Raw genomic sequence first — 63,088 nt, 5'->3', positions numbered from 1 at the left:
AAATGGAGTATAGATGAGCTTGGTGGGTTTTAACACTATACTAGTTTATGATTGACATTTACATTTTCAACATTTAGCAGGCGCCTTTATCCAAAACAACTTTTAGTACTGTGACAGTACACTATCTAAGCAATTGAAGGTTAAGGGCCTTGCTCAAGGGCCCAAAAGTGGCAACCTGGCAGTGGTGGGGCTTAAACCAGCAACCTTTTGATTACCAGTCCAGTACCCTAACCGCTAAGCTACAACTGACGATTTCTCTAAACACTTTTCTCTGAGTAATTCTACAACAGGGACCTTTATGGGGCCTAAATACTCATCCAACCATTCTGGCTGAAGCCCTCGCACTGGATCGGCTCCTTGTCTGGGGAAACTGGGCCGACCACGACCCTGACCAGGATAAAGCTGTGGTAAAACATGAAATAAAATGTGCAGGTTGTATTGCTTGAGTATATTACAGTATTGGCAAACAAAATTGGAATAATAATCTGATTAGTCTGAAATCTGAAAATATGTTTATTTTTTTAAATTATTTAATAATTTAAGTCTTAACATGACGTCAACATTACCATCCAATCCTAAACCGCAATTTCTTGAACGTCATTACTTTCTATCCAATCCTAAACCGATCCGCATTGACAACCCATTTTGCTGATTTGTATAACATACGGATTAACAACGTCGTTTCTGTCACTGTTTTCACTAAAGTGCGCATGCGTTAAAGATCTTTATTTGCTTCGTTGCAATGTTTCGGATTACTGTAGTTTATAACAGCCTTCAAGATGGCGTTACACCTGCAGCTGAATATGCGCCGACATGAGAAATAAACCCGAACATATGAAGTAAATAAATCTGATATTTACGTTTATTGTTTAGTAAAGTGAGCTGTGAGCCGTATGTGGACGGAGGAGGCGGTGGGCCCGGACCCGGAGGCTGGGGAGCGCTGGGCCCCGGTCGGTGCGGTCTCTAACCCGGAGGAGGATGAGGAGCAGAACCGGAGCCGCAGTCCGGGCGGAGACGCGGAGATGACGGCCCGGCTGCGGCGGCTGGAGGAGGAGCAGGAGCAGCTGCACTCGTCCCTGCTGGCTCTCACCTCGCACTTCGCTCAGGTTCAGTTCCGCCTGAAGCAGATCGTTCACGGGCAGAGTGAGCAGCACGACCGGGAGCAGATGCTGCAGGAGCTGGAGGAGTTCGCCTTCAAGGGATGCCCGCATGTGCTCGGTACCCGGGCTCAGCACTCACACAACTCGGTAAACTATTTATATTTACCATTTATTCAGGTACACCTGACGTACAGGTGCACATGGGTGTGTTGTAGTACTGACTGGAGCCTAGACAAGACCTTCAGAGTAACTGGTCCAGACTGAGGTCTATACCAGTACCAAAAGACCGGTACAAATTTAGACCAAACCATACTAACAAAAACTTAAACATGAACAAGATAAGTACTAATTAAGACTAAAATCAATTTCAACTGAAGCATGACATCACCAAGACCATACTAACTATACTGTACTAACTATAAACACAAAAATACCGAAACGTCTATAGGTTAAAACCAAGATAGAAATCAACTGAGATCCAAACCATGAACCACAATAACTGAGACCAAGATTCATAATAACTGAAACTAAGACAAGAACATCAAGGTAACTGGTCCAGACTGAGATCTATACCAGGACCAAAAGACCCGTACAAGTTCAGACCAAGACCAACACTAACAGAGATCAACACTAAAACTTAAACATGATCAGGACACGTACTAATCAAGACCAACATCCAGCTGAACGGAGACATCAAGAAAATATCAAATGCTTTTGTAAGGTGTCCTTGAGTGTTTTAAAAGGCGCCATAAATAAAATGGATTATTATTATTATTATTATTAAAACGTTATGGGTTAAAACCAAGATCTAAACCATGAAACATAAATACTGAAACCAGGAAAAGATCAAGATTCATAATCAATGGCGCCAAGACAATACCAAGATTCAGAGTAAATGAGACTAAGACAAGACCAAGAGTAGCAGTAACGTTCATGTAGATTTAAGCATGTGCTATAGTTAAAACAGAAATAAAAATGCTTCATGCAATTCACAGCTTTCAGAAACAGAACAAAAGTAAATCTGATTGTTTATGAAAAGCTTGATGATAGAACGTTTTACCTTTATTCTGTCTCTGCTACATGCTTTCTTAACAGGATGAACTGGTGAGTATTAATACAGTACTAATATTTAATGATTTTTGTAGTGTTTGTGAAAGCATGTATAACTTTGGTTTGGTTTCTGGACGTCAGATGCATTTGCTAAGCCTTTAAAGCCAGAATGAATTCCTAAATGAGATATTATAGCATGTCACAGGCTAAAGACGTGTTTAAACCATGTTGCAGTTACAGTACAACGTCCAGTTTCAATTGTTTCTGCTTTGTTAATGTAGCTGTAAATGAAAAACGGAGCAGCTCGAACACAGTTAGTCTCCCTAAACTCCCCCCCCCCCCCCTGTTACTCGTGTGTAGGATGTATATGATGTATATGATGTATAGCGTATAATAATTTACTGTACATGTGACAGACTGAGAGGGAGAAACGGGAGCGTCTGGAGGCTCAGAGGGAGAAGCAGAAGGAGCTGATTGTTCAGTTGAAGACTCAGCTGGATGATCTGGAGCATTTCGCCTACCAGGAGGGCAGCTACGACTCTCTCCCCCAGTCTGTCGTCATGGAGAGGCAAAAGGTAACGAACCGTCCAATCACGTCTCTCCTTTATTTATCTAAAGACGAGCATCATTAGCCTAGAACTCGAACTTTAGAAAATTCCAGTCACGTCGTTTTGAAACACAATAAGCGGGTGAATTGGGGTATAAAAGGAGGATCCATCGGAGATGATGGGGCGTGGCTCACCTATTTTGCATTTGTCAATTTTACGATTGGACATAATTGACGTCTTTCACCATCTACCGTACATAAAGTTGTGAACAGATTCAGGGAAACCAGAGAAATTTCAGTCAGTGTAGGTCAAAGCCAGAAACCGCATTTTACATCGTCCTACACTCCCGAGAAGAGGGCGTGTCTAAATTCTTAGATCCCTTAAAATGCTCCCAATGAGGCGCCTTAATTCTGAGTGATGATCTGACTGAATGACGAGGGAGCGTCCGACGCCTCCTCAGCGCTGAAGATCAATCCCAGCATTCAGTGCAACACGACTCTTCTCACAGAAACGTCAAACGTGGCGGACGAATCAGTGAGGAGCAACCAACGGAGTTCCTTTTAAATGTAAATAAATTTTAATTGATGTTTAATCTGTATAAAGGTGTAATTACACGAGTGTCGTTTATTTGTAAATTGGGGCGTCAGGGACGGTTTAAGCGTTTCCGGTACACGGAGGGAGACGTTAGCTGGTGCCTCAGCTGGTCGGGTGTTAGTTTGGTAAGCTGAAGTAGAGCGTCTAAATAATCTGCCTTATGAGTTCCATGTGTTATTAGAATCCTCTCTACTGAGGCAGCTGATCAGGTAGGTAGTAGGGGAGCAGGGCGGGTCACCAGGTTTTCACACAGACTCTTAGACAGCATTGCATGAGATACTGTCAGGCCGTTAAGCATTAAAGTCTCATTAATAGGAAAGTGTGTGTACATGTGTTTATATGAACAAAATACTATCAAATTGATCAATAAAAACGTTGGATCTTTTTTCTCCCGCTGCCGTGCCGAGGCAGGTCATCATAGACGAGCTGATCAAGAAGCTGGACGTGAACCTGAACGAGGACATCGGGAACCTGACCCCCGAGGAGCTGCGGGGCCGCGTGGACGCCGCCATCGCGCAGATCGTCAACCCCGCCCGGGTGAAGGAGCAGCTGGTGGATCAGCTCAAGACCCAGATCAGGGACCTAGAAATGTTCATCAACTTCATACAGGGTGAGGACGCGCGCCGCCTGGACCACACCGCTAATATCAGCGCTAATGATTCTCTACTGACCTGATGTTGTTCTCCTCACAGATGAGGTGGGGAACCCCCTGCTGTCGGACAGAGCGAGCGGCCAGCAGCCTCAAGCAGCAGGACCCAAACCCCCAACCCACAATGGCATGAAGCAAGGTATACTGGTTTTAATTAAGCGTCTTTTCCCTCATTTTTACTCAGTCCAGTCGTAGCCAATCAGAGTCTGCGTAGACGCCCGACCGGCTGGTAGCACAGCTGAGATTCAAACTCGAACATTTCCCACGTCTACGACACCCCCACTGCCCGAAAAGAGCCAAAGGCTAGCGCACGCCCCCTCCGCCATGTGCTGTGCATGAAACGTAGGCCACGAATGTGCTGGGGAATTGGATATGTCTCAATTCTATACAAAAAGATGAAGAATGTTCCGAAATAAGGTTTAATCAGATGATACTAGGACTTATACAGGCTCCTGTGGGTGGGTGATTGGGTGAAAGCGAACACAAACACGGTCCATAAAGACGTGGTTTGACGAGTTTAGTGGTCTGCGCAGAGCCATGAACTCTATTTGGGATGAATCGGAACGTTGATCGTGAGCCAGGCCCTTCCATCCAACATCAGTGCCTGATTTTCCAAATAATCTTTTGTTTTAATGGGCACAGACCTGCTAAAATCTCATAGAATGCCTTGCTATAAGAGTGGAGGCTGTTATAGCTGCAGGGGGGGTGTGGGTTGGTGGTCAGATTTCTAAATTTAGATGTTTTAATTGTGTATTTGATGTTTTTTTAATGTGTCCTGCCCCCTCGCCCTTTGTTGTGTCGCAGTGGACCCTGAGCGCGCTCAGCAGCTGCGTGCCAACGGTCTGCGCCTGATCCAGCGGGCGGTGGCGGTGCTGCAGATCTTCGTCCTGAGCCAGCTGGGATGTACGGCCGGCGCGGTGCCTCCGAACGCGTGGCCCTCGGCGGACGTGCCGCCGGATTACGGCCCCCTGCTGAACAGGCTCGAAGGGGCGGTGGAGCGCGTGCGCCTCCTCGCCTCTCGTCTCCAGCACGCCTTCGGTCAGGACGTCCCCGTGGTGAGCTACGCGTCCCCGGCGTCTCCCACGGCCATGTCGGGACCCCGGCACGAGCTCACGGTTGCGGTGAGGAAGGATCTGGCCCTGGCGCTCCGGGACCTCCTCGCCCACGGCCTGTACGCCCCGTCCGAGGGCATGAGCGTGGTGCTGGCACCCATCTCCTGCCTGCTGCCGTTCTCCGCGTCCGCGCGGCCGCACTCGCTGCACCCCTGGGAGCTCTTCGTTAAGTACTACCACGCCAAGAACGGCCCCGCCTTCGCCGAGTCGCCCGCCCGCCAGCTGGCGCAGTCGTTCAGCCTGCCGGTCGGGACTCGGTCCGCGGTCGTGACGCCCAAGAACTCGCTCCTGTGGGCCGTGCACGGCGTGCTGAGGGAACACGGGCGGTACAAGCGCGGCGCCGACTCCGAGTTCAAGGCGCTGGTGTGCCTGGCGCTCAACGAGCAGAGGCTGGTGTCCTGGATCAACCTGGTGTGCAAGGCGGGGACTCTGATCCACGCCCACTACCAGCCCTGGAGCTACATGGCTCAGACCGGCTTCGAGGGCGCGCTCAAGATCCTGGGCCGCCTCAGCCACCTGAAGTTCGACCTCCCGGTGGATCTGGCCGTCCGGCAGCTCAAAAACATCAAGGACGCGTTCTGAGGGCGTTCTTCCCTCGGTCTCCGTGGAGATGGAGGTTGCATCCAAGCGTCCTTATTATCCGAAAATACACTAACGTGTGCTGAAATGAATCTAAATAAGGCTACGTGCAGCCTTCTCTATGCGCTATACACACATTCGTGGTGCATTATGGGTAATCCTCAATCTCCTGGACACTTGATGACCGGCTGTGGGGCGGCACAGCGAAGTGGCTGCCAATCATTTAAAATCAAGTAAAAAATCTAATCAATGCTGGAGTGCATCATGGTCCCGGGCGTCGTCCTTGCCGTCAATTATGAGCGTAGTTTGACATGTTCTCCCAGTGTACCTCAGGTTTCCATTCCTCGATCCTCATCCGGATGCCCTTCCTAAAGCATTCCGCCTATTTATCTGGGCTTGGGAACTGCACCTAAGGGTGCACTGATACCCCCCTCGGTCCCGTCCAGTATCTAGGTTCATGCAATGACCGTGTGAGCCCAGCCTGGAATTGCAACCCCATGAATTGGGGCACTTCTGCCACCATGATGAGCAGATTTCTAGCTTTATACTGGAGCATGATATCCAAAATATCCACATGTGCAGAGATTATCATGCAGTCCCGCTCCATACCGACACCGAACAGCCTCAGCGTTTGTGGTTCGGGTAATATAAGTGCATTTAAATAAAAGGTAGGACTGTAGCGCTGTAAATGTGCATCCATAAGTGGCGCATGTACACTGAGGGCGGGTGCTGGAGAAATAAATTCAAAGAGAAATTTATAGAGGATTTATAGGTTCATCATTAACCTTCTGACACTTGGCGCATGTGTGATACGCCTTTCTTTCTGGTGTGTGTGTGTGTGTGTGTGTGTGTGTGTTTTATAGCAGGTCGATTCAAACGTGCAGGAATAATGTTGTTATTTGTAAAGTTGGAGGAAATCAGAGGACGTTTTGCTTCACTCGTACCGTCAACAAATGCTTTATATTTTTGAAACTGATGAGTCCTGAATGTACAATCCACACTACTGTGCCCTGCTAGCTTGTATTTAGTATTTCACTACACTGTATGGCCAAAAGTATTCAGACACCCGACTGTGGGCTCGTCAGACGTCCCGTTAATGTGTATTTGTGGTCCAGCAGATTAAAAGATTTGGACGTCTTTAAAAACCCAAGACAGTCGAGGGTGTCTGAAAACATTTGACTTTTACTGTAAATATAGGACTTGATGATATGACACGCTGAGCTCTTGATTTTTTAGTTCTTGTTTAGTTTTGTTGCACTTTTTTTGCACTTTTACCAACTTGTGAATCTGCTTTAGTGTCACGTTAGTTTTTGCATCACTGCTGTCAAAATAAATCATTTCAATTTCAATTTTTAGTTCTTGTTGTTATTATTATTAGATTTGTGTTTTTTTTTCTTTGAGATAAAATTATGTAGATCTCAGATCTTTGAATTGTTAATGAAGGGGTTCGAGGGAAGTTTTCTGTTCACATGTATTTAATAAATGTGTGTTTATTTAATATATTTTGTTGATTTTAAGAGATGAGGACCTTAAAGATAATAAACCTACAGGCAACTTCTGTGTGAACGTCTGATTTTATTCAAATAAGAATGTTATAATAAAATTATAATCAAATGATTTATATTATATGTAGGGCAGTGATAGCTCAGTGGTTAAGGTACTGGACTAGTAATCAAAAGGTTGCTGGTTCAAGCCTCACCACCAAGTTGCCACTGTTGGGCCCCTGAGCAAGGCCCTTAACCCTGAAAATTGTGTTCAGTCATAATTGTAAGTTGCTTTGGATAAAAATGTCTGCTAAATGCAGAAAATGTTTGATATTCATTGTCATACAGACAGGCTTCTTAAATTAAGATTTTTTTTTAAATGTAGCTCACATCATATCATAGATGTCAGCTCATCACCTCAAGCTGAACCCCAACCAGACTCTATATGCCATAAGTATGTGGACACCACTTGAAATGATTGCTAACAGGTGTATATGCCTGTTTCAGCAGGACTGTGCTTCTGTGCATAAAGTGACGTCCATATGGACAGAATCTGATGAGGTTGGTATGGAGAAACTGCAGGCCTGCTGAGCTCTTACTTCTTAACCTCATTACACACCTGTGGGTGAAATTGGAACCTTGACTGATAGTACAAATGCACTTCCGGCTAAAAGTGCACATATTTCCTAAAATGTCCTACAAAGAGGTCAGGATTGCGGTGGGGTCTGGTTTCCCCGGAATTACTGATCGTAATGCACCGCAGAAATGACTCCAATCTATTGTGGGGCCTTGGCCATCCCCCTTCCCAGACATAGCCAATCATGTCTATTCAGACAGCAGACTGGCCGATAGCACCACTGATGATTCGGACCCTGAATCCCAGTGGCACTGGGCTAGCGTGATTTATTGCTGTGTCAACTGAGTGCCATTTTTGTTTAGGTTGTCTTTAGCATCCCATGCAAAAAAAAATATTCTAAAACTTTATATCTGATTTTTAAAAGCTGATTATTATTAAAGTGCAGTTTAAGGGTGGATTTTAGCATTCACATCTTATCCACGGGCTTGAAACTACAAACTGGAAAGTTTTTAGACCAAGGTTGGACTACAATCAGCGGCAATATCGCACCACAACGTTACCTTAAGGTAGAATTTGACAGCTGTTTATAAATACTATAATAATATGATAAATTAAAACAATGCAAATGGCTTGGAATAAACAGAACGGACTAAATTACTGTCTTATTAATTCTAAAATGTTATATCTGATTCTTAAAAAGCTAAAATTTTGCATTCACATCTTGTCCACGGGTTTGAAACTACAAACTGGAATGTGGGATTATGGGAAATGTAGTTTTTAGACCAAACTTGGACTACAATCAGCGGTAATATCACAACGTTACCGCAGCGTAGAATTTGATAGCTGTTTATAAAAACTATGATAATACAATGAAAAAGACGTGGAATAAGCATAACGGACTGAATTAGTTTCTTATTAAGAACGTTTTTACCTGAAAACGGAGCTAGTTATATATCGTACACACAGAGAAGACGGATATGACGTCAACTCGATTGGCGTCAAGGGTCGCGCGAGCTCTGCCAACTTCCTTTCCTGTTAACGTCGGCCATAGCGACCCTTAAGTAAGTTTTACTTCATATAAATAATCTGCCTCCATCCACTGTTATATCAACTTATTCTATCGTTTTATATGTTAATAACAAACTGAAAGTGTTTATCTTGAACTCTGGGCGCTTATTTGTCTCAACGTGGCGCTATTTTTGTTAGAAATGAAACATTAAAGTAGCGCTGTTTCTTGTATCGGTCTGTTCTGGTGTTGATCATGGCGGCTGGTTACAGAAACAGCGTGTACATTATTTATTTACTACAAATGCGACCTGATATCAGTGATTTAACTTATAATAGCTTGTGTTTATAGTAAACGGTTCCTTAAAGAATTGCATATATGTGTTGTTTCGTTTAGCTAAAGCTGGTTAGCCAAGTAGCTAACAATGCTAACGTATAGATCAGCTTATATACACACGTTTACTGTATGATCTTTATATTTTACTTTTATTCTAGATGTATGTAATGTGTGTTTTTTGCATGTGTGTACAACTGTCTTGAGATATTTTGCTTGTTTTGGTTCATACGGCTGCAGTCTTGGGATTTTCTATCTGTAATTAGGTGTTTGGAAGTCACTTCGTTTTATAAACCTCAGCACAGAACAGTAATTAATCATAAAACTTTATAAGTTGATCAGAGGTACGGATTTGTGTCCATATAAATAGGGCTAGTCTGGCTGCATCCTATTTATACCACATGGAGAAGTGGTGTCATGCCAAGGCTGGGAAGAAATCCCAGCAGTCACCTTAGAGGAAAGTTCATACTGATGTAAAGCTCGTAGGACAGGACTGTACTAGTAATCAGAAGGTTGCTGGTTCAAGCCCCACCACTGTCAGGTTGCCACTGTTAAGCCCTTTACCCACAATTGCTTAGACTGTATACTGTCACAGCACTGTAAGCCGCTTCTGCTAAATGCCGAAAATGTTTGTCTGGAATCATATGCTATATTTATATTTGTCTTGTTAAACTAGCCCTGTTTATAAGAGCACTGAGAAGTTGTCATCACTAACATTAAATGAATATTTTGTAATTGTAGAAGTTATAGGTTGTCAACAAGTTAATGATCGTATGGGAGCGTCATTACATTTACATTTACGGCATTTTGCAGGCGCTTTTATTCAAAGCGACTTACCGTACTGTGGCAGCATACTGTCTAAGCAATTGAGGGTTAGGGGCCTTGTTTAAGGGCCCAGCAGTGTCAACCTGGCAGTGGTGAGGCTTGAACCGGTGTCCTTTTGATTACTAGTCCAGTACCTTAACAGCTAGGCTACAATGCCTATTACTAGTTCCTCCTGTTATTAAGTTATATTCGTAAAGTCGTAAAGCATTTCTGATAAAGCTGCTTGATTTTTTGTGCTGTATCTTAATGTTTCTGTTAGATAGCTTCACCACCTTGCTTCTTCTTTAATCTTGTCTTCTTTTTCTTTATGTAGACATGGGCAAGTTCATGAAACCCGGTAAGGTGGTGATGGTCCTGGCTGGACGTTACGCCGGACGCAAAGCTGTCATCGTCAAGGTGAGTGAAAAGAAAATTCTCAAAATACATTCTAGTGGTTTTATAAATGATAAAACAGCCACCACCTCGGTGATTTGAATTCGAGCCTCAGTTGTGGTGTCAACTGTGGCTGGTTGAGGCGCCTGCACGGTTGAGCTTCTGACGGGTGAGAAGATGAGGCTGGTGTGTGACAGTCTGCTGCTTTCCTAAATTGGCAGGAGCGTCTCCAAAAAAGGGGAAATATAATATAAAAGCACACACACATGAAAGGACAGAAAAAAAACAAATAATTACTGACGGGCCCCTAATCAAGGCCCCTTGCTGTTGGATAAAAGTGCCTGCTGTGTGTGTGTATATTTGTTAGTGTTATTTACATTTTCTTTTATATCTTGTTTCTAGAACATTGACGATGGCACCGCTGACCGCCAGTACAGCCACGCCCTGGTCTCCGGAATTGACCGCTACCCCCGCAAAGTCACCACCACCATGGGCAAGAAGAAGGTTGCCAAGAGGTCCAAGATCAAGGCCTTCGTCAAAGTGTTCAACTACAACCACCTGATGCCAACCAGGTACGTAGTAGAGCCGTACTTTGCCGCTTCAGGATTTGGCGCTCAGTGCAGGTCCAGTCGGTCCTAAACCTGGAACCTTCTAAACCAAAGTGACCAAAAAAAAGCCAGAAGTGTATGATGTTTTTATTTACATTCAAAAATAAGCTGTTATTGATGAGATAAACACACAATGTGTTTACATTGAAGTTTATTAAACGAATGCAGGACGAGCCTTAAATAAGACCCGTCGTAAATTTGTTTACTTGAATAGCTTATTAAAATACCACCTTTAGTTTTATAATCGTGTTGAGGAAAGAGATGAATTTCATATTTCTGGGTACGTATACAGGACGAGAGTGAATCATAAGGGCTGTTGATAAACCCGGCCGTGTTCTCGGGTTACTCGCGTCCTTTATACGTCCGTTAGTTGTTGTTAAAGGTTTTCAGCTGTAATTGTTTGATCGGAACTGGTTTGTGTGGTGTGGACAGAAGGATTCAGTTTGAAAGGGTCAGTAGAATAGATGGACGTTTGTGTGCAGCTTGTATCGTGATACTGAAAGATGAAGGTTTGATAGGTGTGAAGGTTTGATAAGTTCAGTCGCTTGTGTGAACTGTTCGAGTTCTGCACGTTTTGCAGTTTAGATTTTTACCTGGTCGCTGCCTCATCTCCCAAATTCATAAAATTTTCCTGTTCAGTCATGTCTCATTCAGACAGTGGACGTGAATTATTGTCCTGTCTGTTTGTACTACCTGCAGTAAGTCACGTAGTAGCTTTCCTAGAGGTTCAGATCAACTTGTTAATTCGATTTTACTGTATATGGTGCAAAACTAGTTGTGCAATTCAGCTACACCGAAGCAAAGCTGTGTTAAGCTTTTATTTGGTAAAAAAATGTCAAAGCTAAAATGCTGAAACACTATACATATTATAGTTGGATTTTATTGTTATGGTGTGTAAATGTGAGGTTTTTGATGTGGTTTAATTTAGCTCTATAGTTTACTGATCTGATGTTACCCCTAATCCACAGGGGATGCGATCCAAGTCCCCCCGGCCAATGATTGAAATCGCGGCAAATACCCAGCCGTGTTCACACCGCCGACACGACAAAGCGACCGGCCGTCACTCCTTTACAGTTAAAGCTGGTGATTTAGCTTCATTGATGCCAAGCAAAGGTCAGCTTGGTTCAGAAACCACTGGCCACTGGCAAAAAGTGATCAGCAATTTGGGCAACAAGCTGAAAAATCTAGTTATGAATACATAGAGACTATTAACAAATTATTCCTGGATTGGATTTAGTGTTGGTAGAGCAGGCCAGGTCCTTTCTGTGTGAAGTTTGCATGTTCTCCCCGTGTCTGTGTGGGTTTCCTCCGGGTGCTCCGGTTTCCTGCCACAGTCCAAAAACGTACAAGTGAGGTTAATTGAAGATATAAAATTGACTTTGACTTTAATGTGTTTAATATTAAAAACATGAACTGATCTTGTGTGAGCAGTAACTACCTGTCCTGTCATGAATAGAACCAAAGTGTAAAACATGACGTTAAAATCCTAATAAATATTTATGAACAAACCTTATGTAATACAAAAAAAGAATATGTGGCTCGTGTAATAAATGACCTAACTGATATTTTTTTTTTTTTTGGCTCTTTATAGGTACTCGGTTGACATTCCCCTGGACAAAACCATCGTCAACAAGGACGTGTTCAGGGATCCAGCTCTGAAGCGCAAAGCCAGGAGGGAAGCCAAGGTCAAGTTTGAGGAGAGGTGTGTGTCTTCCAGTCCTTACAGTAGTCTATATGTGGTCTAGTGATCAGATCTGGACCAGGAATCATATTAACTATATAAGCTTGTATCAGGAATGCAAATGTACACAACTCATGTCTGAATCTCGGCTCTACTATTGCCATTTAAGAGCCTCAGCTCCTTCTGAACAGAATCTGTATGGACAGTATGTTAGAATAAATGTGGCAGCTTGGTTTGGTATCTAACGACTGTTTATTTGCTTTTTCCACAGATACAAGACCGGAAAGAACAAGTGGTTCTTCCAGAAGCTCCGATTCTAGACTGTCAATGGTTTCTCTAATAAATGTGTAAAAAAGTCCTAATGCTTTGCTTGTTTTGTTTCTTTGCTTAAGTACTTTGAAAATGAAATGAGTAAAAATGTGAAATGTTGAACAGTAATGAATTCATTGGCAGCAGGCTAATATGCCAGCCCATCACTCCCAAGTCTTGAAGTTTGGAGTTTAAGTGTTGTCACTGACTGTGTCCATTTAAGAAAAAAAGCCAATTGGTGAATAATCCTCAGTCTGATTAGACGTTGGCGTGTTTCTTTCCTGGGCATCTTGCTGCTTTGCACGTGTTTGCAGAGGTGAGTTGTGAAATGGCTCCTGGATGGATTTATCCAATGTATAGGGGTGTGAGGGAGAGCACTTGTGTTCCAAAACCCCCTAGTATGGTTGTGACCCTCTAGTTCTAATGTATTGTGGTGTTGGTCATAACTGTTCTAGTAATTATTATAATTTAGGAACAAGCTTGTAACAGAGTGGACTGAGTAAAATTTCAGATCACATAAGCATTTGAGAATTAAGGGCTTTGCAGAAGTGTGACAATCTGATTAGTGGCCCAGTGTTGGTGCTTGATTATGCAATGCTGTAGCTAAATAAATCCCATTCGTGATCTGCCCAAATACTAACGCGACACTTCTGCTTAACATGAAGCACCAAAGAGCCTTAAATCATCACATAGCGTTTGGAATTGCATCAGGTTTTTATTTTACTTAATGAAAAGACAGGTTTAAAGGTTCTTAGTGATTTATATAAAATTACTATACAGTAATGTTCTTGTTAAAATAAACTTATAAATAAATTTACTATCTACTGTCCATAACATTATTAAAAGATTAAGAGAATCTGGAGAAATGTATAAAGTGCAAGAGCAAAAAACAATATTGAATGCATGTGACCTTAAATCCATTAAAAACAGACATACATCTGTAATGGAAAAAAATATGCAGACTGGAGTAATTCAGAAAAGTTGTCTTAGTAAACGCAGTTCAGTGCAACATGTGCATATGCAAGTTAAGACTTAAAATGCAAAGAGGATGCTCGGAATCAACATCTAGGATTGCTTTTGACTTCTCTGGGCTCTCTTGCAAGTGTGGGTGCTAGACTGGCCCGTCTGCAGTTCAGAAATGTCTGGAGCAATTTGAAATTGACTATGCTAGGTTGGTGGCTGAAGCCCTATGATGGATTGGTGCCCTGTTCAAGGTATCACTGCCTTGCGCCCATTGTTTACAGGTAAAACCGTGCCTACTGCAACCCTGACCAGGATAAAATGGTTGACTAAAAAGATTTGAGTTGTAGACATGTCATGAATGTATGGGTTTTTGCAACACAGCATTTCAGCTGGTAGTGTGGGTACCACACAGCAACATGGGCTCTACAGACCTGGGTTCAATTGCCCCCTTCTGTCACTGTTTCTGAAAGCTTTAGTTTTAGTATAAGCATAGTAAATTAGCTATAAATTGTCACTAGGTGCTAATAAGTGCTAAGTGTTGCCCTGAGATGGATGGAGGCCTTGTGGTCACATTTCTACTTTCACCCAGTATTTCTGGCTGTAAATTTATCATTTAATTAACCGGAATGAAGCAGTTAATAAAAATTATAAATAAATATAGGTCTGTCGTTCAGTGAGCGGCTCAACCACAGCCGCTAATGGAAAGTTGGTGCTGCACAATAAAATGGGCCCCTGGACCTGGGTTTAATCCATGCCCTGGTCATTGTTAGGACTTGTCTGTGTGGGTGTTCTCTAAATATTTTGTAAATTTGATAAATGTTGTATTAATTAGGAATTTTCCCAGCTATGGATTAGCACACTGTCCAGGGTGTATTGAGGCCTTTCAGCCATTGTTTCCAAGTGAAGCCAGACCCACCATGACCCTGACCAGGACCAAGTGGTAACTAAAAGTAAATAATGCATGTCTGAATACGTTTAATGAACGAGATTTATAAATCATGTTATTATTAAGATGTGAAGAACCGAAGCTCGGTTGCTGTTTTTAGCAAAACAAGCGTTTCTAAGCCCGACCTGCAGGGGGCGCAGTGCGTCTCAGTGTGTGCATTGTGTACTTTATCAGCATTAAACCGCAGGAGCTCCGGGGGTAACGAAACAATAAACCAGTCTCTGATCTGTACCAGCCTAAATACCCCCTTATACCCCATGTGTTTTACTTCTGGAGAGACTGGTACACCTGCACCCTGGCACACATCCACCAGCATACAGATCAGCAGCGCTGGAGGCTCCTGCAGTCATGCCAGCCTAACCGACCGTGCTGTTCCTCCTCTTCTGCGTCTGAAAGGTCAGTGTGGTGGTTATTTCACTTAATATTTCTTTAATACGATCAAATTCCGCCGTGCATTTTCCTTTAATAACATTAAATTTGATAGATCTGGTCAGTAAAGCCGTGTTAGTGTCCGAGTGCCGCTGTTCTGTCGATTTATCCTACCCATCGATTTGTCCTACTGAGCATGCGCACATCGGTTTTGACTCGTTGCGGGGAACGCCTATAATTCTGTGCTACCTTTGCCTAATTTATTTGTTCTAGCGGTTAGTAACGTATGGTTTCGTTTTAATTCTTTAAAAAGTTTAAAGTTTAAGTGTATGTATATGTAATGCTGTTATTATGTGACTTTAAAAAAAAAAAGCTATATAAAAATATTCAAAGTGCTTAAATGAGCTGTACTTGATTGATTACAGTTAAATAACTGTGTATCTTAATAATGCTGTGTTAACGTTGTATTTAACCACGTTTATACATGCCTTTGGTAATTTTAGATGCGTTTTTCATACATCTAGAAAAGCCAATCATTTTTAAATAACCATCTGCGACCTTAACATTATGACAACACAAAATGTATTAGGTTATTTTTCAGTTTTGTGCTTTATTAGCAGTTCAATATGTACAGTAACGGTTGTTTGAAGTTAAAGTTGAGTTTAAAGTGAATTACTGAATGAATATGTTGAGCATTTATTACGTTTTTTATGTACTCAGTTATTTGTATATGTACAACTATTTTTTGCTGCTCCCCTGTCAGTTTAGTTCTAATTATTTGAGATTAAGATGTTCTTCGGGTTAGAATATTATTTACTACAAAATCAAAATGTACATACATCATACATACATCATACACACATACACATATATATATATATATATATATATATATACATACTGTATATACATATAATACTCACTACATAGCCAACACTACATATACACACTACATAGCCAAAAGAACTCGCTTGTAGTTCTACAATTACTGACTGTAGTCCATCTGTTTCTCTGCATGCTTTGTTAGCTCCCTTCATGCTGTTCGTCAATGGTCAGAACCCCCACAGAGCAGGTATTATTTAGGTGGTGGATCATTCTCAGCACTGCAGTGACACTGACATGGTGGTGGTGTGAGTGGATCAGAAACAGCAGTGCTGCTGGAGTTTTAAAATACAGTGTCCACTCACTGTCCACTCTATTAGACACTCCTACCTAGTTGGTCCACCTTGTAGATGTAAAGTCAGAGACGATCGCTCATCTATTGCTGCTGTTTGAGTCGGTCATCTTCTAGACCTTCATCAGTGGTCACAGGACACTGCCCACAGGGTGCTGTAGGCTGGATATTTTTGGTTGGTGGACCAATCTCAGTCCAGCAGTGAGGTGTTTAAAAACTCAGCACTGCTGTGTCTGATCCATTCATACCAGCACAACACACACTAACACCATGTCAGTGTCACTGCAGTGCTGAGAATGATCCACCACCTAAATAATACCTGCTCTGTAGTGGTCCTGTAGGGGGTCTGACCACTGAAGAACAGGGTGAAAGCAGGTTAAAAAGTATGTAGAGAAACAGATGAACTACAGTCAGTAATTTTAGAACTACAGAGTGCTTATACATGATAAGTTTTTCAGGATGAACTCAAGTTCATATGCATGTATAAATAGCTGGAGGTAATATTGTTATTGAATATTTTAAACTAGTTAGAATTTTGCTAAACCAGATTTTGCCACTGTCTCCATTAATTAATAGGAATTATAAAGCCAAGTGAACTTCATGACAGCAGGGCTGAGTGGTGATTTAAGACAATGCAGAGGATTACTGCATAAGTTGCTCCATGCTGCAAGACAGAGCTGACAAGAGCATGATTGAAATGATAGATATTTAGAGCAGCTATATTATACAGATATACAGATATATTTTATCTAATTTTACCTTTATTATTAAAAAGTTATTGTGAACATTATTTACTGATTTGTACAGCATTGTTACCTGTTTTACTCAGGTGCAGTGTGACAGTAGATGGGTACATTTTAATGTGCAGAATATAACAAATCACACCCAAAATACATATGTAAAAAATGTAGACACATCCACCAGAGACTCAGGATGTGTTGTTGTTAATAAACTAGTTTAAAAATTACACAATTATTTGAGATGTATGGGCTGTATAGTGGCTCAGTGGGTAGCTTTGTTGATTCACAGCAAGAAGGTCCTGGGCTCCATTTACAGGTGGATTCTTTCTGTGAGAAGTTTGCATGTTCTCCCCATGTGTATGTGGGGTTTTTTTTCCGGGTGCTCTAGTTTTCTCCCACAGTCCAAAGACATGCAAGTGAGGTAAATTGAAGATACAAAACTGTCTCTGACTGTGTTTGATATTAAATGTGTGAACTAATAAATCTTGTGTAATGAGTAACTACCTGCCCTGTCATGAATGTAACCATGATGTTAAAATCCTAATAAATAAATTAAAAATTAAGATAAATGTCTGAGAGACAGGTCAATAAATCAAGTGTGCTACCTATCATTTGTAATAAAATATAAGCCCATCGAGATGTGCTAACACTATTTATAATAAGACATAGATCTATCGAGATGCGCTGTCTATTGTTTATAATAATATACATACCTATCGAGATGTGCTACCTATAGTTTATAATAAGATACATACCTATCGAGATGTCCTACCTATTGTTTATAATAAGATATAGAGCTATCGAGATGTCCTACCTATTGTTTATAATAAGATACATACCTATCGAGATGTCCTACCTATTGTTTATAATAAGATACATACCTATCGAGATGTCCTACCTATTGTTTATAATAAGATACATACCTATCGAGATGTGCTACCTATAGTTTATAATAAGATACATACCTATCGAGATGTCCTACCTATTGTTTATAATAAGATATAGACCTATCGAGATGTGCTACCTATAGTTTATAATAAGATACATACCTATCGAGATGTGCTACCTATTGTTTATAATAAGATACATACCTATCGAGATGTCCTACCTATTGTTTATAATAAGATACATACCTATCGAGATGTCCTACCTATTGTTTATAATAAGATACATACCTATCGAGATGTGCTACCTATAGTTTATAATAAGATATAGAGCTATCGAGATGTGCTACCTATAGTTTATAATAAGATACATACCTATCGAGATGTCCTACCTATTGTTTATAATAAGATACATACCTATCGAGATGTCCTACCTATTGTTTATAATAAGATATAGAGCTATCGAGATGTCCTACCTATTGTTTATAATAAGATACATACCTATCGAGATGTCCTACCTATTGTTTATAATAAGATATAGAGCTATCGAGATGTCCTACCTATTGTTTATAATAAGATACATACCTATCGAGATGTCCTACCTATTGTTTATAATAAGATATAGAGCTATCGAGATGTCCTACCTATTGTTTATAATAAGATACATACCTATCGAGATGTGCTACCACTAGTTATAATAAGATACCTATAATTTATAATATGATAGACATAATTTTAATAAGAACAGATCGATAAAACTTAAATATTTACTACAGGAATACATTTCGATAGGGTAGGACAAATCGACAGATAGATCTATAAATCTGCGCTACGGTAGGAAGTTTCGATAGGGTAGGACAAATCGACAGATAGATCTATAAATCTGCGCTACGGTAGGAAGTTTCGATAGGGTAGGACAAATCGACAGAACACCGCCATTAGGGTTGTTCTCAAACACACACACATGGTTTGTTTACAATTAAAATTCACTCGATACTAAACCGACACCATCAAATACTAACAACACATCAGATAAATACTACATTCTTATGTTTAGGTATGATCAAATACTAACAACACATCAGAAAAATACTACATTCTTATGTTTAGGTATGATCAAATACTAACAACACATCAGATAAATACTACATTCTTATGTTTAGGTATGATCAAATACTAACAACACATCAGATAAATACTACATTCTTATGTTTAGGTATGATCAAATACTAACAACACATCAGATAAATACTACATTCTTATGTTTAGGTATGATCAAATACTAACAACACATCAGATAAATACTACATTCTTATGTTTAGGTATGATCAAATACTAACAACACATCAGATAAATACTACATTCTTATGTTTAGGTATGATCAAATACTAACAACACATCAGAAAAATACTACATTATTATGTTTAGGTATGATCAAATACTAACAACACATCAGATAAATACTACATTCTTATGTTTAGGTATGATCAAATACTAACAACACATCAGAAAAATACTACATTCTTATGTTTAGGTATGATCAAATACTAACAACACATCAGATAAATACTACATTCTTATGTTTAGGTATGATCAAATACTAACAACACATCAGATAAATACTACATTCTTATGTTTAGGTATGATCAAATACTAACAACACATCAGATAAATACTACATTCTTATGTTTAGGTATGATCAAATACTAACAACACATCAGAAAAATACTACATTCTTATGTTTAGGTATGATCAAATACTAACAACACATCAGAAAAATACTACATTCTTATGTTTAGGTATGATCAAATACTAACAACACATCAGATAAATACTACATTCTTATGTTTAGGTATGATCAAATACTAACAACACATCAGATAAATACTACATTCTTATGTTTAGGTATGATCAAATACTAACAACACATCAGATAAATACTACATTCTTATGTTTAGGTATGATCAAATACTAACAACACATCAGATAAATACTACATTCTTATGTTTAGGTATGATCAAATACTAATCTAACACGATCTTTTGTGGTAAAACACTAAATAAACACGTATATGTGTGGTAAAATACTAAATAAACACATTGTGTCTGAAAAAATGCTAAATGAACACATCTCTTTGTGGAAAAATACAAAATCAACACATTTTTGTGGTAAAATACTAAAAAAACACATTTGTGTGTAATAAAATACTAAATAAACACATTGTGTGTCTGAAAAAATGCAAAATGAACACATTTCTTTGTGGTTAAATACTAAAAGAACACATTTTTGTAAAAGTAAGATAGTAAATGAACACGTCTGTGGTAAAATGCAAAAAAAACAAAACACATTTGTGTGATAAAATAGTAAATGAACACATTTGTGAGTCTGAAAGAATGCTAATTGAACACATCTTTTTGTGGTAAAATACTAAATAAACACAGTTGTGTTTAATAAAATACTAAATGTACTTACCAGTCTGTGGAAAAAATAAAATTTTAAACACATTGTGTGTCTGTAAATATGTTAAATGAACACACATCTTTGTGGTAAAATGCTAAATAAACACATTTGTGTGTGACAGAATTCTAAAAACATTATTAGTGCCCACAGGCCTGTTTTTACTTTTACAAACTAATACATATGTAGTACACAAGAGATCACTCCCTACTTGTACATAGTTTATTTTGAATTATTGTTATTATTATTATTATTACTATTATTGTTGTTATTATTTTTACTATGATTTTCTTCCCTCCATGGGTGGGTAGAGAGGGAAGGGGAAAGGAAATGTTGAAAAAAGTGTATAAAGCTGTACTGAAGATGTACTGAAATCTCTGTGATGTTACGTCAATAAATAAAGAATAAAAAAAATATATTATTAGTGTATATTATTAATTATTAGTGTATATTATTTATTATTAGTGTATGTTTGGTCCGTGCCAACAAAATGCAGAAAATCTTGAAAGATGTTTTTCCCCTCTGACATTCAGTAATGTCGAATTAAGTGGCTTGGAAATAAAAAGAGACTCCTGAGGAGACAGGAACATTTTTATTTTCTGTCTGTCTGAAAAGAGTAACAAAGCCATTTCTAAGGCTTTGGGACTCCAGTGCACCACAGTTAGACGCATTGTCTCCAAATCGAGTGATGAAACCTACCGAGAATGCTGAGAGTGCATTATTATAACTTATTAGAAAGACACCCAAAAAAACCTGTACCAAACTGCTAAGAAACTGCAGGTTTCTCTAGGTAAGCTCAGCTTATGACCCATGGGAGACCCCCATGATCCCTTGCTAACCAAGAGGAATGTAAAGGCTGCGTATACGTTTGCCAATGAACACCTTGTTTACCCTAAGCCTTTGGGATGGTGCCCTGTGGACTGGTGGGTTTCAAATACATGAATCTGCAATGAATCACATTTCTGTAGATGGTACACGAAGGGTCGTTCATGTTCCAAAAGGTGCACCGTGAGGTGCCCGTGTGTGCCAAATCTGGTATTTTTTACAGACTTTCGGAGTAATAAAGAGACTTTAGTGTGTGTTGGGTGGAGGAGGGTGGAAGCACGGTGCAGCCCACAGATAACGTATCAGAGTTTAGTGCTCGCCCATTACGATTCCCCACCTCTCAATTCTAGCTGGAGGTTTCCCCTTCCTACAGATCCAATACCACTGCTGGAAAGAGAGAAATAAAGTCTGGCACGACTCTCTGAAGCCCAGAGAATACACAAAAACAGAAAGAAAAAACAAAACTGTTATTAAACTACATTAAGGATCTCACATAAAAGTAAAAAGTAGATTAAATACATTAAAAAAAACATCAAATAAACATGAGTAAATAAACTGGTAGAATGACGTTCTTTTTGGCTCTGGCTCTGTTTTAGGTGGGCAGGATGGGTGAGGCTGCGTCTCCATCCATCACCCCTGTGCAACAGATGGTGGCATCCGGTACCGGGGCCCTGCTGACGTCCATCTTTGGTAAAGCACTTCAGTAACAGTTCTATTGCACAGGGTGCCACACAAGTCTGGCATTGGCCTTGTTTCTGATCACTAGCTGTAAGGTGTTTAGCATGTTCCTGCTATTTATGTGTGGGTTTGCTAGGAGAACCTTATTTCCTTCTAAGCCCAAAAGCATTTAGTAGGTGGATTGGCTGCTCTTGACTGCTCCTTGAGGTGTGTGTGATGCCCTAACATTATTGGTGCCCCGTTTAGGGTGTATTCATGCCTTGGGCCCAATGTTTTGGCCTTACCACAGCTTCAGATTTCAGTAATGTACATTTATATCTTACATTTTAACAATGTTTTAGGTGTTTGTTTGTTTTAAAACCCTTTCTTCCCCAAACAAAAACAGAATATTTGATTTACAAATTAAAATAAAATCAGTCATTGATTCAGCCTGGTTTCCATATGCATAACAGACCAAAACTGGCATGGATCTGTCTTCCAATTTGCCACTGTCGGGCCCTTGAGCAAGGCCCTTAACTCTCAATTGCTCAGACTGTATTCAGATTCTGAGAAATGCCACAAATGTAAATCAAATTTACCAGCGACCTTTTGATTACTAGTCCAGTATTTTAACCACTAGGCTACAGCTGCTCTCAGTTGTACCTAATTTGGGACAGTTTATACTGGATGTCCTTCTTGACCCAACCCTGCTTATTAAATCCGGGCTTGGGACCTGCGCTGAGAGCGCACCGACAAGTGCACCTCCAAACGGCTTGGCTGTTTTTGCCAAAATGCACCGGTCCAAATCCATGCCAGTTATGGTTTGCTATCTGGGATGTGTTTAGTAGGTGCCAAACTTGCAAATGTTTTAACTTCTTTAATGTTTGCTCTCGTTTGTGTGTTTTTCCTGCAGTAACCCCGTTAGATGTGGTGAAGATCAGACTGCAGGCGCAGCAGACTCCCTTCTACAAAGGTACACGTTCAGAATCTGGACTCTGTACCTAACACCACTTTATCTCACATTAACACTTATGGAACTGATTGTATCTGTTGGGGTCAACGTGGCGTTCGTGTATCTGAGGGGTTTGAGGCAAAGTTCACACCCCAGATTTTAAAAAAAGAGTTGCGGGATGATCTAAAAACAGCAGGAATAACAGTTATGCAGTTGTTTCATGAGTCGTCTCTGTTCCAACACTGTACACACAACCTAGTGCATGTTTTCCTGGATTTTCTTTCCTTATCTTGCAATTTAGTAATTTCCAATTCCCTGTTGTGAATCTTATGCTGCTTGCACAACCCCCGACTGATCACTCTCCGAGATGTGACCAATCACCAGCCAGCCACGTTTGCTGAGATCTGGGGTTTTAACTGGTGCTATCGGCCGGTCGGCCACCTACATAGATGTCAGATATGATTGCCTATGTTTAAGCGGGGTGAGGAAGGTGCACTCGTCAGTGCGCTCTAAGTGCAGGTCAGATGCCTGGATACAATAAGGTGGGGTGCATCAGCAAGGGCATCTGGTGTAAAAACTGTACCCAATAAAAGTATGCAAACAAGAATAATCGACTGTGGCGACGCCCATATAGAGGAGCAGCTGAAAGGATACAAATTTGGAATTGTTTAATAAGTTGGAATGTTAATTAGGAGAGAAAGCAACGTTTAGCATTTTTATTTTCTGTATTTTATATTTTCAATCAAATTAACAGCGACTGTGCAAAATTTTGTTCTCTTCTCTAAAACATGGACTTGAATTATGGGGTGTACAAACTTTTGCACAGGACCGTACATGACCAGTCTTTATTGCTTTTGCTATTAACACCACACCGGTACAAACGCCAAATCTTCTCTCTCTTCTGCCGCTTCTGCGTTTCGCTCTTCTCAGCCGTAGCAGCAGATTCAAGATCCTGGAAGGGAATCAATCGCCTCCCGAAATGTAAGTACACCGCCGTTACCACGCCCCTCACCCACCCACCCACAACCAACCCAGAACCCCGCTGGCATGCTGCACTAACGGCTCCCAAACTCTGTCCAGACAAAATGACAGGAAATGTTTACGAGCAGATTTCTGTTCAGTGTCCAAAGGTAGAGAAGTAAACACGGTCTGAACGGAGGGATCACGCTCACAGAGCCTGAACGCCGCTCAATCCCGTCCAGCTCCGTAGTGTTCAGAGCGTGCACGCCCGTTCCTGTTCCAACGGTCACCTGCATTCTTGGCTCTTTGCTGAATTAAATTTCTATTCTACTATAACAACCCAGTGTAATAGGGCCACTGTTTAATTTCTTTGCTAGGGCGGTTGTTGTAGGCTTGCCAGAGAAGCACAAACCAGAAGGAGAATTTTAGCTTAGATAGATATACTTTATTTGTCATTTGTCATATATACATATACAGGTGTACAGTACAATGAAATTCTTTCTTCGCATATCCCAGCTTTTGCTGAGAGGCATACAGCCATTGTACGGCGCCCCTGGAGCAGACAGGGTTAAGGGCCTTGCTCAAGGACCCAACAGTGGCTGCATAGCAGAGCCTGGATTTGAACCCCCAATCTTCCGGTTGATAGCCCAAAGCTCTACCCACTAGGCTACCACTGTCCCCTAATAGTCCCCTTAGATGTTCACAACCAAGTTCTGCTTCAACTAAAGAGACATTTTCCTCAAAGTCATTTCAGCGTCCATATACTAATGACACACTGATGCTGATTTTGGAAGGAGGATTTCTTTATATTTACTTTACCAAATCCTCAACACCTTTTAACACCAGGTTCCATAATATTTAGCCTTTATTCTCAAAATCATTTTCATTTTATTCTCCAAATTATTTTTATTTTATTCTCAAAATCATTTTATTTTATTCAAAAAATAATTTTCATTTTATTCTCCAAATTATTTTCATTTTATTCTCCAAATTATTTTCATTTTATTCTCCAAATTATTTGTATTTTATTCTCAAAATTATTTTCATTTTATTCTCAAAATTATTTTCATTTTATTCTCAAAATTATTTTCATTTTATTCTCAAAATCATTTCGACTTTATTCTTGAAATCTTTTTTTTTTTACAGTGGTCCTAATATGCTGTAGTACAAAACTGGTCATTTTACATCAATATTTTTATATAATAATTACTAGTTTAGTACGGTGGTTGTCTTTATGAAGGATTTGACAGTAAAAACTGATGTGCACACGTCCACACCTGGATTGACCTGGTTGTGGAGTGTGAAAAAAAAAATCCCAGAATAAGTTTGTACGTTGCTCGATTCATGCGTCCTCCAGTTTTGGGGATCCTGCTAGTCCAGTCTTGCGTATCCCTTCTTTCGACCGATATTAAATGTGCTTATCTTCTTAGTACTAAATTATCTGGCAAAGTAACGAGATGTGATGGATTGAGAACACGGTAATAATTGGTGGATTTATCAGAGGAACAACAGTCGGACCGAGGTTGAGAACCCGGTAGTTCCTGTAGTTCAGGGTTTAGCCTTGAACCCTCTCAGTATAAAAATAGCTGATAAGCAGTGTGTTATCAGCAGGGCTGAGGTGTGTAAACTCTTCCTAACAGCGACGCAACCTTCGGTCAAAAGTATTGGGACGCCCCCTACTAATCATCGAATTCATGTGTTTCAGCCACAACTATTACTAACAGGTGTAATAAATCAGTGATATAAAGGGAATGATATGCTTCCAACTTTGCAGCAACAGTTTAGGGAAGGGCATTTCCTGTAACTGAAGTGTGTGAAACATTTTTCAGGGAAGTGCTTTCTGTACTGTAACGGACTGATGGACCACATCTACGTCTGCCAGAACATGACCTCCTGCAGCGCCTTGTACAAAACACCCACCCACTTCAGCGGCACGCTGGTACGTCCACGCCCACGCCCAGCTCCGATTCCACGGGCCTCGCCCAAGGTTCGAATCCACTCATATTGTTTATTTGTGTTCGTTCAAGGACGCGTTCGTGAAAATCACGCGGAACGAGGGGTTACGGTCTCTGTGGAGTGGACTCCCACCTACACTGTGAGTTATTATACACAACATCCCCACAATTCTCCTCACAATTTAGTCGTATCCAATTCCTAGTCGTATCTTTACTGCAGAGGAGGGCCGTGACTAACACACGCCCCCCTCCGACACGTGTGCAGTAGTCGGCCACTTCTTTCACCTGCACCGGGTGGGTTTGTATGGAGATCCGTATCGCGCACAGAGAGTCATGCACCGATCAGCCAGCAGAGGGCATATGAGCCAGTTTTTGGTTCGGGTGCCCATCTGGCCGGGAGCACAGATGAGATTCGAACCCGAGAGCTTGAGGTGTCACTGGTCTATTCTGTTTGGATGATGGATTATTGATAAAAACCTGTCACAAGGCTTCACCAGGAGTGATTGTATACAATTGTATACAATATAATAGTCATAAAAGGGTTTATTATATATTTATTTGTAAGATTTCTCCTGAGTGAATATATATATATAATTTATATTATATGTTTTATCCACCGCGAATTACAGTATACAGTCTAAGCCATTCAGGGTCAAGGGTCTTGCTCAAGGGCCCAACAGTGGTAACCTGGCAGTAGTGGGGTTTAAACCAACCATCTTCTGCTTACTAGTCCAGTACCTTAACCACTAGACTACAACCAGACGTTTCTGTAATCTCGATATAACGTTCTTAATAATAAAGCATGTGTGTGTGTGTGTGTGTGTGTGGCGCTGTCGTGTCTGTTGCTGTGTAGTGTGATGGCGGTTCCCACCACGATAATCTACTTCACCTGCTACGACCAGCTGAGAGACTTCATGCGTTACGATTTGGGATATAACAGCTACCATGTACCCCTCATCGCTGGAGCCCTGTCGAGACGTAAGTGGAACCGTCCGTCAGGGACAGTTTAACTGTTTTCTGTACATGCAGTCATACAGAATATCCACTCAACATACGTGTTCCTGCGTGTGTGTGTCGTGCAGTGGGGGCCGTGACGGTGATCAGCCCGCTGGAGTTGGTGCGCACTAAGATGCAGTCTCGGCGCGTATCGTACGCCGAGCTCCGGGTGTGCATCCGCTCGGCCGTCAGTCAGAACGGCGTCCTCTCACTGTGGAGGGGCTGGGGACCCACCGTCCTCCGAGATGTCCCCTTCTCAGGTGAGTGTCCCTATAAAACTCAAAACCTCACCAGCATGGACGTATTATTTTACAATACTGACTGTGTGTGTGTGTGTGTGTGTGTGTGTGTGTGTGTGTGTGTGTGTGTGTGTGTGTGTGTGTGTGTGTGTGTGTGTGTGTTAGCTCTGTACTGGTTTAGTTACGAGCGGTTAAAAGAGGAGCTGTGTGAGATCTACAGATCACCGCAGGCTTCGTTCAGCATCAGCTTTACCTCAGGAGCGGTCAGTGGAGCGGTGAGTGGTTGGAACTGGTTTTCTCTTCTGGTTAGTTTTTATTACCAGTATAATCTTTAACAGTTCTCAGTTATATAAGATGGTCAGATCTGGTTTATTATTATTTAATCTGGTTTTATAACAGAATACAAAGTTCTTCACTCTGAGTCTGGAGCTGCATTAATTATTTATTTATTAAGAAGAAAAAGGTCGAAGTAGCACGGAAACTTCATCCTTAACAGAATCGTCACACCAAGATTCACTTTTATTAATAAATGTTATAACCTTTCTTCTCCCCTCGATACACACAGTTAAAAATGAATCATTTACTACAGTGTTTAGTCTTTTACTGCAGTATTTATTTCTTCTCATTGTTAATCACATGAAAATAAATCTTCACCCAAGATCATTTAGAAATAATCCTCAATTTCCTTAATAATATAAAATTAAAACATATATAATTAATACAAAATGAATAAAACCAGCATAAAACACTGATTCCTGTCATGAATGTCATAGATTTGACAACACAGTGTTATACAAACAAACAAACATTGTTATTCACTTGTTATACTTTTGATCTTTTGTTTATCGGTGAATTTTTGTGTTTATATTAACACAAAATTATATATTTCTTCATTTCTTTGTACTAAAGGCTTTATTATTATCACCATAATAATTATCATATTATTATCATTAAGATTATTACATCATTACTATCAACAATATTATATTGTCATTAATACCATACTATTGTTATTATTATTAATATATTATTATTGTCATTATCATTATTATTAGTAATATTGGTGTTATTTATAATATTATTATTAGTAGTACATTTACATTTTCGGCATTAGCAGACGCCTTTATCCAAAGCGACTTACAGTATTGTGACAGTATGAGCAATTGAGGGTTAGGAGGGTTAAGGGCCTTGCTCAAGGACCCAACAGCAGCAGCCTGGCAGTGGTGGGACTTGAACCAGTGACCTTTTGATTACTAGTCCAGTACTTAAACCGCTAGGCTACAACTGCCTAGTAGTAGTAATATTGTTATTTATATTATTATTATTACCATTACTATTATTGTTATTATTATTATAGCTTTTATGTATTTCAGATTTTCTAAAAACCAACTGTGTGTGATTTCCTCATGTCCAGTTATTTAAGATCTGTTTTTATTTCCAGTCCTGTAGGACCAGGCGTCTGTCTGCGTTGTAGGACCTTTAACTCTCAAACTGTGAAAGCCAAACAGATCAATAATATCTTAAATATCTGATTAAAAATGCTATAGTTTATTTCTTTGTTTGTCTTTTTTATTTGCTGTGTTTTTTTATCCATCCTGAAGAGATTTGAGTTCCAAATCATACATCAGTGATCTTATACTTATTAAAAGCCATCTTAAACGATCTTAACGTCCTTATATTTAGAAATAACCATAGCATGGATGTGTGAGCCGCACCACCCTGTGTCACATGACCTCTCCCCCTGTGTGCAGCCAGTATAAAGTGGTTTGGTGTGATCTAATGGGCGGATTGTTACTGGCTGTATATGTTAAATGTTGATAGTATAAGTTATATTGTTGTGTGCAGATCGCTGCCGTACTGACGCTCCCATTCGACGTGGTGAAAACACGCCGACAGATCCAGCTGGGAGAGATGGAGACAGTTGGAGGTATGATGGGAAAATACCAGCATCAGCTGGTCAGGCTGGTTATTCAGGGTTTGCTGGTCATACTGGGTAAACTTCCTGTTGACCTTGTATATGTTTTTGCGCAGCAACCTTGAAGAAACAGTCTTCCACGTGGCTGATAATGAAGAGTATCTGGAGTGAGAAAGGTTATCGGGGTCTGTTTGCAGGTAAACCTGAAAATACCCATTACATCTTTGTATATACACCGTACAGCCGAAAGTATTCGGACGCCTGACCATGAGCTTGTTTAAAAAACAAACTGTATTAAAATTGAGCCACTTTTATTTTCCCTCCTCGCTGTTACAGGCTTCATGCCGCGGGTGATCAAGGTGGCTCCGGCGTGCGCCATCATGATCAGTACATACGAGTTTGGGAAGACCTTCTTTGTCCAGCGCAACCGGGAGCAGCGAGGGGGGTGAAGGACGCCACGCCGAGGCTGAACGTCCAGCTTTGGAGAAACTGCATGTAGCTCGGCCAACGGGCAGTGGGTCTGTCCGACTCAAGCTGGGACCTCTTAGCACCACAGCATGACCTACTAGCACCAAAGCATGCTGGGAAACCCTGTGTATATCTTCTTATGCTAGCTCTATTACAAGCACGGTGCTGTGAACAGACGCTATTAAGTGCATGAATGGATGGATGCTGTTTTCATCCAGCTGAGCCACTGTGTCTTTAAAACGGACTTATTAGTGAGAATTTGTGTTTTATTTGCTTTGAAGGTTCCAGGTACAGAACCCTACGTAGCTCTTCACCCAGGCACCAACGGGACCTGATAGATTTTAGAAACAAGGCCAGTATGGCACCATTCACTGCTGACTAGTGATGGCTAATGCAGACACTCATACCGACGACTTATTTCATTTTCCATTTTCAGATGTCGATTGATTGATGAAAAAGTTGATCTGAAATGTCTGTGCTTGGTAAATCTGACACTAAAAACGTTTCAGTAGTTTGAAGTCATTTAAAGACATGTTTAATTTCATTTTTGTATTTTTACTACTCATTTATCCTTCACATTTTGTTCAGAGCTACAAACTACTGCATGTACAACATTTTTGTTTCTTGTACATTAGGATTCATGACATTCACAACGATAAAAAAAAAAAAGACTTAAAAGAAAAATGTATTTCCTTTTTTCTCTGAACATTTAGCAGAATGGTGGTGCAGCCGGTGGAATGGTAGCCACACAGTATCATGGGTGCTGGGGACCTGGGTTCGATTCTTACTTCTAGTCACTGTGAATGTATCTCATAGTTGACAGTTCCCCTGTTGCAATTCGCACCACCAGTCTTCCCAGCGAAGGGTGACCATTTGGGTTTCTGACCTTGGCACAGAGACCACTGTTCCATGTATGTGATGATTTTGAGACCTGAGGTTGCTTAAAAGTGTCTCAATGTCTATATATATATATAGACCTTTTTATTGTAATGATTGTGCAGTTAAACTAGCTTTAATTACATGGGTGCTAAAAGAACCTACCAGCTAATCCCAAAACTGCTGAGAGGTTCGTTTATCCTACTAATTCCCTTCACATATCTGATTTTTAATGTTTATATGACAAAACCTGACTAACATTTTACAATTTTTTGTATTTAAAAAACACTTCAACAATAACACGACTTTTGTTCATTAGTCATTAGCTTCTTAGTTACTCACACGGTTCAACAAATTAAATGAATGTCCAGTTTAGCAAACTAAACTCAGTCCCTGTTTACAGTGATAATGCTGACATTACCATGGCCGCCCGATAGGTGGCGATAATGCACCATATTTGAGCCTTGGAACCGGTAACGCACAGCGTATGAACGACATTGTGGTGCTATTTGAATACACTTCGAGTAAACACTCGAAAATACATTTTTAAAAATTAATAACCACTTTATGTATTATTTTACAATGGATTTAGGTCCAACTGGCTCTGTGTGAGAAGTAATTAGTTACTTTATAAACCAGTTAACCCAGACTAAGCCCTAAAACTAAAGAAAAATCACCTAAATAAGTAAAATATTCTTCTATAAACCCACATTATGTCTCTAATGTTACACAATTCTTCCTAAACCACTTCATGATTTGTAAAAAATCTACTTGTGCTCTACAGGGAAATCACATAAATCACATTTAGTATTCATGACTTTAAGTATTACTGGGTCATTGGGTATGAATAATATTTGGACACTGCATGTATACTTGGCGTCAGTGAGTGTTCCAATAACTGTGAAATTCTTTCATAACCACCACATCCTTTATTTGAGCCAATTCTTACGAAACCTCTTATTTCTTGCCTTCAGGGAATCATCATGGTATTTCAGGCAGGATTTTGGGGCGATTTGGTGTTTCACTGAAGTAACCAGCTGTAGCTTTTATTAACACTCACAAAGTTAACTGATTTAAAAGTTTCTGTATGAACAAAGTAATAATCTAAGCTGAATATATTATATATTTATATATTCTCTTTCTTAACTCAAAATCTTAATTTAAATGAGTAATCAGCTTTTTGGGGAAAGATGTATGCACTCTGTGTGATCTTCTCCAGATCCTAAAAATCCCAGAACTACCGTGACTAGTCTACACAAACTTTTGACCCCAAAACGTGAATTTTTCTCTTCATGTCTTGAAGTTAAAGAATTGTCCTCCATAGTAAACAAATATTCTTAGCGGATGTTTGCTATAGCAAAACGGAGGAAACAGATTAGCGGGGGGGGCTCACGTAAAAACAAGAGGTTTTCCCTGAAAGCTCAGAGAGCACTTAGAGTTTGAGGCCCAGCTTTCAAAATACGAGAGATGACCAAGGGCACGAACTCTGATTTCCTCCGTTTTCTCAGTATTCCCTCGCGAGCGACTCCTATCTGATCTGAGCAGAGCGCTGAGGGTACGCTGGGGAAGGGAAGAAGGGCATTTCTCGACACTGAGCAGGAAAGTCCAGACTCCTGTCCACCGCTGTGGTTTACATTCTCAGCCCTCCATCAGCACTCATGTAAGAGTGAGTACTTAACACACAGTAAAACGATTAGCATAAAAACACCCACCGAACTCTGAATGTGCATGGGAATGTGCACGTCTGGGTCTAATATTGCTGGCCTGGGAGAGTTAGCAGGTGGTCATCTGTGGTTACAAAATAATATCTGTAATAGTCTTATTACATGCAGTCACCCCCAAAAGCCACGACCAGGAACCAAAACAACATGTTCTTACTGAGTAAAAGCAGTACAGATGTACGTAGTACTGAAGACTCACACACTGTACACAGTAACAATAACTATGAAGAATGACTAAAATGTGCAATTATAAAAACTGAGTATGTAAAAGGGCATTCTATACTTTCTCTACATTCTATATTCTTCTATAAGGTCATTTAACTTCGTGGCCTGGCCTCAGAAATCCTCATTAGTGTCAACAAATCAGAAACTAAAGAACTTGTGCATTGTACTTTTGGTTTGAACCATTTAGTCATTTAGTTTTATTGTTTTTATTTTTATATTTACTTGCACATTTATTTTTTATTATTATTATTTTATATTACTTTAGGTCTATTTTTGCAGAAGATAGATGTGTTTGTGATGTTTATATCATTATGGGCTTAAAAGCTGCTTCATGGTAGTTTGTGGTTTCTGTTCAGCTTTGGAAAATGAACCACTGTTTCATGTACACTGTACCGGGTGGAGTGATAATTATCCCTATTTGTATGAGCACAGATAAGTCACCATCTACTGCGCCATTCAACAAAGCTGAATAATATTATAGATTATATTAATTCTGTGTTGCTGGTTGTATATATGTCTGAATTTTTTGTCATTTCTATTTTTAGTTCCTCATTTTGAATCCGCTGCCCCGGATCACCACACGCCCCCTCTGACATGTGCCCGATCCGCGACCGCTTCTCATTACCTGCCAGGCGCCCGGATTAGTCACAGATATTGCATATCCAAGCAGGAAGAGACCCCGCCCGACCTCCCCTCCCTCCAACACGCCCACCTACGTTTGTGTGACTGTCCGGCCAGGTCGGTGCCTCTGCCTCTTGGATTCAGCTTTAGACCGCCATGCCACCACGTGATGGATTGGCGTCCTGTCCGAGGTGTGTTACCGCATCGTGCCCAGCGATTCCTGAGCAAACCGGACCCACTGTGACCCTGAAAATGAAACTCGTGTACATGCTAAGGAAGAATGTCTGCGGGAGATGTTTCATCTTGTGTATTTTTACTCTCTGTCATAGCAGGAAAACTGAGAAGCCGGCTAGCAATCAGCGCACAGAAAACAACGAGAACCAGGACAAAGTGAAGCAGGAAAAAAAAACCCGCAGCGATAAGAACCAGACCTTTTGTTTCTGACATGGTAACAAACAAAACATTTTTATTTCTCAATGAAAACAGCTGCCTAATTTATTGTTGACATAAACTGTAATATTTGCTGGGCCAGATGTGAATTTATAATGAAAATAAACACATCTGGATTAAGCATTTGCAGGAGTGGCTTCTAATCTGCACCGAAATCCACCACACACTTTCTAAACTCGCCTCTAGAGCAGCGGCTCAAGTACCAGCACTGATCAAACCGTCAGATAAGCTCACGCTCAGGCGTCCACATACTTTTGGATGTGTGTTGTATTTCTGACCTGTACCGGTTCACCTCCCATCAGCCTCGGCGTGCTTGTACATACTTAACGTGCACTGCAGGAAATAAACAGTGCCTGTGTGTGCATGTGAGGGTACACGGGTGGGTGTACGTGTGTGTGTGTGTGTGTGTGTGTGTGTGTGTGTGTGTGTGTGTGTATGTGTATGTGTGTGTGTGTGTGTGTGTGTGTGGGAAAGCAGGCGTTGAGAGGAGTTGAGAAAAAATCACAAGTCATTAATCAAAATTAAATCAAAATTAAATCAAAATTAAATCTAAATTAAATCTAAATTAAATCTAAATTAAATCTAAATAAAATGAAAATAAAATGTAAATAAAATGTAAATAAAATGTAAATAAAATTAAAATAAAATCAAAATAAAATTAAAGTAAAATCAAAATAAAATCAAAATAAAATTAAAATAAAATTAAAGTAAAATCTAAATAAAACCAAGATGAAACTAAAATAAAATCTAAATAAATTCCAAATAAAATTAAATTAAAATAAAATCTAAATTAAATCTAAATAAAATTTAAATGAAATCTAAATAACATTTAAATAAAATCTAAAAAAATTCACCTCTGATGAAATATATATATTTTTTTTTAGTTTTACAAATTAAATTCTTGTTAAATTTTTTAATTCTTACCAACACGTTTATACAGAAACTTTATATGACCAAAAGTATGTGGACACCCCAATTTTTGGGGGATATCTGGGGGACACACCCATATTATATTTGTGTTTTAGACACACCCATTCCTAACAGGTGTATAAAACCAGTTATATTAAATAAATAACATGCTTCTAGTTTTGTAAGAAGAGTTTAGGGAAGGCCCTTTTCTGTTCCCTGCGCTTTTATCTAGAGTGATTTACGATTATGATTGAACACAAACTGAGCAGTTGAGGGTCTTGTTTAGGGGCCTAACAGTGGCAACTTGGCGGTGGTGGGTCTTGAACTGACAGCCTTCTGATTACTCATCCAGAACCTTAACTGCTATTTTACCACATATACATTCAAAATACAAAACCACACACCACAGAACTAGAGGACATGAATTTATGCACAGTGTTAGTGTAAAAACTTAAAACAGGAACACAAATCTCAAAATCACCACTTATTTTAAAAATTTCATGACCCCCTCGAAGCCGCTGTAGGTGAATGGCTCCAGCGCCGGCTGACACATGTGCTGATCTAAGCACGCCATCTTGTTGTACTCGCAGTTCAGTTCCGAACCCGGAGCGAAGTAAACGCCGTCCGGCGAGTGGATGGACGGATCCTCGTCGAAGTAATTGTGCGGGCGGATCAGGACGGAGCCGCCGTTCCCCACCGTCACCGTGTTGGGGATGTCCTCGGTGTGAGGGATGTGGAGAAACCCCGCCGTTACCCAGGCGACCAGATCCTAGCCAGTGGACAAGAGTGAGATTAGATGAGGTGAAATCTGAAGTTTACATCAAAGTGATTCTGCAGTGATTCTATAGGGCCAAAAGTATTTGGACACCTGATGGCGAGCTTGTCGGACGTCCCATTTCAAAAACACACTGTATTAAATGTGATCTATTCACTAAAACAAGAACCGCTCTATTTAAAAGGCTTCTCACAAGATTCTGAAGTATGTCTGTGGGAATTTGGGCCCAGCAGTCAGCAGATTAGAGCAAATATGCTTCTGGATAAGAGTTTTGAGAGATATTGGACCACAATGACCAGGAGTATGTGTGGAACACAAAGGGGAGCCATTTAAACCTAACAACACTGTACCTAATCTCAAGCACCGTGTTGAGAGTATTCTATAGCAAATGGAATTATCTGAATCTGTCCTGGTCATCCTGGAAAAACAGCAAATTTGGTTCACTTTACCAATAATGCCAAGTTACAGTGGGGGTGAGGGGGTTTGGGGTTGGCACAGTGGTCTAATATGCTGACTGACCACCATAAGTTCCACCACTGAGCTCTTGAGTTTGAGTCTCAGCAGCCTGGCATGGCCGTGTCTGAGGGAGCGAAGGTCGGCAAAAATGCGACATCTGGGGTCTGGCCGACTGCATGTGCCCGGGAGCACGGGTGCTAGTCTGCTGCCTGTCTCATCCAGTGTGGGTGCATGCGGCAGAGTAACTGTAACAAGGATGTATTTTTTTTTTACATGAGAATTTCGTTTGTGTAATTAGGAGCACGAACCTCGTTATCGATGCTCTCGTTATCCTCGATGAATTTGCTGAAATCGACGAACGGCTCCCACATGTAGTTCTGACTGTACAGGCTGCTGCTGGTCTGCTCGGCGTCTTTATGCTTCGTTATAGCGATTTTATACCTGAGAACAATAAAAAAAAAAGTATAAATTAATTCTGATTCTCTTCAGCCATTCAGACGTGAACTTTCAGCTCTGCTACCGGTCGACCGGGCGCCCCCAGCGGACAAGATCTGCAGTGCAGACGGTGCAGCAGACGAAATTGATTTCTAACACGATTAAATTAAATTGCTCATTTATTTGGTGTTTAAATATCTTGTACAAGATGTTGCAAATATGCTGGATTACATGGGTTACAGATGCTGTAGTTACTATACTGGGGTTTACAAGCTGATTGGCGAGCTGTATTAAATAAGCTGGGATCAAAGCTGTGTTCAAAAGCTGTGGTCTACAAGGAAACAACAATATATAAACATATTAATAGAAAAGCATTTATAGCTAATACACCACGTATAAACTATTATTAACAAACTAATTTGTGTAATGCTTTACCCAGCATGCACTAAATACCATGCGTACTGAAAGGAGAGGAAGGAAAAGTCGGACTGATGCTCTTCAGGGCTGGATGAAACCCAGCCTGACCAGTTAATGTGGCAAAGCATTTGATTGGCTAATCAGGAAGGCAGTTAGGTTTTTTAAATAAATCTACTGTAGTTTATTTTATATACATAATATTTGTGTATTTTTTGGGCATAGTTCTCTTACCTCGCCCAGGACATGCTCCTCTCCTCGGGCTCGCTCTCCGGTAGGTGGTCCCCAGCCATGCTCAGCACCTGCAGTTTGTACGAGCGGTTGTGACCCCAGCGGTTGGTCCAGTTGCTGGCCACGTGCAGGTACCGGGGAATCTTGCTGCCATGCCGAAGTGCCGCCTCCTGCTCCGTCTTCAGCTGTTTCTCCACCAGCTTGGGGATTTTGGAGAAGTGCTTCTCCGACCAGGGAATACTCACGTTCTCGTAAGTCATGTCTTTGGTCTGGAACACGTTCTTCACACCTGTAAATCAAAATAAAAGATGATTGATGAACGAGGTGGTGCTGAGACGAAGCTGATAAGAGCTACAGCGGAGGGGCCAGCGTGGGGCCAGCGTCTATAGATTTGTTTAATGCAGATGAAGTCAAAGGTTCACGTTTGCTTGTAGAGAGCGAGCATGTCAGAGCGTCTGTCCTGGAGTTCCAACAATTTCTGCAGTTATAATATTTTATGAGTTCATTGTTTACAAGTTTCTAAAAATCTGGATCAGAATCTATAAAAAGGTCGACCGGGCGCTCTCTAGTGGACACAATCAGCAGTGCAGCAGACAAAACCAGCCGCTAGTCTGCTGGCTGGGAAAAGATGGGACTAAAAAAGTGGGCGTGGTAAAGTAGCTTATCCTGATCAGAGTCACGGAGGGTGCTGGAGTCTATCCCAGCTCTCAGTGGACGCAAGGCAGGGAAACACCCTGGACAGGGCGCCAGTCCAAAGCATAGCACACACACACAGGAAACCGTGCTGTGGGAGGAAACCGGAGTACCCAGGGGAAACCCACACACACATGGGGAGAACATACAAATTCCACACAAAAAGAAGCTGGACAGCTCCACCTTAGTATCGAACCCAGGACCTTATTGCTAAGAAGCAACAGTGCTACCAACCGAACCACTGTGCCACCAAAAACAACAACAACAAGGATTTTTAAATTAGAAATACTATGAAATCTACCAGTTAAAGATACACCAGGTTGGGTGTATTAATATATTAGTTTTATTTTATTTTGGTTTATAGACATAACGCTCACTTACCTAGAATATCCAGATCCACCTTAAAGTTTATGAAGTGCGTGTGAATATTTCCGAGCACGTTTTCTGCCACCTGGTGGCCATAAACTTGGCTGCCGCGTACCATGTACGAGGACGAGATGTAGCCCGTGGCGTGAACTCTGGCCTCCACCGAGCCGCTCTGGTAGAAGATAAAATCCCAGATGTAGTCGTAGTTCCCGATGGCGGTGATGGTACGGAAGTACAGGGCGCTGTTCGCAAGGCCGCCGTAGCTGTTCTGGAAGAAGTCGGAAAAGTGGCGGCGCAGAGGCCGGCCCACGTCGTGCTCGAAAATGCAGATGGCGTTCCTGAAGCGCTGCGTGGCGTTGATGTCGATGTAGCGATAGACGTCGATGTACGTGGCTCCGTAGGGGCAGTCCACGCCCCGGACCAGCTCGTGGGCGAAGCGCCCGATGCCGATGCTGGAGTCTAGGAATTTGGTGAGGATCATACCGGGCGTGTTGGAACCGTAGATGGACATGGCCTCCTGGACGCTGAGCTCGTAGATGATCCGTTCTCCCCGGAAGCGAACGTCGAAGACTCTCATGCCGGTCAGCGAGCTCAGACCGAAGGCGAAGCTCCAGTCCATGTAGACGACCTGGTTGTTCTTCACACTGAAGCGTTTCCCCTGCAGGTAATACTGATGCGGCCCCAGTCCGGTCGGCTTCTTTCTCGGTTTCAGCGACGCGTAATTGAAGGTCTTCTTGAAGACGATCTTCTCCAGAGTGCCGGCCGCATACGCCTTCTTAAAGTCCGTAATCGTGTCGAAATACACGCCGTTGTACAAGAGCTTGTCCATGGTCCACTTGGAGGAGTTTATGTCTTCATGGTTGACCAAAATTTCGAAGCCCACTGGATGAATATACATGCCGCTGGCGTCGTGGAAAAACGAAATCCACGTTTTGCGGTCGTCCCGTTTCAACCCTCTGGGCATCCCTTCAAAAGGATTCAGGGTCCTCTCATTCGGGATGTAACCGAAACTTTCCTTCAGCTCCTGCTCCATCAGGGGGAACACCTCAACATAGATGAAGGTAAAAAGCTGGTGGTATTCGCCGACGGTCACCGGCCTGGCCGTGAAAGGAAGACCGTCGGTGCTGTACCTCTCTTTCGTAACGTCCCGATAGCGGAGTGGACCAGGCAGAGGTCCTACGATGTACTCTTTGAGGTAGTTGCGTTCGCCGAAGAAGACCACCACCTTGGCCTCCCTGGCGGGTTTGGCTCCCCGAGCGTCTATGTATCCCAGCGCCTCGGCTTTCTTCGGCAGCTCGAGGTCGATGAGAAAGATGAAGTTCTCAGAATTTTTCGCGAAAGCACTGTGAGATATCTTCAAGTCTTTCTGATCCCACATGTAGTCACGGACCGCCCGGTACTCCTGAGGCGTCAGGTCGGCGAAGATCAAGCCCAGGTCCGTGTGGTTGGCCGCCACCGTCTCTTGCGGTTGCATGTGGCATTTGGGTAACCTGCTGGAGTTCAGGCATATCAGCACGACGTTGAGGATGACCGAGGCGAGAGCGAGGAGGATCAGTGCGCACTTGACGATCGAGCTCATCCCCTGAGACACCATGTCTGAAGTCCACCTGCTTTCGCCTGAAGAACGGATCTGCAGAGCTGCACCGCCTGCTCCGGTCTAAATGTGTGTGTGTGTGTGTGTGTGTGTGTGTGTGTTCGCCAGACTCCTCCCAGAACATCGTACCCCCTATTGACCTGTAAGCCTCACTTCATCAACATCCTGCCCCTCGCTTACAATCGTCAAACACACCCCTCAACTTTTCAGCCACAGCAGTTGCTAACAGGTGGAATAAATCATTTATATAAATGAAATTTTGTGCTTCCAACTTTGCATCAACAGTTTAGGGAAGGTCCTTTCCTGTTCCAGCATGAGCACGAAGCTCGGGTTAAAGAAGCCACACTGAACAGCTTTGAAATAAACTGAAACAGCATACAAGTGTTGAACAGGCACAAATTCCCACACACAGACACGCTTTGAAGTCCAGTGAGAAGTGCAATTGTAGATTAAGGGTCTTGCTGAGGGGCCCAACAGTGGCAACTTAGCTTTGGTGGGGCTTGAACCAGCATTGTTCTGATTACTGGGCCAGTACCTTAATCACTAAGCTACCGGTGCCATATACATTTATGGCATTTAGCAGATTTGTGTATCTAAAGTGGCTTACAATTTAGATTAAATGCAATATAAGGGCCTTGTTCAGGGGCCCAACATTGGCAAAGTAGCTTTGGTGGGGCTTGAACCAGCATTGTTCTGATTACTAGGCCAGTACCTTAATCACTAAGCTACCACTGCCATATACATTTATGGCATTTAGCAGACACATTTATCCAAAGTGGCTTTGGATGCAATTGAAGGTTAAGGGCCTTGCTGAGGGGCCCAACATTGGCAACGTAGCTTTGGTGGGGCTTGAACCTGCATCCAGATTACTAGGCCAGTACCTTAATCGCTGAGCTACCACTGCCATATACATTTATGCCATCTAGCAGATTTGTGTATCCAAAGTGGCTTACAATTTTGATTAAATGCAAAATAAGGGCCTTGCTCAGGGGCCCAACAGTGGTAACTTAGCAGTGGTTGTACTTGAACCAGCATCCTTCAGATTACTAAGACAGTACCTCAATTGCAAAGCTACTGCTGCCCTTTACATTTATGGCATTTATCAGACATGTTTATCCAAATGCACCTGAAGGTTAAGGGCCTTGCTCAGGGGCCCAACAGTAGCAATTTGGCACAGGTGAAGCTTGAACCTGCTTCCTTCAGATTATTAGGCCAGCAGCTTAATTACTGAGCTACCTGCTGACTTTTTTGTCTAAAGTGACTAACAATTGTGATTAAATGCAATTGAGGATTAAGGGCCTTGCTCAGGGGCCCAACATTGGCAACTTGGCAGTGGTGGGGCTAGAACCAGGGACCTCCTGATTACTAGTCTACAATAAAACAGTTGCAGGGTTAATTATTACTTCTATTAATAAAACCACCAGACCACTACTGTGTCTGCGAGGCCAAACAGAAATCCTGCTCCTGTTCAGCAGACGTTCCAGAAATCTGGTTCTGGAGCCTTAAATGTAAATGTATCCTTTGTGTACATAATAAAAAACAGCTGCATTTATTTCTATATTTTTTACAGCCTGATGAATTTAAATATTTGCATAATTGTATGAATCAGATGCGACGAGGCCCTCCAGGCAGGAAAAGACGCTTGAGTAATTTCTGTTTGTTTTATATTCTGGATGGAATTCGCTCCGGGGTTTCGCCTCGGCCGCTGCGCTGGCTCTGATAACATCCAGATGTTCCTCCGGTTTACATATGGGTTCCAGGCTTGTTCATCGCCGCCGTGCTGTAGCTCAACCTGCCAGCGTTTAAACACTCGGAACTCAATTCCAGCGCTGAAATTCATTTTCTGTATTAATATACTTGATTTGGTAATGGTTTTTAGTTTAATGTATCACCAAAACATGTTCACGCTCATTAAATATCATTATTTTAGCTACACTGTGTGGAAAGCATGTGTTTCAGCCACTACAGTCTCTAACAGGTGTAATAAATCAGTTATATAAAAGAAATGACTCGTGCCCGATTTTGCAGCAGGACCTCTTTCCTGTTCCAGCATGATTGAACCCCTGCGTACCCAAGCAAGATCTCCAGAGGCCTGTTCAGAGCTGGAACATCAACTGGACATTAGCGCCCAGTCATGATGAATGTGCACAATTTCCCACAGACATACAACTTTAAAGACATGTGAGAACCTTCTCATAGGAGCAGCTGTTGTTGTAGCTGAAAAGTTCACACAAAGGTCTCGATATTTTAATACGGTTTGTTTTTTAAATAAGACAAGCTCATTAAAAGAAGGAACTTTCCTGAAAAAGACGCCGTACCCCTCCGTACCCCATTCGTACCCCTCAGCCTTATTGGTATGCATTTATGAATAACACAAGTTATCCCAAATACAAAGTAGACTTTTTTTTGTACTTTTATAAATTCCTCCACCCCGAACGAAGAGACACACAGACTACCATGCAGCCACTCCGACATGCCACAGTCATCCACTTCTTTTCACCTACCAGAGACAGGATCTCACAGAGAGCAGTAATGCGTACTGAGGGTCAGGCACTACTGTTTGTGAATTGACGATCCCTCATGCAGTTGCCTTAATGATTAGAGGGCACAATTGCATATATCAGAAATGTGTCACTATTTTTACTCAAGGCTACTTCTTTCCAGTGACATCTTTAAATTAAATTAAGAAAGTGAAATTGCATTTACATCAACGGGAGAAATGAAAGCACATTCAGACAAAACTCAAAGCCTCACGTCAGAACAAAACTGTCCCAACTTGTTTATGCCTAATGCACAAGTAGATGCAATAATTCTAGCTAGAACCGTGTGTAGCGTTAATTCATTTAGATTCCTGTGTCACACTGTGCACTTAATATGGACAGTGCACCAAAGACAGAGCTAATTATTTTCTCAGAGTCTGGTTTGTGTTACAAGGTCGAAAGTTCCTGGCTTTCCTCCCGATGGACTTCTTCCAAACATCCTCTCACTTAAAGCTCTTGAGATACACAATAACACACTGTGGTGACATTTGGTTTTGCGTGAGCTGGAAACTGGACGCTGCACCAACATCAAAATGAATTAGGTAAACAATCTATTAGATGAAGCACGCAGGAGGCCAGTCAAAAAAGTAGACACTATGTTTCGTAAAAAAAAAGGATAAGACTGATCTTTATTTCTGATCTGTACTGCGCTAAAAGAAAATAATAATAAAAAGTCGATTGGTGCCATGCCCAAGAGTTATTTTTATCTTGCCCCCAGTGCTTTTTCTTGGTATCAAGCCCATATTACCCTGAACAGGACAAAGCGGTAAGTGAAGATTAATAAATGAAGGCAATGTGTGCAAAAGTATGAAATTTTAGGCTGGATTGACATAAATTCTAGAAATATATGATTAGATTCTTAAGATTCTCTGTGTAGGTTTCATACGAGTATGGGTATTCTGGTTTCTTCCCACCTCCCAAAAGCATACAGAAGGTGGATTGGCATCTCCAGGTGTGGTTGATTGAGTCTCTGTGTAAGTGTGTGGTGCCTTGTGATGGACTGGCACCTTTTCCAGGCTGTACACCTGCCTTGTGCCCAGTGTTTCCAGGAAGCGCTGACCCACTGTAACCCTGATCAGAATGAAGCAAATAGATCAATAAATGATCAGATTTTGGTAAGCTGCAGTGTAAATGTTGCCAGACGTTTAGCAAGAAGTTTAGTGGGCTCATGAGGGGTCCCATAATGCACCATGATGTGTCCATACTGCCCTCGTGTGTAGATACCAAGCAATACCACCATTAGCTCATTCCTTAGGGGTTGTGGTGGGATGGTGGAGCTTTTTAAGAAGGGATTGGGAAAGTAAAGATCTACTTCACAGTCTATGCTTCAAAACTACACATCTATGTTTATTGATGATAAAATGTGGGCACTTGGGAGTTCATGGAAGGATCCTGGCTTCATCATGGCACTCTGAACTTATAAAATAAATAAAATAAAATAAAAGTGCCTCTTATTTGTGAGCCCACATGCAACCAACCATACAACGTGATTATTGAACCCACTGATTTAATCAGATGCTTCATTTACTATAGCAGTTTACTGCATGTATGGATTAGTTGGCAGCATTGTGTTGAAGGCATTATTTTCCTTTAAAGACATACAAAACTAGTTCAAAAACACACTAATAAAAAGATTCATTTCATAATAAAAAGATTCATTTAATAATAAAAAAGATTCATTTCATAATAAAATACAATTCAGAGTAAAATAAACATTTGTTGTTTTGGACAAAAAAAAAAGTCACCCTGCCACTTTTCTTTAGGTCTCTACCTTACTCTCCATGACTATGTAATGTAAGTGAGTGTACTATGTACACTTTACCACAAGTATTTAAACTAATATTATTAAATAAATACTACAAAAAGTAAATAACATTTTGCTAATTAAACTAGCTTGCGCATTACTTTAAATTCGTTAGCTTGCTACGTAGGGAGCATAGTGGAATCGATTTGAGACGCACCCAGAAGCGTGCCGGCCGGCCCTTTAACTGCATGATGTCAGGCGTTTGCAGACCACGTGATCTCTGTGGGTGTGTTTACAATCGTCGATGTAAACAGAAGGTGATTTCGGAGTGACAGGGAAATCGAATTAGATGGTGTGTTAAAAGTGAAGAGTCGTTTTAAATAATCTATGCAGCAGCTCGGTGGGATTTCTTAAGCGCCATGGAGCTGTACATCAACCTGAAGGTGAATTTTCGGGGCAACACCAAGAGTTTTCTGCTGTCCGGCTCGGAGATTAAGAGCTGGGAGTGTATGGAGGCCACGGTAAGAATACAGCGCAACCTTATATTATTATTATTATTTATTATTTATTTACACATTACCCATCGCACACAACGGTTTTATTTTATATTAATATTTAATTAATTCAATACAGACTAAAGAATCCTGAACGGTTTATTTGTTAATTGTTCGGGCCTACAACCTGTCAAATCTCTAATCCCGCATCGTCATGGCAACAGCGCCTCCATTTTGCTCGTGCGCGTTCATGAATCATTCACTCATTCATCTTCAGTCACCACTTTGTCCTGATTAGGGTCGCTGCTGGTCCTGAGCCTACCCGGAAACATTGAGAGCAGTGCAGGAAAACACCCCGACCAGTGCACCAACACACTACACTCAGCGACTCATTATTCACTTAACTAGAGGCTATTAACATCATTCAATCCACCTACTGACATGTTTCCAGAGCTGTAGGTGTGTATAAATCACGGGCATGAAAGGAGAACATGACAATTTCCTTAAATACAATGACCTAATGGTGACGGATCAAACCCAGGTCACTAGAACCTTGACTCGTTTACGTTCATTCATTATTTATTTGTTCATTTTTTGTTCATTTAAGTAATACAGTGATCAGGGTCAAGGTGGGTCCTGGGTACAAGGCATGGAAACAACCTGGACAGGGGGCCAATCCTCAGTCATCAATCTCATCTTGTACAGACATTGTCTGATGATTTTCCTCTGTAATGTCAGACTCATTCATTCGATCATTTATTGTATGTTTTAACATTGCTTTATCCTGGTCAGGGTCGCGGTGGGTACAATTTGCCAGTCATAGGGTAGAAAACACAACCCGGACAGGTCGCCAGTCCATCAAAGGGCACACACACGTACACACACATTCACACTTGTATTTCCAATCAACCTGACCGCATGTCTTCGGACTGTGGGAGGAAAACCGGAGCACCCGGAGGAAACCCACATGAAAAAGGGAAGAACATGCAAAATCCAAACGGAAGGAAACTAGGCCACTCCACCTGGGATTCAAACCCAGGACCTTCTTGCTGTGAGGGGACAGTGGTGACGGTGCTACCCACCGAGCCACCGTGCCACCCCAGTCAACATCACTATGAACGTCGTCATAAATATTATTCTAATACCTCAGGAACGAAAGGCCCTGTCGGTATGTTTAACAACAATAATAAAGCTCAGGCTCATTCCGGTCTAAAGGCCATGTTTCCTCCCGCAGGTGAAGAGATCTTTTGGGTTGTGCAGCCTACAGCTGACTTACTATGATGAGGAGAATGAAGAGGTGAGTGCGTCAATAGAAATTCCATTCTGCGTCAGTCATGATTATGTAAAACGTCACCAGGAAACGGGACACGCCCAGTGAGATACTGACCTTCTGCATTCTTTCTGTGTTGTAGGTGTCGATAAACAGCCAGTGTGAGTGAAGAGCGTCATGAGTATTAACAACGTTAAACACAAACATTTACATGCATTCAAATATCTTGTAATATATTATAATATTTTACTTTTCAGTGGAGTATGAAGAGGCTCTGAAGGTAAAGGCTATATAATTATATCCATAATAATAATAATAATAATAATAATAAAAATAATAATAATAACAATAACAATAATAATAATAATAATAATAATAAATAATAATAATAATAATAATAATAAATAATAAATCTCTGACTAAATCATGTCTGGAGAAAGTTTCCAGCTTTAGTAAACAACCAAAACCTTTCAAAAATGTTAGTAAGTAGGCTTACTATTTGATGTGTTTGTAGAGCTCCTAGTGTGGTAGCCAATCCCTGAAATATATATATTTTGATAGATTATATTTTAAATTATAAAATAATAAATATAATGATTACTCGGCACTCATCTCATTAGTGCTGACTGCCGGGTGCTGCAGTTACTCCCTCTGCTGGCTGATTGATAGTGCTGCACAGAGACAAATTATAATGGAGATCGGTGTGTGACTCTCCGTGCACGATACAGATCTCCATATGAACCTGCATGGGGGGTGCAAAGTCACAGCCCTTCTTAGTCAGCACTAGAGGTGAAATACAGTCAGGGAATTGGATATGACTAGATGATAGAGAGAAATTAGATAAAAGACTAACTGTCAAAGGCTGTTTCAGACCTCTCGGGATCTGTTTCGTCTCCACAGAGCGCCGCTAGGCAGGGCAACCGGCTGCAGATGAACGTCTACGAGAGCCGAGGCGCAGGCAGAGTCCCCGGACCAGTACCCGGCCCGAACCTGGCTCAGGTGAAGTCGGGCAGCATGACGGAACCGAAGAAAGGCTTTCGACCCCCTCAGCACTGCCCGAGCCTGGCGCAGGCGGTGAGCCGAAAAGTTCAGGCTGCTGTTCCCGAACAGGGTTTAGTAAGGATGAGTAATTTGCCGTTCACACCGCACACACAGATACGGACCACTGCAACAGTGACACCTAGTGTCACGCCGGGGAGCAGCACCAGTGGTGGAGGAGAAGAGAGATCATAGCGAGGAAATATTAATAATTAATAATTAATAATAATTAATAATGCAGATATTAATAAATAAAGTGGGATGATTTTTTTTGTTCAGTAAACATGAATGAAATGCTGATTAATTTGTTTAATAAACTGACAAATAGAAACGAGTAAATATAAAGAACTAAACAACATAAGGCATGCCATAAATTACACAGTCATATGTACAAGTAAATAAATAAATAAAAGCTATATCGGATTCGTTTGATCTGTTATTTTGTCCAGTTCTGGTGGCAGCAAACTGATATAACGTTTGTTTTTGTTTAAGGTGTCCCTCAATGAGCTTAAAGGTGGTAAAGCAGAGGATAAGACGCCTCCAGCCTGGTTCACCTCTTACATGGAGAAGGTAAAACAGTAGTGCCTCACACACAGCTCTTTTCCACCAGTGTGGAACTGGTTCGGCTCCAGTTCAAATTTTGAAATGTTTGGTTTATTTTCATCAAAAATGAATACATTCTGAACCAGGAACGTTTGTCAGCACACCAGACCTGACATTAATAAATAAAATCCACATTCTGTGTCCAGTTTAAGGATCAGGTAGTGCGGGAGGCGGTGGAGAAGATCTGCCGGGAGTTCTCGGGCCAGTGCTGCATCCATAAACCCCTTGGAGCCGAGGCTCAGGTCTCCGAGGTCTCCTCATCCACGCTGCCCGGAGCTCCGAGCTCAGCACCCGCCTGCAGCAGCTGCAGGGGACAGACCGCCGGAGGAGGATACCAGTGCAGGTAAGAGGGCCTGGGTGAACTACTTTAGGCCAAAAGGACACCTGAACATGACATGAAATTGTCTGCCAGATGTGGAATTGTGAGAGTACTGTGTGTTTGTGTGTGTGTGTGTGGGGGGGTCGTGTTTGAACATGTGCTTTGTGTGATCCCCAGCGTGTGTACATCCTGCACTCTCTGTGAGCCGTGTAGCTTCTCTCATGACCCAAGCCACAGCCTAGTGAGGGCCCGGACGCCCCTGTCCATCCCCGAACGAGGCTCTCCAGCTCCGGATCAAAGCAGGCAAGCTCTTCTCTTCATATTTGTACACAACAGTAAACAGTAAATGACTGACTAGGGTTTAGGAAAATATTTGGACACAGAAAGGGGTTTTCAGATTGGTTTGTGTACAGGAAAGCATCCATGGGGTTGGTATCTCACCAGCAGGACAGGACAGTTTTGACGCGGTTGTGAAACCGTTTCCTGTGAGGTCGTATTTCGTGTGTTTAGGTTCTACAGACGGGGAGATCGGAGTTTCCGTAAGGCAGAAAAGCAGCGTCTGAAGGCCGAGAAGCGGCAGCTGAAGGCGGAGGTGAAGGAGATCAGAAAGCAGCTGAGGATGGAGAGGAGGACCCTGCAGTGGGGCTGTACAGCAGACGGGACCTCGTCTCCGGTGCTGCTGCAGCCCAGAGCGACGCAGATCAACAGCCCCGAGTACGTAGCATTGTTTAATAATCATGCCGTCCAATCACCTCACAATCAAGAGCACAAATTATTACATAATTATCTCATGATTCAAAGTACAAATAGAGCTCATTTTTATTCTTATCCTGTAATGCTGTCTGATCCAAGGTGGTTGCTAGTATGTTGCTAGGTGGACGTATGATGTTTTAGGTCATTTCCCACAAACGTGGTTTGACAAATGTGCTGCGAAGGAACTGCAGAGCCCTGACCTCATCGCTGACCACTCCACAAACTTGTGGAAAGCTTATTTTTAGAATCTGGAAGAGTGGAGGCTGTTATGGCCACAATATTGCTGCCAAAGGTTTTGGAATAGGATGTACAACAAGCTTGTGGTCACGTGTCCACATACTTTTTTGGCCATGTAGTGTATAGTCACTCTACAGCACACACACACTCAGTGCAGTTGTTGTAGCTCCAGTCGTCCTGACTGCACGTCTTTGGACTTGTGGGGGGAAACTGGAGCACCCGGAGGAAACCCACACGGACGCAGGGAGAACATGCAAACTCCACACAGAAAGAATCGAACCCAGGTCCTTCCTGCTGCCACCGTGCCGCCCCTGTTCTGTCACATCACACACATTCATCACGACCGCACGTCTCTGCATTAGGCAGCTGTTATTATACTGTAATAACACAATCAAGGTCGAAGGTTGACGCATTTCTGGTGTCACGCCTCCCTGCAGGCGTCCGAAGCGTCCGTGTCCCCTCGCCGTCCCCGCCATGACGGCTCTGCTGCTGGACGAAAACCTGCCGGACGGATCGCGTCTCAGACCCGGGACCAAATTCATCAAGTACTGGAAAATGAAGAACAGCGGCACAATGAGCTGGAGCTCAGAGACCAAGGTAGTACTGCACCAGCACACACACACACACACACACACACATGTGCCCTTTAAAAACTGGTTCATACAGTATATATGCCAAATGACAATCAGCCATACCATTAAAACCAGTTGCCAGCGCTGACCCGTTGAGACATGGACTCCACATGACTTTCGAGGAGGTCCTGTGGTATATGGTGCCATGAGAGTGTCAACAGGTTCTTCAATAAATCCTAAAAAAAACAGGATACTGGGAATCTGACCAAACCATCTGATACCACAGAGCCACGGTAGCTCTTCTGGAGTCCATACCAGACGTCAGAGCCTTCATACCAGCAACGAGTCTTGGCCACCCAGCAGCCTGTCTCGTCACACTCACTCAGGTCTTTATAATGAATCTTTATTGAATATCGTCACTGGTCTGTTTTACAGTTGAAGTTCATGTGGGGGAACCTGGCCGTGGGTTCGGGCGAGAGATGGAAGGAGGTTGCTGTGCCCACGCTGCAGCCTGGCCAGGTGCGTATCTTTTATCCAGGTGACTTACATTGCAAGCAATTAAGGGTTAAGGGGCCCAGTAGTGGCAGCTTGATGGTGGTGGGGACTTCAGATCACTAATCCAGTATCTTAACCACCGAGCTACCACTGCCCAAAGTGAATGACCGGATGTTTATGAACACATAGTGTACACATGCCGTTCTAGGTCGGACTAGTGAGCGTGGCGCTGTTAGCGCCAACTTTGGAGGGCACCTACACCTCACATTGGCGCCTGGCACATCGAGCAGAGCAGTTCGGGCCCCGGGTTTGGTGCAGCATCGTAGTGGATCCTGAAGCCCCAACCGCCATCTCTGCTGATGGGCTGCTCGTCTCTCCATGCGTCACCCCACAGGTCAGTCCACTTGCGCTCATGATTAACATGCATTAAAAAATTGTCAGTAGTTTGCTGTGGGGAAAAGATACTACAGGATGAAGGGGTGAGGTGAACCCTTTATTTTTGGGATTTTTTTTTAGGATAAATCAGTGCGTACTCTGGAGCGGGAGGAGAAAAACCGGACGGCCGTGAGGGAACAGCTGCTCATCACGGTCGATCAGGATTGCGATCAGGAGTTTTACATTCCATCTGTAGATCTGCTAACAGCGCAGGTACCAGCTCCTAAATCAGACTGTTTAATACAAATGCAAAATAAATGCAGTCATTCTACTGTCTGGACCAGAAAACTCAAAGTCTGTCCTGTTTTTATTGCATTTCCCTCCAATTTTACTCCCAATCGAGTCGTATCTAATTCCCTGATGTAATTTCACCTCTACTCCTGATTGAGGAGGGTTATAACCAACACACACACACACACACACGTGTGCGGTACGTTCGCTTCCTTGTACCTGCACTAGCCGGGTTTATATGGAGATCCGTATCACACACGATCTCTATTATCCCCCGTCGTTCAGCCAGCAGACTTCGTAATTGCAGCAGTTATGTGAAATCGCTGCACCCCTCCCTCCCTCCCTCCCTCCACCAGACAAGAAATCCAAAACTTTGTGTAGGTTGAATTTTTACCCTTTATCTCCCAGTCTGGTCGTGCCCAATGCCTTGCTGCTTGCACTACCTCGATATGGTCGCACTCTTAAGTACCCCCTCTGAAAGGTGCACAGCAGGAGCTTATACCCCGGCGAGCTGTGTATGAGAGCTTGGCTCATGATGTGCACGATTCAGAGCGATATTTTCACCCTGTGTTACCGAAATCGTTATTAAGGTCACTGATCTGTGCTTTTCTCGGCAGGACTTGCTGTCATTTGAGCTTCTGGATATTAATATCGTTCAGGAGTTGGAGAGCGTGCCGAATAACACTCCTGCAGGTACACTTGAGTCCTAAACATTCCGATTCTCATTGTATCACACTTTATACATCCCTATAAGCTGTAAAATTACTTATACCCTTGGGAAATAGGTTTAAATGGGTCATAGAAACGTATTGGTGGTTAATTCGCACAGTTATATGAGAGACATCGAAACCTTTAATATAAGTAATTCTTGAGTTCTGGGTTTTTTCAATTACATTTATTCCGCTGCTGGAGATCTTCACACCCTTGCATCCGTTCACCTGGTAATGGCAGATTCTCACAGAGAGTCACAATATGCCATTTCTGCGGTGCCAGTTAGCCGCCGGTTAGCCTCTGTTTCTCAGAAAACAGCCAGTCGTGTCTGTTGTATGCCTGGCCAGGTCGATAGCATTAGTTGGCACCACGAAACACTCTGAAAATACACTTTAAAAACTTTAATGGGACCGTGGAGATCAAGTGGGTGGAGCTGTGGGTTACCAACTAGAAGGTTGTGGGTTTGAATCCTGGCTCTGCCACACAGCCCCTTTTAGACCCTTGAGCAAGGCCTTTAACCCTCTTGGCTCCAGGGGCGCCATACATTTGATGGGATATGCGAATAAAGAATCATTGTTCTTTTACACATATGTATGTATGTATATATGACAGATAAAGCTGTTCCTTCTATCTTATTATTTTTATTATTATTATAACATTTTTCATGACTTTCTAACAAGGTTGCCAGTAATTCCGGAGCTCTTGTCTGTGCTGTGTGTATGCAGATATCACTCCATGCATATCTCCTCTGCCCCATGATGCACTGCTGCAGGACAAGTCCGCTCTGGGGCTCATCCAGGAGGAAACAGAAGCCCAAGCAGTCAACAGCATTTTGGGTAAAAACTAAAAAGCGCATTACAAAAAAAAACATACTAATAAAAATGAGCCCAGATGAGGTCAAAGCTAAGCTAAAGGATCTTCAGAGGAAATCATGATTTATAAAAGCTTCTAGATGAATGAGCAGTGCTTCAGATCGTCTAGTTTTTAATCCAGCTGATCACAGGTGGCATTGTGTGACTCTACACATGGTATACCTCTCAGCTCTCTTGATCTGGGGTGAGGGCGGAGTAATAAACTCCAGTCGGACTGGATAAGGGTCCAAAACTGAAAAGAAGACTTCCTATGATGCTAGAACATGCTGTAGGGGGTATAACTCAGCAGTTAAGATACTGGACTAGTAATCAAAGGTTGCTATTCAAGCCCTACCACTGCCAGGTTGCCACTGTTGGGCCCCTGAACGAGTCGTTTCTCCTCTCAGATGTCGCTCAGACCCCCTCAGAATCAGGAGGAGTTCCAGCCCAGGAGAAAGGAGAAGACGACGTGATCAGTCGTCAGTTCGTGAGCGATCATGTGATTCGCTCTCTCACGCTGGGCGGAGTGTTGGAGCACGGCGTACTTCATGGAAGATGCACCACGAACGGTGGGTCCGTTTGTCACATTTTCTGATCAGTTTAATAAGCGGTGTCCTGGTCGGGGTCACGGTGGATCCTTTTTTTCTCTGGAATTTCTGTGGAATCCTTCCCCCACAGAACCAATCATGTTTTTATGTACACGCTTGATCACCTGATAGTACTGCTGGGGATTCGAACCCTGGACTCTGTAGCTGTAGTGTGTAGCTGTAGAGATACTGAATTGCCCTATAGGTGAATGTGTGTGTGTGTGTGTGTGTCTGCCCTGCAATGGACTGGCGGCCCGTCCAGGGTGTTACTGTGTGCCTCGCGCCCACTGAAAAGCTGGGATAGGCTCCCCCCCACCCCCGTGACCATGATGATTATGCCACTGTCCCTGTTATTGACATAATTGACATATATGCATATAGTGATGGATTGACGCCCTGTCCAGGGTGGTCTGGTGAAGAAGCCTGAAAAAGAACTCGGAATAGAAGTAGAACATGAATAAACGTATAAAAAAATTCAATAAACGAAACATTTTCCATGTTCAGGAACCTCAAACGGGACCGAAGTTTTATGACCGTTTCTCTGTTTGCAGTCCTGCGTCCAGCCCCGCAAGGCTCCGTGTCTCTTTGCGAGAGGAGGGTGGACAGAATGTCCGAAAGCTTCGACACTCCAGCATCGGTCCCACCTAAAGCGGAGACGGAAGAGGAACTTCACGGTCCGGCTCCGCTTCTCTCCGTTACCGCGGATCAGCTTCCTGCAGGTAAAAGAGCTTGTGCTAGTAGTAGCGAAGGGTTCCATCTAAGGGTCAGTGCAGGACGGTGCTGTATTGTTTTTTAACAAATACACCTGGTACCAGAGGACGTTATAGCCAGTTTTAATTTATATTAGGGCAGCGGGTCAGGTACTGGACTAGTAATCGAAAGGTCACTGGTTCAAGCCCGAGATTAAAGGCCCTTGACCCTCAATTGCTCGGACTGTAAACTGTCACAAGTCGCTTTGGATAAAAGCATCTGCTAAATGCCAAAAAATGCAAATAATACACAGTGGATGATCTGAAAGCATCAGGAACAACAGTTACACAGAGGACAATGAGCAGTGAACTGCACTGTCTTTTCCTCCTCTATTTCTATCTAGTCGTATCCAATTCCCCAGCTGTCCCGCCGCTATGGCTACAGGCCACCACCTTGACCGTGGAGGGCCGTACTTAACACACACCAACCCCGACACACAGAGATCAGTATAGCGTACTGAGAGTCACGCACTACTCTCCATTATTCGTCGTCTCTGCGCAGATCCTCACCCAGCCAGCAGGGCCCGCTATTGCAGCCGCAAATAGACGGCCGGCCAATAGCAGAGCTGAGATCTCAGCGGTGATGACTAACCTGATTTTCCTCCCCGCTTAGATGAAGGGAACGAGTCCGACATCGAGAGAATCTTAGTGGAACCTGCCGCCGGGGAGGACGATGCTTCAGAGAAGAAGAAGTCGAGGAAGCAGAAAGCGCGAGAGACGGAGGAAGGTAAAGAAGGTCGCAGCAGGACGTCGTCCGCCTCCTCCGAGGACTACATCATCATCCTGCCCGACTGCTTCGACACCAGTCGCCCCCTCGGGGAGTCCATGTACAGCTCCGCTCTCTCTCAGCCCGGGGACGAGAGCCCGCGCCAGGTGAGCGCCGATGCTAACGACATGCTGTGCGCGTCTCAGACCCTGGATTCGGTCCCACTCACGCCCGTCGTCGTAGCCGCACCCCGACCCTCCGCCCAGTCCGGGTGAGTTCACACTGGTTACCATGTTCAGTCAAATTAAATGTGTTTAATCATGCGCTTCCAGTGTAAGACAAAAGTTTGGTTATAGGCCAATCCTTCTCACCCAACCCGAGACCTTCTGTAGCTTCTCACCATACATCACAGATGGCTTGAGATGTCATGACCAAGTGTCCACATACTTTAGGCTTCCGCTTCATAATCATCTCCCTTACTGACCTGCAGCTCCGACACCGAGGAGCAGTCAGAAAGCGCTGAGACTCCAGGAGATCCTGAGGAACATCAGCTACCTACAGACACAGAGAACGAGGAGCCGGAACATCATGGTACACACACACACACACACACACACACACATTAACACACACACACACACACACACACACACACACACACACACCTGTACGAAGTGAATATTGATCTGTTGTACTGATGTACTGATGGTTCTGTTTGGCAGATTCTGCACCGAGTCCTTCAGACGCTACGAGCTCCTGTTCAGCTGCTGATTCTGAGATCCAGGAACTCAAGTACGGCGAAATAAACATAATTAAAAAATCAGTTTAATTAATTAATTTATTAAATGTGTGTTTCAGAGAAATGCTGATGATCAAAAGTATTGGGACGCCCCTTCTAGATTATAAATTCATGTGTTTCAGCCACCAAATTTGCTAATAAATGTGTAAGAAATCAGTGATATGAAGAAAATCTTATACTTCCAACTTTGCACTAGTTTAGGGAAGGTCCTCTCCTGTTCCAGCATGACTGTGCCCCTGTGCACAAAGCAAGGCTTTCTCGATCAACATCAGCACCAAACGGTACAAATGGTGCCATCTTTTGACTGGACGGACACAAATTCCCACAGACATACTGTACTTCAAAGTCTTTTGAGAGGTTGCACTATTTGAAGGTCAGTGGTGTGTGATAAACTGATGGACAGAAAGTAGGATCGGTGCCTTTACCCTGCGGGGACAGCGACTCCTACTGTGTGGTTACAGAGCAAACCTAGTCCGCCAGAGCGCATGGTGGAACTGGATATATCCAAATAAAGACAATTTAATAGGGAACAGTTGCAAAATGTATATAAGTAGGAATATAAATAAAGAGAAATGACTTTTTTAATAGGAGTAAATGGCTAAAAATAAAGGTCTAAATCCCTGTTATATTTTCTCTTTCTCTCTCTCTGTTCTCAGAGCTAACAGTATAACCGGTGGTCTGGTGAAAGGTGCTCTCTCTGTGGCAGCCTCGGCTTATAAAGCCCTGTTTACGGGACTGTCCGGCTCTGAACAAGTGAGTGGAGATGATTTCATTATATTAGATTAGATTAGATTAGATTCAACTCTATTGTCATTACACATGTACAAGTACAAGGCAACTAAATGCAGTTTAGCATCTAACCAGAAGTGCAATAAGCAGCAAGTGCAGGATAAACAGTATCTACAATATACATTATTTACAGGATATGTGCAGTGGTATGAATAAGATATACAGGTGAATTATTGATATTATTGAATGTACTATAAACGAGATATATAGCTAAAGACATAATATACAGATATATACTGTTTAATATATAATTAAACAGTTAGGATACAATCCTGTCTGGTTCCTGATTGGTTAACGCTAGGTTTCTACATGCAGCAATTCCAGCACTCAAGCAGAGTCGATCCTGTTACGCTGAAGAACGAGCCTTGCTTGATTAAAGCAGATTTTAATATCAAACAAGCTAACACCCATAAACCTAGAAACTATTTCAACCCCTGAAGTTTGCACAATAAAAATGTCATATTTTTAAAGTGTTAAATTTTTTCTGGTATAAAACATTTAAGTGGCGTCTTAGTTACGCAGTCAGCCAGTTTAACTGCTTTAGAGATTAATTGCTAAGCCTGTTTAGCTAACTGGACTCTAGCCCACCATTGCACAGATCTCGAGCTTCGGGTTACAGAACAGCTCCGCTATCAGCCATCCGGGTGCAAGTGCGACCTCTGCTGGACGGTCGAGGCACTGATCCACACATGATACTGCGGTCTGCGAGACTGCACCCCTAGCAGGTGAAAAGAACGTGGCGTGTGACGGCCTCGGCCCTCCTAGAGTGGGTAAAAAAGGGGGGAAATGCTATAACGGGGAAGCTGTTACTGAAACATGAAAATCTCTGCACATGCTCAGTTCTGAGAGAGAGATGAATGTGTGAGAACAGTCCTCAGTGGGATGCTCGTATATGACCTGTACGTCTTTATTATTTACAGTGTGTAAACACAACAGCTGTCAGATAAGCTGTGGGTTGTAATCTACTACGGTCATTTATTTATTTACTTTAAGGAACTTCTTTATTAGGAGTAGTAATGATTTAAGATGGTGTGGCGATTATTACGGCTACTACGCTACCTATCTGCTGAACTCGGCCACCTTCTCAGTAGGATGCTCGTGTATGACCCGTGCGCCTTTTTTCGTAGCTTCCAGAGGAAGCCGCCACTCAGGATGCCATGATGGCCGTCCTGGTGGAGATGGGTTTCGCCGATCGGGCGCTGAACCAGCGACTGCTGAAAAAACACAGCCTGAACCTGCTGGACGTCGTCAATGAACTCGTGCACATGCAGGACAACGACTGGTACTCCAACCGCTACTGATACCCTGATCAGCGGGATTCTAACCTTTAATCTTTAGCACTATTATTTATGAATTTCTTTCTGTGTGTGTGTGTGTGTGTGAGTGCGAGTGTGTATGTGCTCCAATCATAGGTGAGATTCCATAAGTAGAGAAATGACCAGAATTTCATTCCAATATTTCATTCCTATATTTATTCCTGTTGTTTGTAGTTTATTAGGTGGGTGGGTGTGGTTGCGTTTGCTTAATTATAATGACTAGTATTCCACTGCCTGTCAAGCTCCCAGTTTATCTTCCAGTTTGCCATTTTCCAGCCTTGTACCGGCTCCCCGTTACACTCCAGCCACCAGCCTGAGAGATCAGTGCGCGATACGGATCTCCATCAGAGCCCACCTCATGAGAGGTGTGTGTTAGTGTTAGTTACAGAGGTCTGCAGCAGTATAGGTGAAATACGATCTGGGAATTGGATACGACTAAACTGGGAGGAAAAATGAAAAATGCATAAAAAGCTTCGTCCTTACAAGCTCTTGACATGCAGTGTGTGTCTTCATTAGCTCGAAATGAGCGCAAAGTCTTATTCAAAGCATAAAAGTCCAGAACTGGAAATAACTGCTTCTATGTAGAAAGTGATTTTAATTAATAAGACGTGCTAGTGTTCATGATCTGATCTGTAGGTTTTGATTTTGAACTAGAAACTGGATTTATTCTCTAGAACATCTGGGTAAGGATGTAAAAATAATTAATATATATATTTCTTTTTAGTTGCTCATTAACATGATGCACTTAACGATCAGTTGATTAGCTGATCAGCAATCAAAACTGATCCCTGGATTAAAGACAATTCCATGATGATGATGATGATGATGAGGAGGACTGTAGTGTGTAATGCTTCTTTAATATGCATCGCTTTACATTCCTGCTTTAGGAAGGACATTCAACTGATGTGTTACTTGAACATCTAATGCTTAAATATTTTTATTCCTGTTTATGAAAATAAGAACACAAAATAAGTCTTTTTTAATTTACATTGTGTAAACGCAACAGCTATCAGATAATCTGTGGGTTGTAATCTGCTACGATCGTTTATTTATGTACTTCTTTATTAAGAGTAGTAATAATTGGGAATGGTGTAATAGACGCTCGGATGGTGTGGCGATTATTACTGCTACTATGCTACCTGCCGAAATCGGCGTTCTAATCTCAGTGGTGCTATCAGCCGGCTCACTGTCTGCACAGGCACGACTGGTTGTATTATCTTTTTGAAGTAATATTTTCAATCAGCAAAATTACATCGTATGTGTGATGTGCACAACGTTAAGTATGTTATTTTATCTTGGTTTGTGTGCAATGGTTGACAAAGGTGGGGGGTTGAGGCGCAAGTCTCAGTGTGGAGGGGTGGGGGGGGTATGGGGGGGGGGGGGTTGAGGGGGTGCAAGTTCGGGTCCATGTCCAAAAGGTTGAAAACCCCTGATCTAGGGTTTCCTCCTAAAATGATCATGTTTGTGCAGGCACTTGTCTGGCTGATAGCACAGCTGAGATTTGAACCCCTGATCCCTCGATTATAGCAGTAGTGAGCTAGCTTTTCCTGCTGCACCTCCTGAGCGCCCTCAGATATCGGGTTAAATACCTGATATATAACTAGGATGAGTTTGATTTGCAGAGATTTGATTAATCCTGCTGTTTTTTTCCACTGTTAATCCTGAAACTGTATCTGAAGAATCACTGAGTACTGTATCTGTAATTCTGTGAACCATGCACACATTTCACACACTTCAGCTCACATTTGTGGAGTGATTCCACCTCTCTGGAGAGGATCATCATATCATATAATTAATATCTGCTGCAAAACATGTAAAAAATGTCTTGTGGCAATCATGAAATATTTACATTTAATGCTAAATGTGTAGAAAAGCTTGTGGTGAAGAAACCGTGCTCATCCCAGAACACAGGACCCCATCTATCTTGTGCAGATTCTATTTTGATAAGTCAGTAATCATTGTTTCTAATTGAATGAAATGCACCTTAAGGGATTTGAATAGGAAGTTTAAATCCAGGAAGCAGCACAGCATGAGGAGAAGAAACTGGTGTTTTTGTTCAATTGTAAATATTAGAGAATCTCGTGTTGTGAATGTTTTTGGTTTCATGTCAAAGCTGTAGATTAATAGAGGATGTAACATTTCTCACACTTACAGTTTAAGGGTCGTATTCAGAGCTGCTGAGTTATTTGCAATAGTTTTACATACCAAGACTCGAAGCTGTAGCCATGAATTGAATCTTTGGGGACGGGGGGGTCATACAGGCGCGGGGTGGGGATGGATCACGGCATTATAAAACATTCCTGCCATATCAGCAACTATATATACAGTGATTATGGCCTTGCCAACACTTGCAGTGTGTGAGTTTCCAAGGACATTTTAAGGCGTCTATTTAATTATGAAAACTGGCTGCAGGCAAAAAAGAATCCTGAGAATTTTTACTATAGAGCATGGGTATCTCAGTGGTTAAGGTACTGAACCAGTGATCAGAAGGTTCCTGGTTCCAATCCCACCATTGCCAAGTTACCATGCTGGGGCCCACTTAACCCTCAAAAGCTTGTAAGAATTGCACTTTGGATAAAAACGTCAGCTATATGCTGTAAATGTAAATAGATTTTAGATATAACTTTTATTATTGTTTAGAAAATTAACAATCAATTGAAACAACAAGAAAGGGATGTACAACAACTTTGCTATGTACATATATTTAGTAAAACAGTAATACAGTATAATAAATCATCAAATGATGATAAAGGACCAGAAAGCATAAAGCAACCATGCTGATGTTTATATAAAGAATCTGTGTCCTAAATGTAATGAATGCTAATCTGTGGGGTAGTTTGTGGTTCATTTAGGGCAGTGATACCTTCATGGTGAAGGTACTGGACTATTGATCAACATTTAAAGTGGAAGACTCATGTTGGGCTATTTAAAGAAAAGGTTTAGTAAATCCAGAGCTTTAAAAACGTTTTTATTTCCTCATTACAAGGGGAAAAGCCAGAAAGTGGTCTAATAACATCACTGTTTCTGTATCATGTCTTTTTTCTGGCTATTAAAAATGAACCAAACGTTATAATATTGACTGTTTATTTGATTTGCACGACTGGAGCTCTGAATACGACCCTGAGTCATTAATACTGTAGGTGGACAGTGATCAGACGTGACCTCCACCTGTGTTTTTAGTTTCCAACCTGTTACCTGTGTTTAGGATAAAAATTTAAATTCTGCACCTTTTTTCCAGTGACCCTCAGTGCTTGTAGGGGTTCTGTGGGTTTAAAAGAGACCAAAAGACCCGGACGGTACACTGCTAATCTTTATTCATTACATTTAAATACTGGCATGATCTCCTTCATCTGGAGATTATTAGTGTTAAGCAGAATCAGTTCATGCTGTTTTTATTTAACACATCAGATGTAAAGCTGTCTGGAATGATAATAAACGCTAGTTCTGCTCTCATCCGTCTCCTTTATTGATGTATACTTTTATACTGACGCTACAGAACAGGAGGAGTGTGTTAGTGTGAATAATCAAAGGATAAGTATTGTAGTCGCTAATCAATACAGTCGCTAAAATGTCATGCTAGCATCTGACCTGAAATGTTTTATTGCTTTTATAGAACAACTTTGCAAAGTGAAGAAGAAAATTAAGCAAAAAAAATTACAATATTGTCCAAGGCACCTGTATTTATCATACAAACCCATTTCCAGTAAAGTTGGGACATTTTGTAAAACACAAAGATTCTGATCAGACCACTGATCAGCTTCACTCTAGCTCATAAATATAAACTGATTTAGATTATTTGTTGCCTCAAAAAGTTAGATGTAAAATAAGAGTTTAAAAAAGTAAAAAGAGTTTAAAGAGAAAGGTTTATAGAATATCCAGGTTGCAGCATGTCACAATGAGCAAGCGAAAACAAATAAATCAAGTTTCAAACTAGACACACTGGGCAATGCAGGAATCTACTCTGGACAGAAACAAACCATTTGTGTTGTGGCAAAAGATCTAGCAGATCTCATCAGAGTCTTCTGAATCCTTCTTGTTGTAAAAAATGGTTTCTTGATTTTTGTAGACATCATCTAAATTATTGTGAATCTGGGGATCCTCATATGTGTTACTGTCTCCTGTAGAATGATTGTGCAAAAACATACGTAATTAAAAATGTTTTCTTTTTCTTTTTCTTTTTTTTCTTCAATTTCTCAAAATCTAATTCTAATGAAAGACTCACTGGTTACTTTATTAAGAACAACACACTATTGCAGGATAAGACCAAATTTCCATCACATAATTGCTGTACATTTATGTACATTTATGCTGCAAATCACCTGTTTTTGCAATTACATTTTACAAGGGGCCACATAAGAAACTGGGACTGTTGTGGAGGGCAGGGTGAACTCACAACAGTTGTTTTTAATTAATATATAATAAAAAAAAACATGTTGAAACAACATTTAAAACACTTAGGAATGTGTAATGTGTTATTTTAGTACAGACCATCCCATCAAACCTTTTCAAACTGTATAACCACTGAAGTTGGCATTAATTGTGGATTCTATAGACCAGACCAGCCTTCCTTTCATCACCAACAAATACCAAACAACATCCTACTGCAAATCTCATAACTCAACACAAGTCAAGGTTACAAGTGTACTGTTATCAAATAACGAAACATCAAACTCCAAACATGTTAAACTTTTTAAATCACCCTTCCCTCCCTACTCTATACCTAGATTACAGCTCCTTTATTTTAGCACCAGTTTATTTTTCATCGCAGAATTCACTGCAGCAGTTTCCCAGACGTGATTTTTAGCGTGTTTTTTTTTTACTCAGTAACGGATGTTATTTAAAATGTAGCAAATTACAATTCTTAATACAAAATATACTTAAGTAAAAGTAAAATTACTGGTAGTAAAATCTACTTTAAAAAGTACAAGTACACAAAAAAACTACTCAATTACAGTAACGCGAGTAAATGTAATTCGTTACTTTCCACCTCTGATTATTTCACTATTTAATCAACTAATTTCTAATTTCAACTAAATTCAAAATGTGCAGGTTTTTAAACTCTACACAAAGTTCTTTTGCTATTTTGTTTGGAGTCTTATTTCATTTGCTGTTTTTTCAGTCCCTTGTTATTGTTGGATATTCTTTTTAAAATCACAGAGCTGGTCCTGACTGCTTCAGTCCTGGATGTGTTAAACTTTATAAAAAAGTCTGTGTTGGTTTGCAGTTTAGTGAAGCTTCAGGTGTGACACTCCTCATTGTTCATGTTTACATTTACATTTTCGGCATTTAGGAGACACCTTTTATCCAAAGCGACTTACATTACAGTTACAGTATACAGTCTGAGCAACTAAGGGGTTAAGGGCCTTGCTCAAGGGCCCAACAACAGCAACCTAGCAGTGGTGGGGCTTAAACCAGCAACCTTTGGATTACTAGTCCTGTGCCTTAACCACTAGGCTACTGCTTGTTCTTGTATTTCTCTGTGTGTTTAGTACCACAACAGTGATTTAAAGCCTAAATTGTGATCCTTAAACAGCTTTACATCTGACTTCAGTAAATAAATACTTCAGAAGTCTTGACTGTCTCTATTAATCACACTCAGTTCTGTTCGCCGGCATTTAGCGCTCCCGTCTAAATAAAATCAATCCTGTTGTATAGCATGTGTGAAGTACATTTGTTTATGTCTGATTGTTAATGGCCCTTGCCCTCATTGGGGATGGCTTGCCGGTTGGGGATGGCTCAGGCCGTACAATGCCCAGGTGTGTTCTATATGGAATTCTGTTAAATTCAGATCTGGTGCTACCATTTAGTTTCTGTGGGTCTAAGCATATACACAGGGAACCATCTTTTTTAGTGCTGAATGCAAGGCTGGAGCCCCAATCAGTATGTTCTTCCACCTTTTGCAGAACACCTTGCTCAACAAGCTTGTCGAGTTCTTTCTGTAGCTTGTCTTTGATATGTATACTGCATTTTTGTGGTGGGTCAATGAACGGGTTTGCATCCGCCTTTAGGATGAGCTTGGCTGTTCCACTGAAACTACCAATTCTGTCAAACTGATTGGGGTATGCCTCCTTTAGCTTGGTGATATCAGGTATGATTTTTAATGAGCAGAGTTTCTTAAGCGGAGTTTTTTGAGTACTTTCCTCTGCCATCGTGTCAACATTGACAGTTACCAGATTCGGCAATTCACTTATGGGTAATCCAACTACAGCTGGCCCTGGTACGTCCACAACATAGAACTTTGCAATGACCCAGTTAGACTCTTTGTACTGGAATGGAATGTCAATGACACCAAAACAAGGGATCTCATCACCGCTATATGATGTCAGTTTAATGTTGGGTGCTGGTCCAAGGTTTTCCATGGCATGATAGTTTGTTCCATACATTTGCTTGAATGTACACAATGGGAGCGTATTCCCAGAAGCACCTGTATCAATTTTCAGGCGAAGTGTATGTGTACAACCTGACATGTGAGGTGGCTTTACATTTAGAGTTGAGTATGCTTTATCTCTGGGTGGTTTGACATGGATGCTATGCATGCATTTTGTGCTGAAAGTGATAGAATAAAAATGTCTTTGGTAACAGCATTCCTCGCTGTTTTGATTATCATTATCATCAATGCTATCAATGCGTGACTCTCCCCTTTGCTTATGTTCCTTCTTTGTGTTAGGGTAGGGTGGTCGAGACTTTTTCGGCTGCGACTGGAATTTAGTTTTTGCTGTCTGTTCTTTTTGCAGCACGTTATCCAGTGACCTTTTT

The 63,088-nt window shown here is 41.8% G+C and overlaps 5 protein-coding genes and 1 long non-coding RNA gene across 9 annotated transcripts; 5 read left to right on the top strand and 1 right to left on the bottom strand.

Moving 5' to 3' along the window:
- The first annotated feature begins 774 nt into the window (after window positions 1-774).
- Window positions 775-7,186, top strand: rundc1 (RUN domain containing 1). The gene is made up of 5 exons (XM_062984947.1): window positions 775-1,247; window positions 2,567-2,725; window positions 3,704-3,902; window positions 3,985-4,080; window positions 4,746-7,186. Exons 1-5 carry the CDS (start codon window positions 894-896, stop codon window positions 5,633-5,635), a joined length of 1,698 nt encoding a protein of 565 aa, XP_062841017.1. The 5' UTR covers window positions 775-893; the 3' UTR covers window positions 5,636-7,186.
- Window positions 7,187-8,651: 1,465 nt separating this feature from the next.
- Window positions 8,652-12,876, top strand: rpl27 (ribosomal protein L27). The gene is made up of 5 exons (XM_062984986.1): window positions 8,652-8,754; window positions 10,171-10,253; window positions 10,632-10,801; window positions 12,429-12,539; window positions 12,790-12,876. Exons 2-5 carry the CDS (start codon window positions 10,173-10,175, stop codon window positions 12,836-12,838), a joined length of 411 nt encoding a protein of 136 aa, XP_062841056.1. The 5' UTR covers window positions 8,652-8,754; window positions 10,171-10,172; the 3' UTR covers window positions 12,839-12,876.
- Window positions 12,877-14,962: 2,086 nt separating this feature from the next.
- slc25a39 (solute carrier family 25 member 39) lies at window positions 14,963-29,830 on the top strand. 2 transcript variants are annotated; one of them, XM_062984969.1, is made up of 12 exons: window positions 14,963-15,132; window positions 21,782-21,875; window positions 22,756-22,815; window positions 23,725-23,775; window positions 25,584-25,693; window positions 25,782-25,849; window positions 26,563-26,687; window positions 26,792-26,965; window positions 27,110-27,249; window positions 28,790-28,871; window positions 28,976-29,056; window positions 29,196-29,830. In XM_062984969.1, exons 2-12 carry the CDS (start codon window positions 21,791-21,793, stop codon window positions 29,306-29,308), a joined length of 1,089 nt encoding a protein of 362 aa, XP_062841039.1. In that variant the 5' UTR covers window positions 14,963-15,132; window positions 21,782-21,790; the 3' UTR covers window positions 29,309-29,830. The 2 variants fall into 2 exon arrangements, with proteins under 2 accessions (XP_062841039.1, XP_062841040.1); XM_062984970.1 differs by having other exon boundaries at window positions 14,968-15,132; window positions 27,110-27,219.
- Window positions 29,831-32,605: 2,775 nt separating this feature from the next.
- Window positions 32,606-33,340, top strand: LOC134300274 (uncharacterized). The gene is made up of 2 exons (XR_010007339.1): window positions 32,606-32,961; window positions 33,100-33,340. It is a non-coding gene; the product is annotated as an uncharacterized LOC134300274 (long non-coding RNA).
- Window positions 33,341-34,080: 740 nt separating this feature from the next.
- Window positions 34,081-39,093, bottom strand: aoc2 (amine oxidase copper containing 2). The gene is made up of 4 exons (XM_062984939.1): window positions 37,515-39,093; window positions 36,444-36,729; window positions 35,669-35,801; window positions 34,081-34,898 (listed from the first exon to the last, which is right to left on the bottom strand). Exons 1-4 carry the CDS (start codon window positions 39,091-39,093, stop codon window positions 34,614-34,616), a joined length of 2,283 nt encoding a protein of 760 aa, XP_062841009.1. The 3' UTR covers window positions 34,081-34,613.
- Window positions 39,094-43,672: 4,579 nt separating this feature from the next.
- Window positions 43,673-57,655, top strand: nbr1b (NBR1 autophagy cargo receptor b). 3 transcript variants are annotated; one of them, XM_062984934.1, is made up of 22 exons: window positions 43,673-43,898; window positions 45,106-45,168; window positions 45,284-45,302; window positions 45,399-45,421; window positions 46,042-46,215; window positions 46,672-46,749; window positions 46,929-47,125; window positions 47,279-47,404; window positions 47,612-47,815; window positions 48,529-48,688; window positions 49,099-49,182; window positions 49,367-49,552; window positions 49,675-49,806; window positions 50,442-50,517; window positions 51,261-51,371; window positions 51,794-51,955; window positions 52,525-52,692; window positions 53,336-53,699; window positions 53,919-54,019; window positions 54,151-54,220; window positions 54,884-54,980; window positions 56,144-57,655. In XM_062984934.1, the coding sequence occupies exons 1-22, from the start codon at window positions 43,797-43,799 to the stop codon at window positions 56,315-56,317; spliced, it is 2,871 nt and encodes a 956-aa protein (XP_062841004.1). In that variant the 5' UTR covers window positions 43,673-43,796; the 3' UTR covers window positions 56,318-57,655. The 3 variants fall into 3 exon arrangements, 2 of the variants coding, with proteins under 2 accessions (XP_062841004.1, XP_062841003.1); XM_062984933.1 differs by having other exon boundaries at window positions 46,042-46,257; XR_010007337.1 differs by lacking the exon at window positions 56,144-57,655 and having other exon boundaries at window positions 46,042-46,257; window positions 54,151-54,600; window positions 54,884-54,972.
- Window positions 57,656-63,088: the final 5,433 nt, after the last annotated feature.

The sequence above is a fragment of the Trichomycterus rosablanca genome, chromosome 22, assembly GCF_030014385.1.
Source record: "Trichomycterus rosablanca isolate fTriRos1 chromosome 22, fTriRos1.hap1, whole genome shotgun sequence".
In the NCBI taxonomy this organism is placed as follows: Eukaryota; Metazoa; Chordata; class Actinopteri; order Siluriformes; family Trichomycteridae; genus Trichomycterus; species Trichomycterus rosablanca.
Note: the sequence above shows the minus strand (reverse complement) of the source record. Positions and strands in the feature narration are given on the sequence as shown.

Excerpts from the sequence above, each read along its gene's own strand:
- rundc1 (XM_062984947.1), top strand. The coding sequence starts at position 894 with ATGTGGACGGAGGAGGCGGTGGGCCCGGACCCGGAGGCTGGGGAGCGC. Across the intron at positions 3,903-3,984 it reads GTTCATCAACTTCATACAGG|ATGAGGTGGGGAACCCCCTG; the intron begins GTGAGGACGCGC and ends TTCTCCTCACAG. Across the intron at positions 4,081-4,745 it reads CCACAATGGCATGAAGCAAG|TGGACCCTGAGCGCGCTCAG; the intron begins GTATACTGGTTT and ends GTTGTGTCGCAG.
- rpl27 (XM_062984986.1), top strand. The coding sequence starts at position 10,173 with ATGGGCAAGTTCATGAAACCCGGTAAGGTGGTGATGGTCCTGGCTGGA. Across the intron at positions 10,802-12,428 it reads AACCACCTGATGCCAACCAG|GTACTCGGTTGACATTCCCC; the intron begins GTACGTAGTAGA and ends GGCTCTTTATAG. Across the intron at positions 12,540-12,789 it reads AAGGTCAAGTTTGAGGAGAG|ATACAAGACCGGAAAGAACA; the intron begins GTGTGTGTCTTC and ends CTTTTTCCACAG.
- slc25a39 (XM_062984969.1), top strand. The coding sequence starts at position 21,791 with ATGGGTGAGGCTGCGTCTCCATCCATCACCCCTGTGCAACAGATGGTG. Across the intron at positions 23,776-25,583 it reads AATCAATCGCCTCCCGAAAT|GGAAGTGCTTTCTGTACTGT; the intron begins GTAAGTACACCG and ends AACATTTTTCAG. Across the intron at positions 29,057-29,195 it reads TTATCGGGGTCTGTTTGCAG|GCTTCATGCCGCGGGTGATC; the intron begins GTAAACCTGAAA and ends TCGCTGTTACAG.
- aoc2 (XM_062984939.1), bottom strand. The coding sequence starts at position 39,093 with ATGGTGTCTCAGGGGATGAGCTCGATCGTCAAGTGCGCACTGATCCTC. Across the intron at positions 36,730-37,514 it reads GGTGGATCTGGATATTCTAG|GTGTGAAGAACGTGTTCCAG; the intron begins GTAAGTGAGCGT and ends TTTGATTTACAG. Across the intron at positions 34,899-35,668 it reads ACGAGAGCATCGATAACGAG|GATCTGGTCGCCTGGGTAAC; the intron begins GTTCGTGCTCCT and ends TCCACTGGCTAG.
- nbr1b (XM_062984933.1), top strand. The coding sequence starts at position 43,797 with ATGGAGCTGTACATCAACCTGAAGGTGAATTTTCGGGGCAACACCAAG. Across the intron at positions 45,422-46,041 it reads AGTATGAAGAGGCTCTGAAG|AGCGCCGCTAGGCAGGGCAA; the intron begins GTAAAGGCTATA and ends TCGTCTCCACAG. Across the intron at positions 49,553-49,674 it reads CTCCATGCGTCACCCCACAG|GATAAATCAGTGCGTACTCT; the intron begins GTCAGTCCACTT and ends ATTTTTTTTTAG.